We start from the raw sequence: 61,438 nt of genomic DNA, 5'->3' as shown, positions 1-61,438 counted from the left end.
GCCTTGAAATACATCCACAGGTACACCTCCAATTGACTCAAATGATGTCAATTAGCCTATCAGAAGCTTCTAAAGCCATGCCATCATTTTCTGGAATTTCCCAAGCTGTTTAAAGGCACAGTCAATTTATTGTATGTAAACTTCTGACCCACCGGAATTGTGATACCGTGAATTATAAGTGAAATAATCTGTCTGTAAACAATTGTTGGAAAAATTACTTGTGTCATGCACAAAGTAGATGTCCTAACCGACTTGCCAAAACTATAGTTTGTTAACAAGACATGTGTGGAGTGGTTGAAAAACGAGTTTTAATGACTCCAACCTAAGTGTATGTAAATTTCCGACTTCTACTGTAAATTATTGAGCCTAGTGCCATGGTATTTACTGTCTGACTGAATGACACAAACAGTGTCTTAAGATGACAAAGGACGTTTCTGTTTTGCAGTGATACTAACTACTTTGTTACCACAAGCAATGTTCCAGAAACCAATTTCAAATAGCTAGGCCTTGATGGTGTAGCAGCTAATGTATGTATTTACCCTTTGATGAGCAGTGACCTTGAGAAGAACAAATAGGCTTATTACCATATAGACTGTATTGTTACAACCAATCGGTGGGATAACATTTGCTTTGGTTTTGGTATCAGACAACACATAGTTCTCCCATTGTACAGATAGCTTTTACAACTCGTATCAATGTATGTAAGCTAGTAGAACTGTAAAAGAGTCATACGAATTCGAAAGAAAGACACCGAATTGTACTGTATTTTTCAAAGGTTTTGGGCTTCGATCAATGATTTTTGGTTTTATATACATCATTGGCTTGGACCAGGTACCTTGTCATGCCACCTAGTGGAGACAGTCCCACATTACACAAAAGGTGTTCCAAACGGAAGACGTGGCGCGAGACATAGCTAGCTAATATTGTGTGTACATACAAACTTTTTAAGTAAAAAACGAATCTAAACTAGTTCCATCCACAGCAGTTATTATACGTAGTTCCTCAAGGCAAAAATGCCCCGTAGAAGACAGGTAAGACAAATATATGTCGTTAGATGGCTAGCTGGATAAGCTAACCAAGTGAAATACCGGTAACGTTAACTTAGCTAGCTAGAACAGTTAGCTATGTTAGTATAACGTTGCTGAAATGCGCATTTATATTGTGTCGATTTGAAAGTATTTTACGTTGTTAGCTAACGTTAACTTGTATATAAACAAAATGCATAACCGTTAGTTAGCTAGCCAAGATGGCCTCTTTTTACGCTTATAAGCTAGATAGCTGATGCTAATATTGTGTTGTACTAGCTAGGCTGTGTTTACGTTCATATTTTATCGTGGCGCGGGTAGCTACTAACTACTTAACAGTATATCTCAATTATTAGAATTTGATACATTAACGTTAAATAATCTAACGTTGGTAAATGTTTTATTAGCTACTGATGAAGTAGCAATAATTCTACTTCTAGCTCATTTAGATAATGCCAGAAGATACTGACCCTACCGTTACGCTTGTTTACACTGAGCTGCACTGAGGTCGGAACACAATCTTACTTACATTAAAAGCCAATGTGTACTTGATCCGAAAGTGTGGGGGAGGTTCTGTATGGAGGGCGTGACTCAATTGCGCAGCCTCCGTAGGCATGCAGAGGCCAAATTGAGCTCCAAACCGCATTGCTGTGCCCCTCCCAAATGTTGTAACAATGTTGAGGGCTCCATATTATATAGCTCCTCATTGACATGATTGGTTTACAGTAGGTGGGTCCTGTATAAACACAAACTCACTTCCTTGACAACTTCCGTCACAACAGCTCTGCGAAGCACAAGAAGTATGAATGCCCTGACTTCTGCAGAGGCCGTATCACTTTAAAAGCTGCACGGCCAATGCAGACCTCGGCTTGACCAGGCAGCGCCTTTTAGACACCATGGAGTCAGAGCGAGATATGGGTCGGAAAATGTACCTCAATGCAAGGTTGGCATATCCCACATTTAACTTTTCCACACTACTTCACCGAGAAGATTGAAATACTTATAGTTTCTGCAGAAAACTTCCCCTTTCGTCCTCATGCTAGCTACCAGTAGTAGGGTGGTAGTCGCCCTTGATTATGACTCTCAGTTCTATTACATTACACATAAAAGTGTCTTCTGTAGGGGGGGGTTTTGTTAAGAGCCACAACGCTCGGTCTGAACTTTGACACGCATGGCTGGTTTTGGAACAATAAGGACCTTATCTTTCATATGGCCGAGAAATAGTTTTCAAAAAACTAAATATTTAATTGATACACACCTTTTTATAGGGTTAGGATTTCCACACAGCCATATTTACATGTTACAGTGCTTGTTTATGGAAAACAGAAGAAAGACGCAGTGGGCTATCTGTGCTAATTAGCTGTTTGCACTTTTGGAACACCTGTGTGTAAACGGAAGACAGACGCCACAAATGTTGCCACTGAAAAATACTGTTGGCTGCAACTGTGTTAAAACTAGTTAAAAAAGTGTACAGTAAGTGTTTATTTTGCATTTGTGAAATTATTTTGATGTGATATGAACGTAAAGGGATTTATGTTTCTGGGACCGTACTGCAATTGAGAATCGATTCACGTTTAGATGGAGTATTTGCCTGTTTCGACTTCCAGAGCCAATGTGCCCTTTATACAGAACATGTAAGGTCCTTGGACTAAGGAGTAACGTTAGGCTCCTTTAGTCCAATATTGGGCTAAGGTGAATCAACAAACAATGGATGTAATACAATAATTCTACAAAAAAATGCAGTAAACAAATCTGTTTTCACTAAATGTCAATAATGTGGTCGTCAAAATACATGATAAATCATTTGAAAGCAACGTGGCAGTTGTTAACCATGTCTTAAAATCCCAATACTGTACGTTATGATATTAACATGATATGAGCCTAAATGTAAAGCAAGTGAGAACGTTCAAATCTGTTGGACAGCCTTTTTTGTGAAACCCTCGAAATTGGTGTGTTCATATTTGTTCTTTGCGATGGGTATTCCTCAACCTATCAGAGTAAAATCGATGTGATATTGTATTGCCAAGAAGTATGGGAAGGTCCTGAGGGTGTTTCGGCGTCATCGGACATCTTTTGACTGAAAATATCATTACAATGTAACCCAACTCAGGTCTCGGCCTACCAGAAGTAAGCAATGTTATAGACTGGTAGCCTTCTGTGTTACAGTTCAGACTTAGTGAGAAGTGGGTGTCTGTGTTAGGCTGTGTGTGTCTGTTGGTGGGGGTGCTGCTGTGTGAGTGTGTGGGCTTGCTGAGAAGTGTGTGTCTGTGTAAGCCTGTGTGTGTGTTGGTGGGGGGTGCTGTGTGTGGGTGTCTAATTTGCATAAAATGTTCAAATGGTTACAAACTCAGTTTTGCATAAATAATGAAGATTTGTAAATAATATGACAAGCCTACCTTAAATGATTGGTCTTAAATGACTGTAATTATGTATTCCGTACTGCCTAATTTGCATAATATAGCATTTTAATTTAATCATTTGTTAATAATATGACCACCCTATTTTGAGATATTGAACAAAATGTGTAGAACTTAAGAATCCTATCCTGATGAAATAAGGTATTATGTGTTCCTAATAAGCTTCTATATAACATGGAATACAAAATATAACACCAGATCCTCAGTTTCATTTTGTCCCCTAACATCCAACCAGTAGCCACAGAAACCATTACAGAATGGCACGTTGCGTTGAACAACAAAGGAGCTGATTGGCTGACACTGCCATTCCAAAATGGCTGTGGTGGCTACTGCTAGCTAGCATGAGGACCGCAAGAGTAGTTTTCCTGGAAAACTAGCAGTATTTCAATCTTGTCAGTGTGGATAAAGGTACAATTTGTAGTACAGTGGCATATCCCATTCCTGCATCGAGGTACGCTCTCCGGCTCCATGTCTTAATGTATCCACGGTTGCGTTCCGACCTCAGTGCAGCGCATTGTAAACAAGCTTAACGGTAGGGTGAGTATCTTCTAGCAAGCTAACTTATAGCTAATGTTAGAGCCACCATGGAAAGTAAATGGCTAACTATCTTCTGTTCTAGCATTAACCTTACTAATCCTGCTTTATTTCATTTTCTCACAGAGAGTGCATGTGGGGAGCGGCTCTGATGGGACTGAAGATTCAGACTCTTCTGCTGAGCGGGAACAGACGAACAGCTCGGAGAGTGATGGAAACATACCCAAGAGAACACGCCTCACAAGAGCATCTCTGCGCCTCAGCCAAAGCTCACAAGGTAAAGCCATGGGATGGATGCTTTAGCTGTGAATCAAAACCTACATCGCAACTGAAATAGTTAGGCTAGCTAACAGTGAGACAGTCACCTGTCTAGGAGACCTTGTGGGGGCTAAGAATTGCTAAAAGATTCCATTATTGTATCCTACATTGTAGGGTGTCCACCCACCAGGGTTTCTGTTAGGAAAAAGTCTGGCCGGACATGTGACCGGCAAAATAAAAAGTTACCGGACAATGAAGACATGTACCAGACCCATATGCATTGGGTGGGTAACCTGATTAGGGGGTCCACTCACTGTGCTCAGAATGACAGAAATCATATTTAGAATATGGTAATTCATCAACTGGGGAGAAAACTAGCTCTGACTGGGGGGGAAATAGTTTTGAACGGTCATCCAACTTGGGAACTCTGGCCTCTTTCTAGAGCTCAGATTTTCCGACCTGAAGATCGCTGACGTCATGATTTGACCCCGTATTTTTCAGAGTACTGCAGCAGCAGCTCTTGCACTGTCTGACAGATTTTCCTCTCAAAGGCTCTGTATCTGTATGCTGTACGAGTCTAATAAATAAGACGGGCTACATATTGAATATACTGTATACACACGCCAATTTAATTATGCAAATTCACCTAGACCGATAAGCATGACCAGTCAAATTACATCGACTGGTATTTCCATCAATGACTAGGCAAAAAACTATTATTTCGCAATGGGACTGTTTCTTCTTCTTCTCCTGGTTATTACCGGCTAACAGAAATTCTGCCACCCACTCCGCACAGAGTGGAAGAAAATGCGCTTTGGTGATGAAATTTGACTTCCTTATTTTATAAAATACATTTTAACAAGACAAATATGATTCTTCATGTTCTGAATTGTTCTGTGTGGTCTTTCTCTAACATATCATTAACATTATATACAAAACTTCAGATTTCGTAAACTAACGCATCCGATAATAAGCACCGAGCTCTGTTGACTTTTGTGGATTTTACATGTTGTGGTGGTGTCTGCATAGTTGTATCCGCAGGTCACAAAATAAATATGATATTAGCTAGATTAAATGTAAAAGGATTTGAAAACAAAAAGCTTGCGCTACGCTCAGCGCTCCGTTGACAATTCACAAAAATACGCTTGTTTTTGTGAATGGAATTTCGCATTAATATTAAAAGCGTATACTACAATATGAAAATACTGCATGTCATGTCTCAAAATCAATATCTAACTTACCTCTATATTGTTTTATGTTCTTCGGATTTGAGAAGAAAGATGACGAGTTCAACAGTGAGCCTGTCAGTTAGCGTTACATCCAGACCGCTCACTACGTGTTGATTTTGTCCATCCACACCAGACGCGATCAGGACACGCAGGTTGAAATATCAAAATGAACTCTGAACCAAATATATTAATTTGGGGACAGGTCGAAAAGCATTAAATATTTATGGCAATTTAGCTAGCTAGCTTGTTGTTGACTAATTTGTCCTGGGATATAAACATTGGGTTGTTATTTTACCTGAAATGCACAAGGTCCTCTACTCCGACAATTAATCCACAGATAAAAGGGTAAACCGAGTTTGTTTCTAGTAATCTCTCCTCCTTCTTCTTTGGACTTTATATGGCGGTTGGCAACCAACTTTAATGTGCATTACCTCCACCGACTGGAGTGTGGACCTCAGTTCATCTTTCAGTTATGCACGTGGGTATATGCTCCTAAAAACCAATGAGGAGATGGGAGAGGCAGGACCAAGTTCTATTTTTAGCGCATGGCTACGCAGATGCCGTTGACACGTGAGAGCAGTGTGGGTGCAATGATTGAATAACACCATGGTCCGCGTGCGCGAATAGATTCCCCCCTACACGAAACGCGATCACGACATGCAGGTTTAAATGTCAAAACAAACTCTGAATCAATTATATTAATTTGGGGACTGGTTGAAAAGCATTAAACATGTATGGCAATTTAGCTAGCTAGCTTGCAGTTGCTAGCCAACGTGTCCTATTTAGCTAGCTAGCTTGCTGTTGCTAGCTAATTTGTCCTGGCATATAAACATTGGGTTGTTATTTTACCTGAAATGCACAAGGTCCTCTACTCCGACAATTAGTCCACACATGAAACGGTCAACCGAATCGTTTCTAGTCATCTCTAGTCCTCCTTCCAGGCTTTTTCTTCTTTGGACTTTTAATGGCGATTGGCATCTAACTTTCATCATAAGGTGTATTACCACAACCGACCGACCTCCGTTCATCTTTCAATCACCCACGTGGGTATAACCAATGAGATGGCATGTGGGTATATGCTTCTAAAAGCCAATGAGGAGATGGGAGAGGCAGGACTTGCAGTGCGTTCTGCGCCACAAATAGAACCAACTTCTATTTTAGCGCTTGGCAACGCAGACGCTCATTGGTGCACGTGAGCAGTGTGGGTGCAATGATTGAATAACATGTATGTGTGAATTTATTTTGCAACGCATGTGACGTGAGCGGTCTGTTCAGCATGACAATTCTCACAAAGAATCCAGCCTAACTGACGCAATGCTATTTTCAAGATTTTTTACCACTTTTTGTCTCTGGCCTCCATTGAATTATTCACCCTAATTTTGGCAATCCTACAAGGGTAAAAACTCCAGTAACTTTTGAACAGATTATGATAGACATGGAGCATTGGTTTTCTTAGAGGAGTATCTACTCATTTAACATATTATTTTACCCATTGGTCCCATCATTTTATTTTGTTATTGGACACCCTGTAGCTAAACATTGTGCCGTTTCTCCCACCTGCCCATGTAGACACACCAGATGTGAAGCAAGATGAGTCTCCACCGCTGACGCCTACAGGCAACGCCCCGTCGTCTGAGTCTGAGCTGGACATCTCCAGCCCCAATGCCTCCCACGATGAGAGCCTGGCCAAAGACCCTGCCCTCAGAGACTCCGACAAGGACCTCTCCCACCGGCCCAAGCGCCGTCGCTGCCACGAGACCTACAATTTTAACATGAAGTGTCCCACGCCGGGATGCAACTCATTGGGTAAGATAAGTCACCATTTGGTTAGTGGCACCACTGCTAGTTTAGTGAATGCTCAACAAGACTTGTCCTGATTCTTGTTATGATTCTAGTTAATTAAATGTATTCTCTGTAAAATCATTGCTTTTCTTTCTCTCTTGTTTCTCGCAGGACATCTAACAGGGAAACATGAACGGCATTTTGCGGTATCAGGATGCCCACTTTACCACAACCTCTCTGCTGATGAATGCAAGGTATATGTCAGAACAATATTTTCCATTGGTTATGTGTTTTGAGGTACATTAACTTCATTGTCTCCTACGATGAGAGCCACAGAGAATCAAATCCCCAATAAATTTATTCTTCCTTTTTATTGACAGGTGAAAGCAACCACTCGTGAGAAACACGAAGAAGAGGCAAAGGTGCAGGAGGAAAGCAACAGACACGCCACACGACACCAGGTAAAATTAATACAATTAATATTGAATACTTTTTAAGGTGATACATGTTATCATGTTCACTTCATGTTGGAAGTGAAAAAAATCCCATTTAATTTCTGTTGTGTCCACCAGACGCCCACTTCAAGACAGACGAGATACAAAGAGCAGGTGACGGAGATGAGGAAAGGGAGGAACTCTGGCTTGTCTAAGGAGCAGAAGGAGAAATACATGGTGAGACATATTCAAATGACTAAAGGGACAATTATGTTTGCTATGGAGATCTTACATTTTGGTGTCTTAGAATTTGAAACGCATTTCAAAAGTCGTTTTTGTGATGTTGTCATATAGACTTGGTTTATTGACACAATCAACACTCGTTTTATTTCTCCATCTCATCCACAGGAGCATCGACAGAGCCACGGCAACACCAGAGAACCTCTTCTGGAGAACATCACAAGTGAATATGACCTGGAGCTCTTCAGAAAAGCCCAGGCACGTGCATCTGAAGATCTGGTAAGAGAAAAACCTCGGTGCACCTACCTCCTTCATTAATAATTAACCAATAGTGATATAGATTGTATTGTAGATAAGGTCATCTTGGCTGTTTAGAAGAATTTCATATTTCACCTCTCTTGTTTCGCACTTGTTGAAAACGCCACAGGAGAGGCTGCGGATCCAGGGACAGATCACGGAGGGCAGCAACATGATCAAGACCATCCTGTTCGGCCGCTACGAGCTGGACACCTGGTACCACTCGCCCTACCCTGAGGAGTACGCCCGCCTGGGACGCCTCTACGTCTGCGAGTTCTGCCTCAAGTACATGAAGAGCCAGACCATTCTGAGACGACACATGGTAAGATAATGAAGAGCCAGGCTTATCACCTCTTAGGCTTGTGTTACACAAAGCAACTTTCACGCAATTTTAGTTGCAGTTGCAGGTTACGAGTGTCATCTTCTCAAGCCACTTTGCCGGTGCACAAAACAACTCAAATGCGATTGAAATAGCATGCAACAGCCAATCAAATTTAAGCTGCTTTTGTCATGTGTTTGGGAATTCTCAACTTACCCAATGTCATCTGCTGCGGTACATTGTGATTTCACAAATTATTTGTTTATCCAACCGTTTGGTTATTGTATAAGGATCGAGTTAGATAAGCTGGCTGAAACAATTTAGCTAGCTAGCCAAAATAAAATTGCCAGCACCGTTTCATCAAGCTAGCTAGCTAGCTACGAGCTAACCAAGCTAGCAACGAGCTAAGCCAACTAATGCAGTTCATGTTGGACAATTTCAGTTGAAACTGGTCAGAGAGAGGTCTGGGTTAACCTAAGAAATTATGTTTAATGACTGCCAAACCATGTACACAAATCTTTACTAGCCATGATGACAATATTTATTTATACAGTTCCCGTTGGGCTAATGTCTCTTCTGTATTGGTTCCCGCAGCACTGGCAGCTGTGTTGACATGACAGCATAGGGTTCGAACCTTGGAATGGATCATGTGACAAAATCATTTGTTTTGATTGGCTGTTTCTTGCAACTAGTTGCACAAAGTTGAATATTTTGCAACTGGATGCAACCAAGTCGCAGATGAATTGCTTATCAGTGGCAGGGGGTGTTGCACGAATCAATCCTAATGCAACAAAGTTGCAAGCAACTAAAGCTGCGTCCAAGTTGCTACGTGTAACTACACCCTTAAGGCATGAACAGACCTCCAAGACTGTCGGCTGTGGTACACCTCTGCCCAGGATGTCAGTCAATGCTTTTTTTGTGTACACATTAGTGATGCATGGGTTGATTCATAACTCGCAGTCTCCGCGGTTATATCCGTGTGCCGGGCGGGTTTAGGGTCATGAAATATTGTGTGTATTAAAGGTGGGTGGGTGGGTAGGTTAAATTAAGAGAGAACAATGTATTAAAAATCCCAAATGTATAATTCTTGTGCAATTCATATCTATAGGCTACATTTAGGTTTTTCGAAGGTTCTATCTTTATCAGCATCATAAAAGCTGCTAGTATTTCAACCACATAAATTATACATCCAACCCGAACTAAAATCTTATCAGAAATATGTTGGAGTGTTTTCACTGCTTTTAATTCCCTTAAAACTGGTCAAACTAATGCAGACCTGCCAACCTGCACGCATTTTGCATACTATGCACGTAATTTGACGTCAAAGTATGCTGGTACAAAAAAACGACCCTAAAAATATGCTTCTAGTCGGAACATTGTGTCTGAAGTTGGTGCTGAGCCAATCGGAGGACTTGGGCAAGGAGAAAAAATGTCTAGCTCATCAGTCAGGCACTCCCCGTATTCGTAGTATTATTTTCAGGGCCACTGGAAAATATGTGGCGAGGCAGTATTTGCCGCAGCACTGGTTTAATCAAATATATTGATGGAAAGCGTTAAAAATAGGGGCAAAGTGTATTTTATTTTTTTAACCAATTTGCCTCATGGTTTGTGAACTCGCTCACAATGTCTGTCCGTCACATCAGAGTGCTGCTGCAGGCTTTTTGAGTATGTTTAAATGCACACGAATAATGAAATACTCTGCTTTTCTTAATCGGCGTAAGTTCAAAATCGAAGTAAGCATACACCAATTAAAACACCTGGTTTTCTGAGCAGTCTTTGAAATGATTAGGACATGTAAACACCTTAATCGATGTCCAGCGGTGTATTTGACCTGCGCTTGTGCTAGCACCAGCTGAGCGAGCCTCCCTCTTTAGCGAGTGAAGTGTGTTCGGAACAACTGAATGTACGCGTCTTAGAAGTAGTTTTCACATACAAAGTTGGTATGTCCAAACTCTGTGGTAGAATGTTTATTTTCAGCACTTTCAGAGTGCCATCAGGTAGCCTGATTTCAGATGTTGCCATGTTAACAGGATTTTTAGGAAATTCGTTCTTGCAAACTATGTAAGCGTTTTAATCAAACTATTATTTTAATCTGACTATTCAGATTCACAGAAATCCAGTAGCGTGCCGTGGGCCTGGGGCCTGGGCCTTCAGTGAGGTCCTACACAGTCCCACCCGAATTAATCCACCTCTTATTACAGAAACGCAGTATAACCAGGCGTTGCGTCACCTTGAAATTGACATTTTTATTCAGAGAATTGCAGGGGAAGAGTACAATACAGTACAGTTCAACTAATAGGCAAGAACATAGTCGAGTGCAACAGAGTTATATTAATATTCTTCTTCTATCCATTTCTGGTCCACAAACTTTGAGCTTTAAGTCCCCCAAAAAATAAATACAGTGTGTTCACTAAACAGCGCATTGTCGCACCCAAAGCAGTTTCACCGTGATGATAAAGACACATAACTATTCACTGAAAATAAAAGAAAGAAAACAAATAATTTGCAACATAGGCTATTTGCCATTTTATTTTGTTAATATATAGGGTATTTAATATTAACGAAATAAAATGCGAAACATACATACACATTTAATAAAAAATAACATGCATTGTATGCCTACTCACCAAAGACTGATTATTTGAACACAAAATCCTTCCTCCTTTCTTTCCTCAAGAAGACTTCAATGACTCTGTTGTACAGTCTATCTGTGCGTTTTAGTTCCACCAATAAGTCCTTTTCTATCGACATGGAGGCTAATGCTGAAAGCCGAGTCTGTCCAGTAGCATTTCTGGAATACGTTTTGATTCGCTTTAAGGCCGAGAATGACCGCTCGACAGAAGCCGTGGACACAGGGATAGTCACTGTCACACATGCCAATGTGTAAAGTTGCCCCATGTCCTCATTCAGATTTTTCTGCTTAAGGAAATCAAGGAGATCAGAGGGACTTTTCCCTTCAAAATCAGTCATAGCATACATTACAGTCAGTTCTGTTTTTAGCTTGGATAGGTCAGAACAGTGTTCCGTGACTCTCTGTTAAGCTGGAGAAGGCTGTTTGCGGGATTTTTTTCCGGTAGGTCTGAAAGTGCCGGGGGTCCAGGAGGGAGAGAAACATTAATTTTTCGTGGTCTTGAAACCTGTTTCGTATCTGGCAAAGAATGTTGTCCAGAATATTGCTGTGGAGTTGTTGATAGTATGTGCGAGGGTCTCCTTGTGGGCCTCTGCGTGCGCTGGGTAAACTTGAGATGCGCGCTGTGTCATCGTAGATTTGACTGAACCTGCACCTCTCTCGCTCAATTGTGTCACAAAACTCGTTCACCCTTGTCAGGCAGAATTGTACATCCAAAGTTTGTTTCTGTAGAATTCCAAAAAGCACATCCGAATAATTAAAAATCCCATTGAATGTTTCAAGCAAAAAACAAAACTCAAAATCATCCAAACGTGCATTAAATCCATCAGCCATAAGCACAGTATCCCCGTCATGGTCATCATGATGTTCCAGTAAGTGGTTAAACAGCTCCTTTAGGGCAACTCTCTTTTCAAAGACTGCATTGACCAATCTAGATGTATATTGCCACCTCGTTGGTGCAACCTTAGGAAGACGACGCTTGCAGATGTCATCCAGCAGTTGCGTGCGCTTAGGGGATCGTGAGAAAAATGCTGCAAGGCCATTGAGGTTGGCAAAGAAGACCTTGCACTTCATTCTTTAAGCTTTGAGGCTCCTTGAGTCAGTACTAAATTTAGTCGATGTGCATAGCAGTGAATGAATAAGGCCATCGGTGCCCTCTCCTTAACTTTAGCCTGCACCCCATTGAGTCCAGATGCCATGACTGCTGCGCCATCAAAACACTGTGCCACAACTTTATCCAGACTACATTCATTTTCCTCCAAGAAACGGAAAATAAGAGCGGCAATGTCATCAGCTCGCTTGCCGCTTGTCACATCTTCAAATCGGATAAATCGCTCCTTGACTCCTGTGTCCGCCACATAACGCAGGACGAGTGAGAGCTGTGCTGCATTTCCCACATCTGTTGTCTCGTCCACCATAACAGCAACAAAGGGAGCTTTTTTAATCTCCATTTTGATCTCTTCTCCCATCACTTCAGCAATAGCATAAATTAGGTCATTTTGTATTTTGCCGGACGTCCCAATGAACACTTTGTTAGTGGACAGGTGGTATTGTAAATCTGTGTTGCTTTCAGAAAGAAAAGAAAGAAGCTCCACGTAGTTCCCTTTGTTTGTGGAGTCAGCACTTTCATCGTGTCCCCTAAAAGAAAGTTCCTGTTTACCCAAAAACATGACACAATCAATGAGTCTTTTCAATATTTCCCTATTTTTCTTCACCTTTTCATTGTGCAGCTCCGTTGCCCTGCGCGATTGTTCATTGAGCTGTAGATCCACTCGGGTGTCCCCAAAAGTTTTCAAAAGCACCATTGCTTGTAAGTGCCCAGCCGTACTTTGGTGTCTCGTTGCTGCCTTGGTTAGACAACTCAAGTTTGCAAAGCCAGTGTGGCTCCAAACACCAAATCGATCACTTGCAAATAATAGGCATTCCCAGCAGTACAGTTTGCAGTGCTTCTCGGAGCCTGTGAGCCATTGATAGCGCTCGTAGTTGGAACTTTGAAAGTGGCGAACGAACCCGTTTCCCGCCTGTGACAGGCTTTGTAGCATCGGCGTCGGGCGACCTCTCCTTACAATGTCTAACTTTTCTTGAAAAGTTCGTCTTGAGAATGGCGTTATAATTATATCCTCGACCAAATCGATATCTTCTCCTCCTTCCGCCATTGTGGGTTGAAAAAACAGCTTAGTCGTACGCAAATTAATTCGTTTATCAAATTCAGTTTCCTAGTTCTGAGGATCTGCATAGACCTGCCCATAGGACCTGCTTCTCAATATTGGTAATCCAATCAAAAGACGTGCACGCACTACGCCTGCTAGCTGGCTCCTGTGTAACACTGGAGCCAGCCAGCAGGCGTACAATAGCCAACTCTAAAGCTGATTGGTTGACACTAAATTTTCATTTCCATTCACTTTAAGCTACAAGCGCCCGCACTGTTGATTCTGAAAGCCTGAGGGCAGATTTTAGACCCCTGGCAACACATGATGGCTGAATATGATTGGATAAAAGATCTAACATAAAGGCCAGCCCTCCAAATCTCAACCTGGGGCTGGAAGCAGTGCAACCAAGAGGAAAGCTATGAAATGAAGAGTATAATTCTTACTCTGGGGAATAATTTAATACATATTTGTGGGAAAATATATTTAAAAAATATATATATTCTGATGATGTTTAGGCCAGCAGAGAAGGCCTTGCTGGCCCTGACGGCCCACCACTGCAGAAATCGCAGGTCGCGCGGGTCGTGTACAAAGCGTGCTCTCCACTTTCCTCCGGTATTTATTTAGCAAGCTTGATAACACATCACTCCAGACAGACACAAGCATAAACTCTTTCATAAATGTAGCAGCCTTTACACCTAAACATTAGTGATCTGACATGCTGTATTGCATGGAAACAAGACTATTTTTCAGACTGATCAACTGTAGGCTACTAACAACAGATGCTGTATAGTCTACCCCAGGGTTTCACAAACTCGGTCCTGGGCACCATCCTCCACAAGGCCAGGATTTTTTTTTTTACCAAATGACCTGATTAGTAAAAACTCTGGTCCCATCATAGCCCATATTCAACCTTTTTACAACAGATTAATCACATCATACCATATAAGTTCCAGGGTTTTACCTGTGTAGGTTATCAGATCAGGAAAATCTACAGGCCCCAGAATATTTTTTTCGCCACATCACTCCGGGACCTGTGGTGCCACCGCTGACTATTTTCCTCCCTCGAGCTGGATGGCAGCTCTCCACCATTGATATCACTGATGTGCGAGGAAAAAGGGTAGTGAAAATGGAGAACGAACTGTTTGCGAAATACATTTTCCAAAATGTAAGGCTCCCGAGTGGCTACAGACCCTAGTTCGATCCCGGGCTGTATCACAACCCTGCGCACAATTGGCCCAGCGTCGTTCCGGTTTAGGGGAGGCTTTGGCCGTGGTAGGCTGTCATTGTAAAATAAGAATTTGTTCTTAACTGAATTGCCTAGTTAAAGGTTAAAATAAATAAAAATGTGTTAGTCAAGCACAACCACTATTTCAGAGTTAGCTCCTAAACCAAGGTGTCATTACGAAGAAGGTAGTTAGCTACAGCGTTTAGTCAACGAAGCGAAAGCACTCTCTTGCCCGCACATGCTTTGATCTCCGCCACCATAGTAGGCACGAGCGCATTGACGAGCAAGAAAACGTGCGGTGTTGTGGTAGTTCAGTGTGCATCTCTGCCTGGATGGAAAGGCCGAGAGAGCTGTTCAGCTAATACGACCTTCACAGAATGTTATGTTAGACTGTGAAAGATTAGTAGGCCGAAGTTAATGAACCAGTTGTTGATCTGTACTCTTGATATAGCTGTATGGTCAACAGTAGATTGCTAATGATGGGATAATAGTCAGTTCACCGTTGACAAGGCATGTTGAATGAATGGTAGCCTAGTAGTCAGACCTAACTTGATGGATTAGGTCAGGGATGGAAATCTGGAACAAGCTCATATAGGCCTAGCTCAGTTGTTTCATAATATTCCAAATAGCCTACAGTAAGCTAGACTACTACATTGCATCCAGTAATTGAATTATTCCCGAACCCCACCCCCCCTACCCAGAAAATAAATAATTAAGTCAGTTTACATTTTCACTAGACTACAGGTGTGTCATTGAGACCAACTCAATTTCATTTAGGATCATACACAAAACTTCTGTGCTGGCTTTCTATTATGATAGAATTTAAGACTCTAGGTTTCAGGAAATGGCAGTTACAGGCTTTTCAAAAATGCAAAATGCTTCAATTTCTTGAGGGGAAAGTAAACGGACCCCTCCTGCCCTCCCCCCTAACCAACCTTAGGCCTACATCAGCACCACTTTATCAGAAAATCCCAGGGAGAGCCCTGATTTTACATCTAAACATATTTCTAGTTTGCTACTGAAGAGCAGCTAATTACCAAGTACCCATAACAGTCTATAGTCTACCATTCATAGTGAGGCAGTCTTCTGCCAACATCATTATTAGGCTAAAAAAAGGTGCATTGCCTATGATTTGACCAGTGGGGGTGTCGCAAGTGCGCCGTTGTGGGGTCCGGTGGTGCCGCCGCCACACTGAAGTGGTACAAGGTCGGCATGTCTGCTGATGTCATTTGAACATTTTGCACGGATAATCTTTCCCCCCCTTTTTGTTTTTTTGTTATTGCATTCTCTTCCTGGTCTCTAAACCTCTTTGCTGCGTGAGAGAAGCTGACGTAAAAGAGAACTTTACCGATGTCAACTAGATTTGATCATTTGTTTTATTGATGTAGGGTAACAAGTAATGACAAGAGAACCTGCATGTATCTAATTATAGATAAGTTGATCAAATAGCCTACCAAAATGTTGGAATGGAGCTAAACACAAGCAAAAAAAAACGGCGAAATCTACACTGGAGTTGCTTACCAAGTGGCAGAGTTACAATTTTGACTTACATCTGCTTCAAAATCTATGGCAAGACCAGAAAATGGTTGTCTAGCAATTATCAACAAACAATTTGACAGAGCTTGAAGAATTTTTAAAAGAATAATGGGCAAATGTTTCACAATCCAAGTGTGGAATGCTCTTAGAGACTCTGTAATCGCTGCCAAAGGTGATTCTATTGACTATTTATCTAATCAAGATATATTCATGTTTTATTTATTATACATTCTTTACAAATATAATCATTTGACTTCCACTTTGATATTGCAGAGTATTTTGGGGAGATTGTTGACAAAAAATGACAAATCAATTTTAATCCCACTTTGTAACACCACAAAATCTGTAAAAAGTAAATTGGTGTGAATACTTTCTGAAGGCACTGTAGCGCTGTACATCGGGGTTCAGCCTGGTTAAAATACTCCAGGCCAGAAGGTGGCAGTAGCATTGCTTTCGCGTTGTTTACATTGGCATGTCAAATATGATAATTTCCCCCCATCATTTTACTACATATACTGAACAAAAATATGAACGTAACGTGCAACAATTTAACTATTTTACTGAGTTACAGTTCATATAAGGATATCAGTCAAATTAAATAAATAAATTAGGCCCTAATCTATGGATTTCACATTACTGGGCAGGGGAGCAGCTATCGGTGGGCATAGGCCCACCCACTAGGGAGCCAGGCCCAGCCAATCGGAATTAGTTTTTCCCTACAAAAGGGCTTTATTACGGACAGGAATACTCCTCAGTTTCATCAGCTGTCCGGGTGGCTGGTCTCAGATGATCCTGCAGGTGAAGAATCCAGATGTGGAGGTCCTGGGCTGGCGTGGTTAGACGTGGTCTGCGGTGGCGAGGCCGGTTGGACGTACTCCCAAATTCTCTAAAACGACGTTGGAGGTGGCTTATGGTAGAGAAATGAACATTTAATTATCTGGCAACAGCTCGACCCCTCAACTTGAGACATCTTTGGCATTGTGTTATGTGACAACTGCCTTTTATTGGCCTATTATTGTTCCCAGCACAAGGTGCACCTGTGTAATGATCATGCTGTTTAATCAGGGATGTAAACAAATTTGAGCACAACATTTTAGAGGAATAAGCTTTGTGCGTATTAAAAATATTTTATTTCAGCTCATGAAACATTTGACCAACACTTTATTTACATGTTGCGTTTATATTTTTGTTCAGTATACATCACTCCTGTACATCATTGATTTAAATGATTATAAGGCTGTAAATATCAGACTGGGTCAGTGGATAATTGGATTTGAATTAGCAAATCAATTGTGTTGTCTCCCTGTGTGTTTGCTAGGCCAAGTGTGTGTGGAAGCATCCACCCGGAGATGAGGTCTACAGAAAGGGAGCCATCTCTGTCTTTGAAGTGGACGGCAAGAAGAACAAGGTGAGGGGCCTATACATTTTCTCTAACCCTGGACTCATACTTTACTTTGTCTGTTTTTTCCTCAAAATAGGTGTATTGGTCTAAAGAGCAAAGAAATAATCATGGTTAAAAAAAAAAATTGTGTCTCACACTTCTTCAGCCTATGGTCCCTAACCCCAGGGGTGCCTGGCTGTCCTATAAAACAAGCTGCATTATCTCTGGCAAGGCCTTTGGGGAATTTAAATGGTGTGGTTTCCTTTTCCAGATCTACTGCCAGAACCTGTGTCTACTCGCCAAGCTCTTCCTGGATCACAAGACGCTGTACTACGACGTGGAACCCTTTCTGTTCTACGTTATGACCGAGGCAGACAACACAGGCTGCCATCTTGTGGGATACTTCTCTAAGGTAAATAAAACATTTAAAAAGACCAAGGCACCCATCCACTGTGCTCCTTCCACATTGATAGTGGTTGCCTGTATACATTCAGAGCCATATCCCTGTAATGCTTAGAGAAGATCACATGTCAAGTGTTATTGAAGTGTTGTGGTTGCAGGTTCAGCTGTCTCATCTAAAGCCTATTCTTTTGGGGTGTTGCTATAGGCCACCAAGTGCTCACAGTCAGTATCTAAACAATGTGTGTGAAATGCTTGATAGTGTATGTGATGTAAAGAGAGAGGTCTACTTTCTTGGGGACCTGAATATTGACTGGTTTTCATCAAGCTGTCTGCTCAAGAGGAAGCTTCTCACTGTAACCAGTGCCTGTAATCTGGTTCAGGTTATTAATCAACCTATCAGTAGAACGTTGTTCTAAAGCTGTATCTTTACCCATTGGGTGCAGTGATCACAGTATAGTGACTATATCCAGGAAAGCCACATTTCCTAAAGTTGGGCCTAAAATAGTGAATAAGAGATTATGCAAAAGATGTTGCTGTGACTCATGTGGATGATGTAAAAAATATTTTTAAAATGCCAAATTATTGATGAACATGCACCTGTTTAGAGACTTACTTTTAGAACTGTTAAGGCTCCACGGGTTGATGAAGACTTTTACAAATGTATGGTTGAAAGAGATGGGGCAAAAGGAGTGGCTAATAAGTCTGGCTGCACATCTGACTTATTGCAAATTGAAAAATTATGTGACTTAACTCAACATAATAAGAAGGAACTATATTATGAAGCCAAGATCAATGCTATAAAGAATCATAGAAAAAAACTTTGCAGTGCTTTAAATTTAATTTTGAGCAGAAAGACATTCAACTCCATCTTTCATCGAATCAGATGGCTTATTCAAAACTGTTTGATGTTGCCAATTATTTTAATGATGACTTCATTGGCAAAGTGGGCAAACTTCGCCAGGAAAATCCAACAACGAACAGTGAGCCATCGTATTCATGCATAAAAAACAAATAATGAAAGAAAAGCATTGTACGTTTTAATTTTGTAAAGTTGGTGTGGGAGAGGTGGGGAAATTATTGTTATCGGTCAATAATGACAAACCTCCTGGCATTGACAACTTAGATGGAAAGCTACTGAGGATGGTGCCTGACTATAGCCACTCCTATCTGTCATGTCTTTAATATGAGCCTAGAGGAAAGTGTTTGTCCTCAGGCCTGGAGGGAAGCCAAAGGCATTGCGCTACCCAAGAGTGATAAAGCGGCCTTTACTGGTTCTAATAGTAGATCTATTAGCTTGCTATTAGCTCTTAGCAAACTGTTGGAAAAAAATGTGTTTGACCACATACAATGCTATTTCTCTGTAAATAAATTAACAACAGACTTTCAGCATGCTTATAGAGAAGGGCACTCAACATGTACTGCACTGACACAAATTACTGATGATTGGTTGAAAGAAATTGATTGTGGGAGCTGTACTGTTAGATTTCAGTGCAGCCTTTGGTATTATTGACCATAACCTGTGTTGAGAACTTATGTTTTATGGCTATTCAACGTCAGCTCTACGTCCACGGTACGGCAAACTATCTAATAGAACTCAGAGGGTTTTCTTTAACGGAAGCTTCACAAATGTCAAACATGTAAAGTGTGGTGTACTGCAGGGCAGCTCTCTAGGCCCTCTACTATTTTCTAGTTTTACCAATGACCTGCCACTGGCATTAAACAAAGCATGTGTGTCCATGTATGCTGATGATTCAACCATATATGCATCAGCAACCACAGCTAATGAAGTTACTGAAACCCTTAGCAAATATTTGCAGTCAGTTTTGGAATGGGTGACCAGTAACATCTCTAAAACTAAGAGCATTGTATTTGGTACAAATCATTCCCTAAGTTCTAGACCTCACCTGAATCCAGTAATTAATGGTGTGGCTGTTGAACAAGTTGAGGAGACTAATTTACTTGGAGTTTCCTTGGATTGTAAACTGTCATTGTGACAACATATAGATTCAATGGTTGTAAAGATGGGGAGAGGTCGGTCTGTAATAAAGAGATGCTCTGCTTTTTTGACACCACACAAGTCCTGCAGGCTCTAGTTTTATCTTATCTTGATTATTGTCCAGTCATATGGTCAACTGCTGCAAAGAAAGACCTAGTTAAGCTGCAGCTGCCCCAGAACAGCGCGGCACGTCTTGCTCTTCATTGTAATCAGAGGGCTAATATTAATACTATGCATGCCAGTCTCTCTTGGCTAAGAGTTGAGGAAAGACTGACTGCATCACTTCTTGTTTTTTTTAAATAAGAAACATTGTGTTGGAACTTCCAAATTGTTTGCATAGTCAACTTACACACAGCACTGACACACACTTACCCCACCAGGCATGCCACCAGGGGTCTTTTCACAGTTCCCAGGTTCAGAACAAGTTAATGGAAAAGTACAATATTATACAGAGCCATGAGTGCATGGAACTCCCTTCTGTCACATATAGCGCAATTGAACAGCAAACCTGGTTTCAAAAAAACAAATACACCTCACAGCACAATGCCTCTCCCCCATGTGACTTACTTGTTGTGTGTATGTACTGACATGTATGTGTAACTGAATAGATGCACACTACATGTTCATGTTTTTAAATGTATGTCAATTGTAACAGTCTTTTGTCTGTAATGTTTTTTACGTTATGTGTCGGACCCCAGTAAGACTAGTTTTTGCCATTAGCGTTAGCTAATGGGGATCCTAATAAATCTTTCTCCCATGACGTTTTCATACGGTTGATGCTAGGAGCTTTATTGTTTTTTATTACCAAGTCTCTGTCATTACTTTAGTTTTAAAGATGAGACTCATACACATATTCTCTGTTCTTACAGGAAAAGAACTCTTTCCTCAACTACAACGTCTCTTGCATCCTGACCATGCCCCAGTACATGAGACAGGGCTATGGGAAGATGCTGATTGACTTCAGTAAGTCGCTATAGGCATATATTTTTTTACCTCTGTTCTCTCTTATTAACTACAGCCAGGTGGAATTTCCAGATTCATTTATTAAGCCCCCAGGAATGAAAACACAGAGTATTGGTGATTTAAATACACAGTCAACACTGATAGGGCTGACACAAAATTCAGCTGCTTTAATATGCCCTGAAAGCAAGTTCTTTGTGTTTACATTACGTGGCTATTAGGGCTGGGCAATACGGCCTAAAAGTCATATACAGTGGGGAGAACAAGTATTTGATACACTGCCGATTTTGCAGGTTTTCCTACTTACAAAGCATGTTGAGGTCTTTAATTTTTATCATAGGTACACTTCAACTGTGAGAGACGGAATCTAAAACAAAAATCCAGAAAATCACATTTTTAAGTAATTAATTAGCATTTTTATTGCATGACATACAGTGGGGCAAAAAAGTATTTAGTCAGCCACCAATTGTGCAAGTTCTCCCACTTAAAAAGATGAGAGAGGCCTGTACTTTTCATCATAGGTACACTTCAACTATGACAGACAAAATGAGGGGAAGAAATCCAGAAAATCACATTGTAGGATTTTTAATGAATTTATTTGCAAATTATGGTGGAAAATAAGTATTTGGTCAATAACAAAAGTTTATCTCAATACTTTGTTATATACCCTTTGTTGGCAATGACAGAGGTCAAACATTTTCTGTAAGTCTTCACAAGGTTTTCACACACTGTTGCTGGTATTTTGGCCCATTCCTCCATGCAGATCTCCTCTAGAGCAGTGATGTTTTGGGGCTGTTGCTGGGCAACACGGACTTTCAACTCCCTCCAAAGATTTTCTATGGGGTTGAGATCTGGAGACTGGCTAGGCCACTCCAGGACCTTGAAATGCTTCTTACGAAGCCACTCCTTCGTTGCCCGGGCAGTGTGTTTGGGATCATTGTCATGCTGAAAGACCCAGCCACGTTTCATCTTCAATGCCCTTGCTGATGGAAGGAGGTTTTCACTCAAAATCTCACAATACATGGCCCCATTCATTCTTTCCTTTACACGGATCAGTCGTCCTGGTCCCTTTGCAGAAAAACAGCCCCAAAGCATGATGTTTCCACCCCCATGCTTCACAGTAGGTATGGTGTTCTTTGGATGCAACTCAGCATTCTTTGTCCTCCAAACACGACGAGTTGAGTTTTTACCAAAAAGTTATATTTTGGTTTCATCTGACCATATGACATTCTCCCAATCTTCTTCTGGATCATCCAAATGCTCTCTAGCAAACTTCAGACGGGCCTGGACATGTACTGGCTTAAGCAGGGGGACACATCTGGCACTGCAGGATTTGAGTCCCTGGCGGCGTAGTGTGTTACTGATGGTAGGCTTTGTTACTTTGGTCCCAGCTCTCTGCAGGTCATTCACTAGGTCCCCCCGTGTGGTTCTGGGATTTTTGCTCACCGTTCTTGTGATCATTTTGACCCCACGGGGTGAGATCTTGCGTGGAGCCCCAGATCGAGGGAGATTATCAGTGGTCTTGTATGTCTTCCATTTCCTAATAATTGCTCCCACAGTTGATTTCTTCAAACCAAGCTGCTTACCTATTGCAGATTCAGTCTTCCCAGCCTGGTGCAGGTCTACAATTTTGTTTCTGGTGTCCTTTGACAGCTCTTTGGTCTTGGCCATAGTGGAGTTTGGAGTGTGACTGTTTGAGGTTGTGGACAGGTGTCTTTTATACTGATAACAAGTTCAAACAGGTGCCATTAATACAGGTAACGAGTGGAGGACAGAGGAGCCTCTTAAAGAAGAAGTTACAGGTCTGTGAGAGCCAGAAATCTTGCTTGTTTGTAGGTGACCAAATACTTATTTTCCACCATAATTTGCAAATAAATTCATTAAAAATCCTACAATGTGATTTTCTGGATTTTTTTTCTCATTTTGTCTGTCATAGTTGAAGTTTACCTATGATGAAATTTACAGGCCTCTCTCATCTTTTTAAGTGGGAGAACTTGCACAATTGGTGGCTGACTAAATACTTTTTTGCCCCACTGTAAGTATTTGATACATCAGAAAAGCAGAACTTAATATTTGGTACAGAAGCCTTTGTTTGCAATTACAGAGATCATACGTTTCCTGTAGTTCTTGACCAGGTTTGCACACACTGCAGCAGGGATTTTGGCCCACTCCTCCATTACAGACCTTCTCCAGATCCTTCAGGTTTCGGGGCTGTCGCTGGGCAATACGGACTTTCAGCTCCCTCCAAAGATTTTCTATTGGGTTCAGGTCTGGAGACTGGCTAGGCCACTCCAGGACCTTCAGATGCTTCTTCCGGAGCCACTCCTTCGTTGCCCTGGCTGTGTGTTTCGGGTCGTTGTCATGCTGGAAGACCCAGCCACGACCCATCTTAAATGCTCTTACTGAGGGAAGGATCTCGCGATACATGGCCAAGATCTCGCGATACATGGCCCCATCCATCCTCCCCTCAATACGGTGCAGTTGTCCTGTCCCCTTTGCAGAAAAGCATCCCCAAAGAATGATGTTTCCACCTCCATGCTTCACGGTTGGGATGGTGTTCTTGGGGTTGTACTCATCCTTCTTCTTCCTCCAAACACGGCGAGTGGAGTTTAGACCAAAAAGCTCTATTTTTGTCTCATCAGACCACATGACCTTCTCCCATTCCTCCTCTGTATCATCCAGATGGTCATTGGCAAACTTCAGACAGGCCTGGACATGCGCTGGCTTGAGCAGGGGGACCTTGCGTGCGTTGCAGGATTTTAATCCATGACGGCGTAGTGTGTTACTAATGGTTTTCTTTGAGACTGTGGTCCCAGCTCTCTTCAGGTCATTGACCAGGCCCTGCCGTGTAGTTCTGGGCTGATCCCTCACCTTCCTCATGATCATTGATGCCCCACGAGGTGAGATCTTGCATGGAGCCCCAGACCGAGGGTGATTGACCGTCATCTTGAACTTCTTCCATTTTCTAATAATTGCGCCAACAGTTGTTGCCTTCTCAAGCTGCTTGCCTATTGTCCTGTAGCCCATCCTAGCCTTGTGCAGGTCTACAATTTTATCCCTGATGTCCTTACACAGCTCTCTGGTCTTGGCCATTGTGGAGAGGTTGGAGTCTGTTTGATTGAGTGTGTGGACAGGTGTCTTTTATACAGGTAACGAGTTCAAACAGGTGCAGTTAATACAGGTAATGAGTGGAGAACAGGAGGGCTTCTTAAAGAAAAACGAACAGGTCTGTGAGAGCCGGAATTCTTACTGGTTGGTTGGTGATCAAATACTTATGTCATGCAATAAAATCCAAATGAATTACTTAAAAATCATACAATGTGATTTTCTGGATTTTTGTTTTAGATTCCGTCTCTCACAGTTGAAGTGTAACTATGATAAAAATTACAGACCTCTACATGCTTTGTAAGTAGGAAAACCTGCAAAATCGGCAGTGTATCAAATACTTGTTCTCCCCACTGTATATATATTTTTTCAAACTTAAGGGGGATTTTTTTATTTCACCTTTATTTAACAAGGTAGGCTAGTTGAGAACAAGTTCTCATTTGCAACTGCGACCTGGCCAAGATAAAGCAAAGCAGTGTGACACAGACAACAACACATGGAGTAAACAATAAACAAGCCAATAACACAATAAACAAGTCAATGACACAGTAGAAAAAAGACAGTCTATATACAGTGTGTGCAAAAGGCATGAGGAGGTAGGCAATAAATAGGCCATAGGAGCGAATAATTACAATTGAGCAGATTAACACTGGTGTGATAAATGAGCAGATGATGATGTGCAAGTAGAGATACTGGTGTGCAAAAGAGCAGAAAAGTAAATAAAATAAAAACAGTATGGGGAGGGGGTAGGTAGATTGGGTGGGCTATTTACAGATGGACTATGTACAGCTGCAGCGATCGGTTAGCTGCTCAGATTCATGGTATAGCTAACAAAAAATATATAATAATAATAATCTCAAAATAAGCTTCTTGTACAATTAAAGATAAAAATTCACTGCATTTCAATCAGTCAGCAATAATCAAATGAATTCAGGCCTTGTAAAATTATACCTAGGCTAAATACACTGCTCAAAAAAATAAAGGGAACACTTAAACAACACAATGTAACTCCAAGTCAATCACACTTCTGTGAAATCAAACTGTCCACTTAGGAAGCAACACTGATTGACAATAAATTTCACATGCTGTTGTGCAAATGGAATAGACAAAAGGTGGAAATGTATAGGCAATTAGCAAGACACCCCCAATAAAGGAGTGGTTCTGCAGGTGGTGACCACAGACCACTTCTCAGTTCCTATGCTTCCTGGCTGATGTTTTGGTCACTTTTGAATGCTGGCGGTGCTTTCACTCTAGTGGTAGCATGAGACGGAGTCTACAACCCACACAAGTGGCTCAGGTAGTGCAGCTCATCCAGGATGGCACATCAATGCGAGCTGTGGCAAGAAGGTTTGCTGTGTCTGTCAGCGTAGTGTCCAGAGCATGGAGGCGCTACCAGGAGACAGGCCAGTACATCAGGAGACGTGGAGGAGGCCGTAGGAGGGCAACAACCCAGCAGCAGGACCGCTACCTCCGCCTTTGTGCAAGAGCCCTGCAAAATGACCTCCAGCAGGCCACAAATGTGCATGTGTCTGCTCAAACGGTCAGAAACAGACTCCATGAGGGTGGTATGAGGGCCCGACGTCCACAGGTGGGGGTTGTGCCAAATGCCAACACCGTGCAGGACGTTTGGCATTTGCCAGAGAACACCAAGATTGGCAAATTCGCCACTGGCGCCCTGTGCTCTTCACAGATGAAAGCAGGTTCACACTGAGCACATGTGACAGAGTCTGGAGACGCCGTGGAGAACGTTCTGCTGCCTGCAACATCCTCCAGCATGACCGGTTTGGCGGTGGGTCAGTCATGGTGTGGGGTGGCATTTCTTTGGGTGGCCGCACAGCCCTCCATGTGCTCGCCAGAGGTAGCCTGACTGCCATTAGGTACCGAGATGAGATCCTCAGACCCCTTGTGAGACCATATGCTGGTGCGGTTGGCCCTGGGTTCCTCCTAATGCAAGACAATGCTAGACCTCATGTGGCTGGAGTGTGTCAGCAGTTCCTGCAAGAGGAAGGCATTGATGCTATGGACTGGCCCGCCCGTTCCCCAGACCTGAATCCAATTGAGCACATCTGGGACATCATGTCTCGCTCCATCCACCAACGCCACGTTGCACCACAGACTGTCCAGGAGTTGGCGGATGCTTTAGTCCAGGTCTGGGAGGAGATCCCTCAGGAGACCATCCGCCACCTCATCAGGAGCATGCCCAGGCGTTGTAGGGAGGTCATACAGGCACGTGGAGGCCACACACACTACTGAGTCTCAGTTTGACTTGTTTTAAGGACATTACATCAAAGTTGGATCAGCCTGTAGTGTGGTTTTCCACTTTAATTTTGAGTGTGACTCCAAATCCAGACCTCCATGGGTTGATAAATTTGATTTACATTGATCATTTTTGTGTGATTTTGTTGTCAGCACATTCAACTATGTAAAGAAACAAGTATTTAATAAGAATATTTCATTCATTCAGATCTAGGATGTGTTATTTTAGTGTTCCCTTTATTTTTTTGAGCATTGTATAAGCTTTCCTCAACCATAAGACCCACTAATAATATTGTTATTTTATCAAAATATTTCAATTTGCTTTTTTTGCAATAATTACTGATCTGCTTTCAAGTATGTCTATGAAAATGCTATTTTTGTTACAAATGAACACCACTACCGTTCAAAAGTTTGGGGTCACTTAGAAATGTTCTTGTTTTTGAAAGAAAAGCATATTTTCTGTCCATTAACATAACATAAAATTGATCAGAAATACAGTGTAGACATTGTTAATGTTGTAAATGACTATTGTAGCTGGAAACGGCAGATTTTTTATGGAATATCTACATAGGCGTACAGAGGCCCATTATCAGTAACCATCACTCCTGTGTTTCAATGGCACTTTGTGTTAGCTAATCCAAGTTTATCATTTAAAAGGCTAATTGATCATTAGAAAACCCTTTTGCAACTATGTTAGCACAGCTAAAAACTGTTGTTCTGATTAAAGAAGCAATAAAACTGGCCTTTAGACTAGTTGAATATCTGGAGCATCAGCATTTGTGGGTTCGATTACAGGCTCAAAATGGCCAATAACAAAGCACTTTCTTCTGAAACTCGTCAGTCTATTCTTGTTCTGAGAAATGAAGGCTATTCCAAGCGAGAAATTACTAAGAAACTGAAGATCTCGTACAATGCTGTGCACTACTCCCTTCACAGAGCAGCACAAACTGGCTCTAACCAGAATAGAAAGAGGAGTGGGAGGCCCCGGTGCACAACTGAGCAAGAGGTCAAGTACATTAGAGTGTCTAGTTTGAGAAACAGACGCCTCACAAGTCCTCAACTGGCAGCTTCATTAATAGTACCTGCAAAACACCAGTCTCAATGTCAACAGTGAAGAGGCGACTCTGGGATGCTGGCCTTCTAGGCAGAGTTGCAAAGAAAAAGCCATATCTCAGACTGGCCAATAAAAAGAAAAGATTTAAGATGGAGGAAAGAACTCAGACACTGGACAGAGGAAGGTTGTAAAAAAGTGTTATGGATAAACAAATCTAAATTTGAGGTGCTCGGATCACAAAGAAGAACATTCGTGAGACGCAGAAAAAATGAAAAGATGCTGGAGGAGTGCTTGATGCCATCTGTCAAGCATGAGTGAGACAATGTGATGGTCTGGGGGTGCTTTGCTGGTGGTAAAGTGGGATATTTGTACAGGGTAAAAGGGAGCTTGAAGAAGCAAGGCTATCACTCCATTTTGCAACGCCATGCCATATCCCGTGCATGGCGCTTAATTGGAGCCAATTTCCTTCTACAACAGCACAATGACCCAAAGCACACCTCTAAACTATGCAAGAACTATTTAGGGAAGAAGCAGTCAGCTGGTATTCTGTCTATAATGGAGTGGCCAGCACAGTCACCGGATCTCAACCCTATTGAGCTGTTGTGGGAGCAGCTTGACCGTATGGTACGTATGGTAAGAAGTGCTCATCAAGCCAATCCAATTTGTGGGAGGTGCTTCAGGAAGCATGAGGTGAAATCTCTTCAGATGACCTCATCAAATTGACAAATAGAATGCCAAAGGTCTGCAAGGCTGGAATTGCTGCATATGGAGGATTCTTTGACGAAAGCAAAGTTTGAAGAAGGAGGCAATTATTATTTCAATTAAAAATCATTATTTATAACCATGTCAACGTCTTGACTATCTATTTCCTATTGATTTTGCAACTCATTTCATGTATAGTTTCATGGAAAACAAGGACATTTCTTAGGGACCCCAAACTTTTGAACGGTAGTGTACATCCCCCAAGTTCCCCACTAATAATGACCAACTTCTTGTAGCAGGCATTTTAGAAAATATTTAAGACGAATTTTTAACTGTCTATCTTGTTAGTTATCTAATAGATCCAAGTTGGCTAGATTTTAAATATAAATGTTAGAGGGCATTACAGGTCTCATAAACAATCTCTCAAGCACGCGCCCACATGCTAGTGAATAGCCAGCTGATCTTTATATTTAAAGGCTAGCCAACTTGGATCTATTAGCTAGCTAACATGGTAGAACAGTGGAACTGCTATAAACACACCCTGTCCGTCTCCAACTGTTTGAACAGCATGCTAGCCTGTCCACTTTGAAAGTGGCCTACCTGGATAAGAAGAATGAGTTGCCAATTCCTTATTTAAATGTGTATTTTTATGCTCATTTATAAAACACAGACTAAACAGTTGGCACAAGTCTGTGGCAAAAATGCTTCTATCGGACTGTACGTGGTACAGCAAAGCGAGACAGAAATTGAGCATACATTTTCCAGAAACAGAATTTTCATTCACACTCCCGCTTTAGCAGGGTCTGCTCTCCGTAAATTTTGGGAGTTGAGACAAAAATAGTTATAGTTCGATAGGTTAAGTTCTCCTCTATTACAGTAGATTTTACATTTACATTTTTAGTCATTTAGCAGACGCTCTTATCCAGAGCGACTTACAGTAGAGTGCATACATTTTATTACATTTTTTTTTTTACATACTGAGACAAGGATATCCCTACCGGCCAAACCCTCCCTAACCCGGACGACGCTATGCCAATTGTGCGTCGCCCCACGGACCTCCCGGTTGCGGCCGGCTGCGACAGAGCCTGGGCGCGAACCCAGCCCAGCCTGGGGGCGAACCCAGAGACTCTGGTGGCGCAGCTAGCACTGCGATGCAGTGCCCTAGACCACTGCGCCACCCGGGAGATGATGTGTGTGTCTCAATGTGTTTCGGGATCCATATGATCAATTTATGTTGGACCAAACCTCAAATGCAAATAGTGAGTTGAAACTGCTTGTTGTCAGAGAGGAAGAATGGATGTTTCTACTTTTGTTGTTGTGAGTGGCAGCAGCAGGGGCTTGGTGTATGATTGGCAAGGTGCACAAAGCACAGAAAAAGAGCAAAAGAGACGAGACTAAAAAGACAACATGAACAAGCGGACAAAAAAGCTCATAAAAACGTTTCAAACATTCTTGCAATACAGGCACGATATAGGCTAAAACATCAATTAGATTTCATCAAATTCATTTGGTGTATCGCCCAGCTCTAGTGGCTATTGCAGTAGAGTAAAACTACAGTTCAGTTTGAGGTTTTGCTTTTCTCCACTGGGTCTCATTGCTATTTTCGTGCAGTCCATCTCGTTGTTTATTTGAACTGCTACTGACCACCCTGCCTATCCCCTTTCTATAGGTTACCTGCTGTCCAAGGTGGAGGAGAAGGTGGGCTCCCCAGAGCGGCCCCTCTCGGACCTGGGCCTCATCAGCTACCGCAGCTACTGGAAGGAGGTGCTGCTACGCTACATGTACAACTTCCAGGGCAAGGAAATCTCCATCAAAGGTGATAGAGAGGACTTTGCATGGAACTGAATTTGTTCACACCAAAAAATGTGTGTGCTTAATGCCACACTTTACTGTGTTAAGAGGATTTGGAAAGAATGTACAATTAGTTTCGGGTCAAAATGAGGCTGTCAAATGAGGTGGCTTGTTCAGGTTACACACACACACACACTCGCACACATACATCATCTCCAAAGTGTTCCTTTTCAATTGCTACTTTGGTTATGCATATCCTTATATTTATTCTGTTACAAACATTATAGTTTGTCCAAATAGGGCAATTCTCCTCTCATAACTCATTTCTCTCTAGGCGCATCCAACTGCTCAGCATACACTAAGCACTTTAAACCTGGGACGACTACCCTTGATTTTGCACAGTTTTTAGCAAATATTTGCTCCAACTTGTGTGTATGTAGCCTTATCTGTTTTATGTGGTTGTTGTCATCTGTGTCATGTCGTCTGTAAATGTTGATGATTTTAATGTTGTTAATTATGTGGCTTCAGGTTAGCCTACATTTCATTTGAACACGTAAGCAGATTTTCTACCAAGCATTTAAATATGAAATGATACACTCTTGGCAGGATTCTCTTTTTTGAATGAGTGTGTGAAGAGCTGCGTGTTATGTTTGCGTGTTCAGAGATCAGCCAGGAGACAGCCGTGAACCCGGTGGACATTGTCAGCACCCTGCAGTCCCTGCAGATGCTCAAGTACTGGAAGGGAAAGCACCTGGTCTTGAAGAGACAGGTACTGTATGTGTCCCCTTCATGAAGAAGATGTGTGTGTCATGACAATATCAACATTGGTTAACCCTTTGTACTCTGATCCCACATATGGGATGAAAATGGGTGACTGGGTCACTGATAAGTGTTTAAATTGGAACGCAGTGGCTGTACAGTAACATACTATAAATGACGTATTGGGTCTCCACTTTACAACGACGTATAGCTTTCAACTGACAAATGTTTTAAATTTGTCAGTTCCTCCAAAGGCACAGCCTTCAGTTCCTCCAAAGGCACAGCCAGTAGATTAAAAAAAAATACAAAAATGAACTATTTGAAGGCTCTACCCCTGAGTAATGAAAGTGTATTGAAATGACTGTGCACACTTTGAAGAGGTGTGGCCATTTGGAGACACCAGTTAGACCTGTCACTCAAACCCTTGTATTATTTAAAAAAATATATTTCACCTTTATTTAACCAGGTAGGCTAGTTGAGAACAAGTTCTCATTTACAACTGCGACCTGGCGTATTGTATTTTTTGTCTTGTCATGTTGTATCTACCCCAAGTATTGGCATGAATATTCTTGTTATATTATTGAACTATTTCCAGATTTCGTTATCGACAAATGGTTGCAAAAAGTACAGTAAAGGTAAAATGCACATAAAATCAACAGTTTGAATGTGGTTCTGTCTCAGGTGAACTGGCCTCACCTTTGTTCCCTTTCAATTGCTACCGTGGTTATACATATTCTTCTCATATTTTTTCTGTTTGGCATTTCAATTTGTGCAACATGACAATATCAAATTTGAAAAAGTTTGTCAGTTAAAACCCTACGTTTCTCCTCTTAAATAAGTTGTCCTTAGGTGCATCAAACTTGACACAAGGAGAAGTCCTGTGGACATTTGAGCTATCCTTGGTTTTGCACTGTATTTATCATGTACAGTGCCTTCGGAAAGTATTCAGATCCCTTGACTTTTTCCACATTTTGTTATGTTACAGCCTTATTCCAAAATGTATTAAATAAAACAATTTTCTTAGCAATCTACACACAATACCCCAACAGGTTTTTAGAAATGTTTGCTAATTTGTTAAAAACTAAAAAAACAGACATAACTTATTTACTTACGTATTCAGACCCTTTGCTATGAGACTCAAAATTGAGCTCAGGTGCTTCCTGTTTCCATTGATCATCCCAGAAATGTTTCTTCAACTTGGAGTCCACCTGTGGTAAATTCAATTGATTGGACATGATTTGGAAAGGCACATACCTGTCTATATAAGGTCCCACAGTTGACAGTGCATGTCAGAGCAAAAACCAAGCCATGAGGTTGAAGGAATTTTCTGTAGAGCTCCGAGACTGGATTGTGTCGAGGCACAGATCTGGGGAAGGGTACCAAAAAATGTCTGCAGAATTGAAGGTCCCCAAGAACACAGTGGCCTCGATCATTCTTAAATGGAACAAGTTTGGAACCACCAAGAATCTTCCTAGAGCAGGCTGCCCGGCCAAACTGAGCAATCGGGGTAGAAGGGCCTTGGTCAGGGAGGTGACCAAGAACCCAATGGCCACTCTGTGGAGATGGGAGAACCTTACAGAAGGACAACCATCTCTGCAGCACTCCACCAATCAGGCCTTTATGGTAGAGTGGCCAGACAGAAGCCACTCCTCAGTAAAAAGCACATGACAGCCCGCTTGGAGTTTGCCAAAAGGCACCTAAAGGACTCTTAGACCATGAGAAACAAGATTCTCTGGTCTGATGAAAACAAGATTGAACTCTTTGGCCTGAATGCCAAGCGTCACATCTGGAGGAAACCTAGCACCATCCCTACGGTGAAGCATGGTGGTGGCAGCATCATGCTGTGGTGATGTTTTTCTGCGGCAAGGACTGAGAGACTAGTCAGGCTCAAGGGAAGATGAACAAAGCAAAGTACAGAGAGATCCTTGATGAAAACCTGCTCCAGAGCGCTCAGGACCTCAGGCTCGGGCGAAGGTTCACCTTCCAACAGGACAACGACCCTAAGCACACAGCCAAGACAACGCGGGAGTGGCTGAATGTCCTTGAGTGGCCCAGCCAGAGCCTGGACATGAACCCAATCTAACATCTCTGAAGAGACCTGAAAATAGCTGTGCAGGAACGCTCCCCATCCAACCTGACAGAGCTTGAGAGGATCTGCAGAGAAGACTGGGAGAAACTCTCAAAATACATGTGTGCCAAGCGTGTAGTGTCATACCCAAGAAGACTCGAGGCTGTAATCGCTGCCAAAGGTGCTTCAACAAAGTAAGTAAAGGGTCTGAATACTTATGTAAATGTGATATTTCATTGTTAAATTTTTAAAATAAATTAGCAAAACATTTATGAAAACTGTTTTTGCTTTGTTATTATGGGGTATTGTGTGTCGATTGATGAGGGAAGAAAACAATTTGTCAATTTTAGAAGAAGGCTGTAACCTAACAAAATGTGGAAAAAGTCAAGGGGTCTGAATACTTTCCGACGGCACTGTATTTGCTGTAGCTTGTGCGTATAGAACCCTATCTATCTGTTTTATGTGGTTGTCATCTATGTCATGTGGTCTGCGAATGTGTATGACTTAAATGTTGTCTGTGACGCAGTGCTCTTGAATCTGATGCAAATTCCTGTAAAAGGCCAATCAATTCTATGAACTGAACTCCCCCTTACAGGATCTGATCGACGAGTGGAAATCCAAGGAGACCAAAAGAGGCAGCAACAACAAAACCATTGACCCCAGTTCGTTAAAATGGACCCCGCCCAAAGGGACATAGGCTAAAGGCTCACAAGTGAGCCACCTAATAAACTCTTCTTTCTTCTACCACTCCTGCCAGGATAGGAGTCCTATCAACTATCAATACCACAGTGTTCTTTCTTCTATCCCTCCATCCACCCTGTATAGCTGCCCTTTACTAGGTTTTTCTTGTCTGGAGGAAATCTCGTCCCCTGTTTTACATTTCGACTCGTATTTATATTGTAGAAATTTGTCGCCATGTCACCATTCAATCAATTCTTGGCTTAAATATTGTTAAACAATGAAAGTCTGAGAATTTTAGTTGATGACTTTTGTTTTAAACGATCCACCTAAATCAAGATAAGCTACGAATGTTTTTACACCTCGTCGAAGCCTTGTACCGAAAGCTCAGACTAGTGGATCACATAATGAATGTTTTGCTTCTTTGTCCTCCAAAAAAAAAAATACATACTTCTGACCTGCTGCAGGATTCCTGGCCTTTTCTTTTATTTCATTCAACACAGTGGCAGTTGTTTGCAGAGACAAGTGCTTTTTTTGGGGGGATAGAATATACAATAATCATCGGCATGAACTTGGATACCTTAAAGACATAGCATTTTTTCTTAAAAGTATGAGATACTGTTGTTTCTTTTTTTTAATGCGTTGATATCAACATTGTATAGATCATGTAAACATTCAAATCTGAATCTTTTTTATTATCTGTAGGAATACAGGTGTTGGTCCCATGCCTCTTGTGAATCTGCCAAATGAAGAAATACAAATAGTACAGAATTCCAGTTAAAATGTTTGGTTTGCATTTAGTCATCATAAATACAGGTTTTACATGTATATTTAACAGTTTAAAATGTTTTACTGTGCAAACTACATTACAATGTTACAAAGTGCTCTCAGGTTTTAACCATAACATCAATGTGTAAGTAATACCTGGTTGTGTGTGTGATCCTTCGGCGATATCGATCGCAGTGCTGGTAGCATCTGGAATGATTCTTGTGAACGATTCTGCAGCAACAAAAAAGCATTTGTTCACGGCGCACGACTGGAATTGCCGGTACCTGTTTTATTGTTTAAACCTTTGGTGTTACTTCTCTGTGCTGTGTTTTTGTCATTATTTTTTTGTATTTTTAATAAAATTACCTTGAGATTTTATATGGAGTTTAATTATTCTTACCCCCACTTGATGCTCTTCTTCCCATAAGTCCAACAAACATCTCCCCTTTATTTCCTGTTGAAGACAAAATCAGGAAAGATTCATTTAAAAAGGAGATGCATTGTTACATTTAAAACGGGTTTTAAATACATGTAATGGAGAAAAATTGCTCATACTGTTGGTTTGCTGATAGGATTTAGACACTGAATAATCTAAAATATAGTGTGTGAACGGTGGACCAGAGAGTTCTGTTTAGGCTACCACTATATTCCAAAAAAAGTGTTTGTCATTACTCCAGTGTTCTATACTTACGTCTTCTATTCACTCGAATAGGCTGCTGCTGAACATCTGTAGTAAAAGGTAACTGTTAAGCACTCAAATGTATTTGAGTTTAAAAAGACAAGCTGATTTGCTTTGAATATTTGCTTTGCTTATTAATTAGATATAATACATACTGAACATAAATACAGTACACACCATACAATTTGTATTCTAGTCTACCTTAATCCTGTAATAAGATCCCTTTTACAGATTTGCACAGGAAGAATGTTAGTGTTACCTGAGCGTTTGCCCATGAGCCCGTAGAACTGATGGGCTTTAGATCTCTTAATCAGACTAGCCACTTGGCTGGCCAACCTCTTCTCCAGTGGCTCATCCTGGTGAAAAGATTAAAGACAAGATTATTATTATTTTGTTGTTGTTGATTAATTTGCATGATTTCTCCACAATTGTGACAATTATTGCTATGTAATAACGTTTTTGGTTCAAATCATTACTAGAGCAACTATATGAATCTCACTTACCTGCCAGTCTTTGGATACCCAGTGTTCCTTGTCAACACTAAAAGACAATCCCTGACATGTATACACCAGGGAATACAGGGTAACTATTACCAGCTGGAATTTCCAAATATCCATTGAGTGTAATGATACCAGACAAAGCTATATTAAAATAAGCCTATTTTTACTTCAGAAATATATATTTTAATTAAATAATAATCGTTTGCTGTTGAGTGAGCTCAGAAAATATCTATTTGTTCAGCTGGATAGAGGGCTGTGTCTATTCCTTCTCTGACTGATCCTCCGCTGACTGAATATAATGTGCATTTTATACTACAGTACCCCATACAGCCTCATGTCCCCTCCCCTCAATGCCATCAAATCCTCAAGCTCATACGATTATTACGCAGTATCTAAGAAATATGGCAATTTTTTTACGTCACGAAAAGAGTTGCATGAAATAGATTTTTGCAAACCTATATGTACATAATTGAGTGTAAAAAAAATGGTGAGGTAAATTCAACAAGCTGTACTCCAGTTTGATCGCTTGGGCTGATGATATGCATAATGCTCAATATCTAATTTACAGAAAATGTAATTGTACTACTTATCCATGGTTTGCTTTAAAAGTTTTACCTGGTGCTCAACTCGTTTTCCTTGGGTTTGATTGTATTGGGAACTGAGTTTAAATTGTGTAATTGATTTGCCTCATATTTCCTATAATGCACGGTCTTTAAAGCGCTCTTATCTGATCTGTATGTATGCGATTCACAGTTAAATATTTGCATTTTTAAATTGGATTCTGTTATTTCCATGTTTGTCAAAACCGGATCTCAATATTTGCCAGAAAATAGTCAGCTGCCTCATTTGTGACCTTTTGATCTTTCTCTTTGTTGCGAGGGGGCATGAAAGCAGGCGCCTGACGTATTTGAACAATGACTTGTAAATAAGGCCTTCTATTCCGCAGTCAGGGGTCACCTGTTCACCAATTGACTTAGTGAATCATGCCTGTCTGTCCAGGAGGACAGCCCAATATAGACCTCATAAGGTCAAATAACAAACATAAAAAACAAACTAAGTGGATTGCTACATGGCTTGTTCATTTTTGTGTCTGTCTTGAGAAAGCAGTGTGGCACCGTGGTATACTATCCTGAGTGATAGGGGTGGATACAGCTCTGTGAAATTACCTCATGTTAGCCGAAGTCAGATGAACAAAGCACCAGAAAATCTGACACTCTCATATGGGTTCTTCAATAATAAGCCACATTTTAGTGACCTAGAGTACTTCAGGCTTTTCTTGAGAGATATGGCTAGGGCAAGCAGATGGTATTTCCTAACAGCACTGAGGGTAGTGTGATACCCAGCTGAGAGGGATGCTCTCGAACCACAATGTCATGCTGTGCTGCAACAGCTGATTTTTTTTATTTTTATATATATATACACTACATGACCAGAGGTATGTGGACACCTGCTCGTCGAACATCTCATTCTAAAATCATGGGCATTAATATAAAGTTGGTCCCACCTTTGCTGCCTTAACTGCCTCCACCCTTCTAGGAAGGCTTTCCACTATATCTTGTTACATTGCTGCGAGGCCTGGCTCACAGTCGGCGTTCCAATTCATCCCAAAGGTGTTCAGTGGAGTTGAGGTCAGGGCTCTGTGCAGGCCAGTCAAGTTCTTCCACACTGATTTCGGCAAACCATTTCTGTATGGACCTCGCTTTGTGCACTCGGGCATTTGTCATGCTGAAACAGGAAAGGGACTTCTCTAAACTGTTGCCACAAAATTGAAAGCACAAAATCGTCTAGAATGTCATTGCTATAGAGTTAAGATTTCCCTTCACTGGAACTAAGGGGCCTAGCCCGAACCACGAAAAACTGCCCCAGACCATTATTTCTCCTACACCAAACTTGCATGCATTGGGGCAGCATTGGGGCAGGTAGTGCTCTCCTGGCATCCGTCAAACCCAGATTCGTCTGTCGGACTGCCAGATGGTGAAGCGTGATTCATCACTCCGGAGAACGCGTTTCCACAGCTCCAGAGACCAATGGCGGCAAGCTTTACACCACTCTAGCCAACGCTTGGCATTGCACATAGTGCGGCTTCTTGACCATGGAAATCCATTCCATTAAATTTCCAATGAACAGTTATTGTGCTGACGTTGCTTCCAGAGGCAGTTTGGAACTCGGTAATGAGTGTTGCAATCAAGGACAGACTATTTTTACACGCCATGCGCTTCAGAACTCGGCGGTCCCATTCTGTGAGATTGTGTGGCCTACCACTTTGCAGCTGAGCCGTTGTTGCTCCTAGACGTTTCCACTTCACAATAACAGCACTTACAGTAGACCGGGGCAGCTCTAGCAGGGCAGAAATTTAACAAACTGACCTGTTGGAAAGGTAGCATCCTGTGACAGTGGCACGTTAAAAGTCCTTGAGCTCTTCAGTAAGGCCATTCTACTGCTAATGTTTGTATGGAGAACCCATGGCTGTTTGCTCAATTTATACACCTGTCAGCAACGGTTGTGGCTGAAATAGACGAATCCACTAATTTGAAGGGGTGTCCACATACTTTGTATACATATTCTACACTTGTAATCAGAAGTTTACATACACTTAGGTTGGAGTCATTAAAACTCGTTTTTCACTCCACAAATTTCTTGTTAACAAACTATAGTTTTGGCAAGTCGGTTAGGACATCTACTTTGTGCATGACACAAGTAATTTTTCCAACAATTGTTCACAGACAGATTATTTAACTTATAATTCACTGTATCACAATTCCAGTGGGTCAGAAGTTTACATACACTAAGTTGACTGTGCCTTTAAACAGCTTGGAAAATTCCAGAAAATGGTGTCATGGCTTTAGAAGCTTCTGATAGGCTAATTGACATCGTTTGAGTCAATTGGAAGTGTACCTGTGGATGTATTTCAAGGCCTACCTTCAAACTCAGTGCCTCTTTGCTTGACATCATGGGTAAATCAGCCAAGACCTCAGAAAAAAATTGTAGGCATCCACAAGTCTGGTTCATCCTTGGGAGTAATTTCCAAACGCCTGAAGGTACCACGTTCATCTGTACAAACAATAGTATGCAAGTATAAACACCATGGGACCACGCAGCCGTTATACCGCTCAGGAAGGAGACGTGTTCTGTCTCCTAGAGATGAACGTACTTTGGTGTGAAAAGTGCAAATCAATCCCAGAACAACAGCAAAGGACCTTGTGAAGATGCTGGAGGAAACGGGTACAAAAGTATATATGTCCACAGTAAAACGAGTCCTATATCGACATAACCTGAAAAGCCACTCAGCAAGGAAGAAGCCACTGCTCCAAAACCGCCATAAAAACGGCAGACTACGGTTTGCAACTGCACATGTGGACAAAGATCGTACTTTTTGTAGAAATGTCCTCTGGTCTGATGAAACTGTTTGGCCATAATGACCATTGTTATGTTTGGAGGAAAAAGGGGGAGGCTTGCAAGTCGAAGAACACCATCCCAACCGTGAAGCACGGGGGTGGCAGCATCATCTTGTGGGGGTGCTTTGCTGCAGGAGGGTCTGGTGCACTTCACAAAATAGATAGCATCATGAGGGAGGAAAATGATGTGGATATATTGAAGCAACATTTCAAGACATCAGTCAGGAAGTTAAAGCTTGGTTGCTAATGGGTCTTCCAAATGTACAATGACCCCAAGCATACTTACAAAGTTGTGTCAAAATGGCTTAAGGACAACAAAATGAAGGTATTGGAGTGGTCATCACAAATCCCTAACCTCAATCCTATAGAAAATGTGTGGGCAGAACTGAAAAAGCGTGTGCAAGCAAGGAGGTCTACAAACCTGACTCAGTTACACCAGCTCTCTCAGGAGGAAGGGGCCAAAATTCACCCAACTTATTGTGGGAAGCTTGTGGAAGGCTACACCAAACGTTTGACCCAAGTTAAACAATTTAAAGGCAATGCTACCAAATACTAATTGAGTGTATGTAAACTTCTGACCCACTGAGAATGTGATAAATGAAATAAAAGCTGAAATAAATCATTCTCTCTACTATTATTCTGACATTTCACATTCTTAAAATAAAGTGGTGATCCTAACTGACCTAAGACAGGGAACTTTTACTGGGATTAAATGTCAGGAATTGTGAAAAACAGTAACAGTATATGTATGTGTTTATTTTTTATATATAAGTGACACAAAGTGACTAAATGTTTTGCAAAGGCCATCCATTTATCTCTAGAGGGTAATTACGGTGTAATGTAGCCTTTTATATGATATTTGGTTAGTCCATATAAAATGCTTGCTTTTTTACTTCAATCATATAACCTTTTTATTATGAGCAGTATATTTCTTCCAGCATAATCTGGACATAAAAAGTATTCGAGGAGCAATTACTTGTCAATTGGGTGTTCTAAGGACATCCTCTTGAAATCTGGGTGACACACACATCAAATGCTTTGAACTCTGCACAGGTGCTCCACAAAGCAAGGAAAACATACTGCAATTTGAGCTGAAAGGCAATTACACCAGATCAGCCCTTGTGTCGTGTGCCCACAGACTAAAAGACGGCTAACGTTGAGTGGTGAATCAAAAGGAATCAGAGGTCCTTCATTTGCATGTGAAATGGCTTCCTACAATGGGCTCCTATAATGACTACGCCAATATTTTTTCCATGTTACACAGCATAAACCAGTGGCAGTTGAACAACCCAAGCCTTCCACTGGGCTTGATTTGGACTTGACATGGATCACTGCATCACTTCTGTCCATGCTTTTGAAGAAATTGTATCATTACAATTTCTGAAAGTCAATAAAATATCAACATGGTAATTGGCCATTTGCTGCGTTGTCTCAATGTCATAGTATTTGCATGTCATCTCATCAAGCAGTAGGGGTGACATTTTCCAACAGGTGCACCACTGTGCAGTACTCTATGAGCGTGGCCACAGCATGTCCAAAGTCCAGTCATGTCCCTACAAGAACCATGTTCAAAATGTCCTGAATACAGAACTGTTCAACAGAAATTCAATGGGAGGCTTCCATTCTCACTCTATTCATAGCTGCAGAACATGTCAATGAATACGGATGGATTCAGGGCTATTGAGGATTGCTCCATAGAGAAATTACCTGATTTCAAGTATAATGTATTGCCTTTGAACCTCTTGAACCCAGTTACATAGCTGCAATAATGTTATTTTTGCCTTAGATTACTTTCTTGGTAGTCTGCAACTTGCCCAAGACTAGAAAAAAGCTTTATATTCTTGAAATGTGGGAGCATTCTACAGTACCTGCTTTGATATGCAGGTAGCCTAGTGGTTAGAGCGTTGGGCCAGTAACTGAATGGTTGTGAAATCGAATCCCCGAGCTGACAAAGTAAAAATCTGTCGTTCTGCCCCTGAACAAGGCAGTTAACCCACTATTCCTAGGCCATCATTGAAAATAAGAATTTGTTCTTAACTGACTTGTCTAGTTAAATAAAGGTTAAATAAATGAAGTATCTGCACTGACCAAGTACAAGAGGAACAGTCTGTGCTCTCATGGAATTAGTTATCTTTGGTTTTGTACCTGATTGGTTGCTTCATTCACGAGACATACAACATTTATTTTTATCTGGTAATGGCCTCCAGAGTCCTCTGGAGGTAGGCTAAATATCAAATTTGAGCCCTCTTTGCAATAATGTGACTTGTGCGTTCCTGACTTCATTTTAACTCTTTGTTTCATTTGAATGATGTGGGGGTTGTACACTCAATGATTACTTTGAGGATTTAATTTGAACCAATCAATGGAATAGTCCCAGAAGGGCAAACTCTGCCCACCCTGCACGCTGGCTGACCAAGGTCTGATCGACTAAACCTGTACTTACATCTAGATGCCACTAGAAGGCGCACTATACATTCACTAAAGCAGAGGCCTCAACCAACCTGTGATATACGACACCAATGTCTAAATTGTCATCTGTAATCTGGTATTGACAGATGCTGTGTGTTATCAGATGGCCACAGATAGTAACATATTGCGAGTTTAGTCAGGAGGCCTCCTGTCGTCACCTTCTATTTGTCTGATACAGTTGCTTTTCCCTAAGGCACACTGCATGTATTCCTCTTTGATCATCTACACATAATCTGGGAATAATTTTAACAGGGACAAATTAGTCCATTCATGGAACTAAGTGGGGACGGCTCAGTGGAATACGAGGTGACCAGAGGAGATTTGAACGGTCTCTTTGAGGAATGTGTCTGTATAATATTTGAACACGGAATGATATACAGTAGCTAGGCTATGTAATGCCTGACCGTCATAACTGCTTTTGTGTAGTTCAAGAGTAGGCTTCAACTTTTTTTTCTGTTTAATGTTAGGTTGTTGACAGGCACAAATCTAAACATTATTCAACTGGGAAACACTCTGGTGTGTTTCGTTTTAAAATGCCACACTGGCTGTTGCGCAGCCTTCCGTTCAGTAGGCCTGATATTATTCAAGAGGTCTTGGATGAGGTTCCTGTCCTAGTAGCGCTAAATTAGTAGTGAGCTGTAGACAGAAGCTCTGAGGGATTTCCAGTCTGACTCAAAACTAAGAGGATCCTAAACCAATACATATTTGTATTCCAGACTGCATTGGGACTGTATATTGGCCCTAAGCAAAGATCTATGATTAGTTTATTCCCCCTAAATCCTACCCTTAACAGTTCGAGCTGAGAATGCCAAACTGATCTTGGATCACAAAAGCACCCGTTGAATCTGCGCTATAGACGTACACTCCGTATACAAAACATTAAGAACACCTGCTCTTTCCATAGACTGACCAAGTGAATCCAGGTGAAAGCTGTGATCCTTTATTGATGCCACTTGTTCAACTCAACATTTGTTATTCATGTTTGGTACACTCTGTATATTGCCCCATAACACCTTTATTGCACAACATTTTGACCCGAGGCCTATCTTAGTCATCATGACAAACGTTTGATCTGATTGATACAACAAAGGAAAGAATATAACGTCTCACTGCCTTTCACCTTTTGATTCTTTATGCAGAGAGGTTTTCACTATTATGTTTGGTATACTCAATGTATATGTATGTGAATGGTGTATATAGACAGTATGGACAGTATATGAATAGAAAATGTGTGTACAGTAGTAGTTATATAAGATGAGCCTTGACTAGAATACAGTATATACATATAAAGTCTGTAAAACAGTATAGAAACATTATTATAGTGTGCAGAAGTCTCTACGGTGCAGGGTAGAGTACCTGGTGGTAGCCGGTTAGTAACAGTCTCTAAGGTGCAGGGTAGAGTACCTGGTGGTAGCCGGTTAGTAACAGTCTCTAAGGTGCCGGGTAGAGTACCTGGTGGTAGCCGGTTAGTAACAGTCTCTAAGGTGTAGGGTAGAGTACCTGGTGGTAGCTGGTTAGTAACAGTCTCTAAGGTGCAGGGTAGAGTACCTGGTGGTAGCCGGTTAGTAACAGTCTCTAAGGTGTAGGGTAGAGTACCTGGTGGTAGCCGGTTAGTAACAGTCTCTAAGGTGTAGGGTAGAGTACCTGGTGGTAGCCGGTTAGTAACAGTCTCTAAGGTGCAGGGTAGAGTACCTGGTGGTAGCCGGTTAGTAACAGTCTCTAAGGTGCAGGGTAGAGTACCTGGTGGTAGCCGGTTAGTAACAGTCTCTAAGGTGTAGGGTAGAGTACCTGGTGGTAGCCGGTTAGTAACAGTCTCTAAGGTGCAGGGTAGAGTACCTGGTGGTAGCCGGTTAGTAACAGTCTCTAAGGTGCAGGGTAGAGTACCTGGTGGTAGCCGGTTAGTAACAGTCTCTAAGGTGTAGGGTAGAGTACCTGGTGGTAGCCGGTTAGTAACAGTCTCTAAGGTGTAGGGTAGAGTACCTGGTGGTAGCCGGTTAGTAATAGTCTCTACGGTGCAGGGTAGAGTACCTGGTGGTAGCCGGTTAGTAATAGTCTCTACGGTGCAGGGTAGAGTACCTGGTGGTAGCCGGTTAGTAACAGTCTCTACGGTGCAGGGTAGAGTACCTGGTGGTAGCCGGTTAGTAACAGTCTCTACGGTGCAGGGCAGAGTACCTGGTGGCAGCCGGTTGGTTAATCACTGTCTCTAAGGTGCAGGGTAGAGTACCTGGTGGTAGCCGGTTAGTAACATTCTCTAAGGTACAGCGTAGAGTACCTGGTGGTAGCCGGTAAGTAATAGTCTCTATGGTGCAGGGTAGAGTACCTGGTGGTAGCCGGTTAGTAACATTCTCTAAGGTACAGCATAGAGTACCTGGTGGTAGCCGGTAAGTAATAGTCTCTATGGTGCAGGGTAGAGTACCTGGTGGTAGCCGGTTAGTAACATTCTCGAAGGTACAGCATAGAGTACCTGGTGGTAGCCGGTAAGTAATAGTCTCTATGGTGCAGGGTAGAGTACCTGGTGGTAGCCGGTTAGTAACAGTCTCTAAGGTGCAGGGTAGAGTACCTGGTGGTAGCCGGTTAGTCACAGTCTCTACAGTGCAGGGTAGAGTACCTGGTGGTAGCCGGTTAGTAACAGTCTCTACAGTGCAGGGTAGAGTACCTGGTGGTAGCCGGTTAGTAACAGTCTCTACGGTGCAGGGTAGAGTACCTGGTGGTAGCCGGTTAGTAACAGCTTCCGTGGAACCGGACCGTGGATCGTCGCCGGAGACTCTGGACTGTGAATCGTTTCCGGAGGAACCGGACCGTGGATCGTCGATGGAGGCTCTGGACTGCCGACCGCCGCTGGAGGCTCCGGACTGCAGACCGCCGCTGGAGGCTCCGGACTGCGGCCCGCCGCTGGAGACTCCGGACTGCGGACCGCCGCTGGAGACTCCGGACTGCGGACCCCCGCTGGAGACTCCGGACTGTGGACCGCCGCTGGAGACTCCGGACTGCGGACCGTCGCTGGAGACTCCGGACTGGGGACTGTCGCTGGAGGCTCCGGACTGGGGACCGTCATCACTGGAGGCTTCGTGCCATGGATGATCACTACAGGCTCCGGGCCATGGATCATCACTGGAGGCTCCGTGCCATGGATCATCACTGGAGGCTCCGTGCCATGGATCATCACTGGAGGCTCCGGGCCATGGATCATCACTGGAGGCTCCGTGCCATGGATTATCATTGGAGGCTCTGGGCCATGGATTATCACTGGAGGCTTCGTGCCATGGATCATAACTACAGGCTCCGGGCCATGGATCATCACTGTAGGCTTCGTGCCATGGATCATCACTGGAGGCTTCGGACCATGGATCATCACTGGAGGCTTCGGACCATGGATCATCACTGGAGGTTTCGTACGTGGAGCCGGAACACGTCTCACCGGACTGAGGAGACGTACTGGCAGCCTGGTGCGTGGAGCTGCCACAGGGCTTACCAGGCTGGGGAGACACACTGGAGGCCTGGTACGTGGAGCCGGAACAGGTCTCACCGGACTGGGGAGATGCACTGGAAGCCTGGTGCGTGGAGCAGGCACCAGATACACTGGGCCGTGGAGGCGCACTGGAGGTCTCGAGCGTAGACCTGCCAAAACCCATCCTGGCTGGATGCGGGGAGCTGGCACAGGACGCACTGGGCTGTGAAGGCGCACCGGAGACACAGTGCGCAGAGCCGGCGCAGGATATCCTGGGCCGAAGAGACGCACCGGAGACCAGGAGCGCTGAGCTGGCACACTCCGTCCTGGCTGAATGCCCACTCTAGCACGGCAAATGCGGGGAGCTAGCACAGAGCGCACCGGGCTGTGAATGCGCACTGGAGACACAGTGCGCATCACCGCATAACACGGTGCCTGACCGGTCACTCGCTCCCCATGGTAAGCACGGGGAGTTGTTTCAGGTCTAAACCCTGACTCCGTCAATCTGCCCGTGTGCCCCCCCCCCCCCCCAAAAAAATTGGGCAGCTGCCTCTCGGGCTTCCGTCGTTGCCGTGACTCCGGGTCTCGTCGCCGTTCCTCCCTCGCTGCTTCCACCTGTTCCCATGGGAGGCAATCCCTTCCGGCCAGGATCTCCTCCCACATCCAGGATCCTTTGCCGTCCAGGATGTCGTCCCATGTCCAGTCCTCCTGGCCACGCTGCTTGGTCCGTTTTTGGTGGGATCTTCTGTAACGGCTCTCGTTGGTGGTATGAAGAGTGGACCAAGGCGCAGCGTGGTAAGTGTTCATGATTCCTTTATTTCAAAAAAACACTCAAACAAAATAACAAATGTGAAAACGAAAGCGCACAGTTCTGTCAGGCATAAACACTAAACAGAAAACAAGATCCCAAAAACTAATGGTGGGAAAAGGGCTGCCTAAGTATGATCCCCAATCAGAGACAACGATAGACAGCTGCCTCTGATTGGGAACCATACTTGGCCAAAAACAAAGAAACGGAAAACATAGAATGCCCACCCAAATCACACCCTGACCTAACCAAATAGATAAATAAAAAGGCTCTCTAAGGTCAGGGCGTGACACCCTCTGAGTGGCACACATACACAATCCATGTCTCAATTGTCTCAAGGCTTAAAAATCCTTCTTTAACTTTTTATGGCTGCAGGGGCAGTATTGAGTAGCTCTGTTTAAGGTGCCCATTTCAAACGGCCTCGTACTCAATTCTTGCTCGTACAATATTCTTGCTCGTACAATATGCATATTATTGTTATTATTGGATAGAAAACACTCTCTAGTTTCTATAGCCGTTTGAATTATGTCTCTGAGTGGAACAGAACTCATTCTACAGCACTTTTCCTGATATGGAGTGAGATTTCAGAAATCTTGGCCCCTGCTCCCAGGTCAGTTCATAAGTCCCTGTGAAGGCTATGATGCTACAAACACTGCCTACGCCTTCCTCTAGATGTCAGTAAGAGGTGACAATTTGAATGGAGTCGATTGCGCAATCAGGGCCTGTATAAAACGCCAAAGACCGGATGTACCGTTCTTTTCCTGCTGCGCCTGACGCACGATGTACGTTGGACCTGCTCTCTTTCCAAGCTTGGGTTTAGCCAGTAATATTTCGCCGGTCATGTTTTTACTCGTTATAGGTGTTAAAGACATCATAAGGTAGTTAATTTAAACCGTTTTATAGCAATTTATATCCGTTTAGTGCGATTTTGAGGTAATTCTTGGTGATGCACTTTGAAGCGCCGGGCACGTTTCCAGTACCGGTCGAACGTTAGTGGGCATTTCGACGGACAAGAGGACATCTTTCGACCAAAAGAAGATTAGACCCAAGAAAGGATACATTGCCCAAGATTCTGATGGAAGATCACCTCATAGTAAGAAATATTTAAGATGATAAATCGTTGTTCTGTCGAAAAATTTTAAACGCATATTCCGCCATTTTCTTTGGTATAGCTTCGCTTGGCGAACCCTGTATTGCACAGTAAGGATAATTTTAGAAATGTAATTCAGCGATTGCATTAAGAACTAATTTGTCTTTCGATAGCTGTCCAACTTATATTTTTTTAGTCAAGTTTATGAATAGTTAATCATGAGACAAGATCACTGTCAAATATGGCGCCCGACATTTTCAGGCTAGTTTTGCTAGTTTTGTCATTGTATAACCACGGTTTTTTGTGGCTAAATATGCACATTTTCGAACAAACTCTATATGTATGTTGTAATATGATGTTACAGGAGTGTCATCGGAAGAATTCTGAGAAGGTTAGTGAAAAAATTAATATATTTTGGCGATGATTACGTTATCGCTCTCTTTGGCTAGAATCAATGCTCTGGTAACGTTTGCACATGTGGTATGCTAATATAACGATTTATTGTGTTTTCGCTGTAAAACACTTAGAACATCTGAAATATTGTCTGAATTCACAAGATCTGTGTCTTTCCATTGCTGTGAGCTGTGTATTTTTAAGAAATGTTTTATGATTAGTAATTAGGTAATACACGTTGCTCTGTGTATTTATTCTAGTCGAGTTGTGATGGTGGGTGCAATTGTAAACTATGATTTATACCTGAAATATGCACATTTTTCTAACAAAACCTATCCTATACAATAAATATGTTATCAGACTGTCATCTGATGAGGTTTTTTCTTGGTTAGTGGCTATCAATATCTTTATTTGGCCGAATTGGTGATAGCTACTGGTGGAGAGAAAAAATGGTGGACAAAGAAAAATGGTGTCTTTTGCTAACGTGGTTAGCTAATAGATTTACATATTTTGTCTTCCCTGTAAAACATTTAAAAAATCTGAAATGGTGGCTTTATTCACAAGATCTGTATCTTTCATTTGGTGTCTTGGACTTGTGATTTAATGATATTTAGATGCTACTATTTAATTGTGACGCTATGCTAGCGATGCTAATCAGTGTGGGGGGGGGGGTGGGGGATGTTGTCATAGGTGTACCGACCTCGGGCTTGCAGCCATAAGAGGTTTTAACCTTTCTCCTCCCCTTCATCTACACTGATTGAAGTAGATTTAACAAGTGACATCAATAAGGGATCATAGCTTTGCCTGGATTCACCTGGTCAGTCTATGTCATGGAAAGAGCAGGTGTTCTTAATGTTTCGTATACTGAGTGTATAGTTATTTACAGTATATTCCTGACTCTGACATTGCACTCTCTGATATTGCTCGTTCTGATATGTCTTAAATTCTTGTTCCTTTTTTTTGCTGCACATGCGATAACACCTGCAAAACTGTGTAAGTGACCAATAAACTTTGATTTGATTCCAGTAATGGAATGTGCGAAATGGAATGAATGATAACAACAACGCAAATCAATTATTCCTTGGAGATGGAATGTTCAAAAAATAAAATACAAATGCTATCAAAACCCTTTCATGGATTTTAGCAGTAAAATCTTGGTTGCCTTTTCTACATCTGCACAGGTAAATATGTTCTATTTTATTATAGTTTTAATCGTTTATGTCCTTGGTAGAAAGTCTAATGTTGTTCTCTTCTCAAGATGTTCAGTCTAAGTGCGGAATGCCTTCAAACCCACTGGGGACAAACTGTTTAAATCAAGGTTGTTTCAATATAATTTGTCAAGGTATTGTGCCGTGGAATCTATGTGGAAAATACATTGGATTTGAAAAAAATCATCAACGCTGTTGCTTTGAGGGTAACATTTCAAGCCCGTGATTATGTCATCATGTTAACCAATTGTCAACATAGACAAACCTTGTATAAAATATGTTGAATGTGTAACTTTTGAACCACATCAGATCTTCAAAGTAATATCCAATATAAGAAAGAAACTGTAAACTGGGCAGCACCTCTTACTGGAAAGTTGATCCTCTTTAGGCCTGTGTAGCACTCATCAACAGCCATCGATTCAATTCAACCCAGGATTCAACAAGAAATAGACAGTACATATAGGAATAGGGGTTCAAGCTTCGGTTGATTTAAAACGCAATCTGCAAGTCAATAAGAAATGTGTTGGATTCACGTCTCCTCTGTGAATCTCATCTCATCCGAAAATCTCATTTAAAGACTAGGATGTATTTAAAGTGAAATGAAAGTTTGAATTTGATTTAGTCCTATTCTTTAACTTAGATTTTTGGTTGAAATGGAAATGTGAACCCAACATATAAGTTATTAATTTGTAGACAAGCTGGAATTAAAGCCTGACTCGGTGGCACAGATAGAGCTACAGTATCAATATAATTTTTTGATAATACGGTTAATAGCCTATTAACTTGTCGACAAGTTAACAACTGATATGTTGGATTCACGTCTCCATCTCAACCCAAAATAAAAGGTAAAGAAATAAAATAATAGGATTAAGCCAGTGGCTCAGATCTACATATACTTTAAATGTTGATATCTGGTTGTGTTGTCAACCGAACACAGTTCAATATTACTTTTGTCAGACAGTAAATAGCCTAATGTTAAAGCTATCTTACAAACTAATGTATCAGCATTTATTCGACCTTAAAACGAGTAACAATAAATGTCTTCTTACGTAATCAGAGAAAGCCTGCATGTTCAGGGTCGCAGGTCTGTGGAAATCATCACCATTGCTATAATAATCTGCATGGAATCTCAAACCACATTGATCACTTGCACCACGTACTTAAAGATATCTTGCAGTGTTTTCATTTGTTTCTTTTTAAATGCAGTATTGATAAATGTATTATTTAATCGTCGCAAATGTGAGTGACAGACAATTTATGTACCAACAACACTAGTTTGAATGTGTTTAGATTTGTTGGCCAGTCTTTCCATGAATGAATAAATGAAGGTTAAATAAAAATAAAAATAAATGAACTGCATTTATTCAGTTCTCCAGGAGGGGGCAGTCTTGTCTAAATTTTAAACCTATAAAATACCATGACCTGACATTTGAATTCATATTTCTAAAGCAAGTCTGTTTGACTGGACTATAGTTGTTTGAATAGGTCTTAGTCTATGTGGCTTTCTTTCATTCATTGTCATACATTGTAAAGAATTGAACACAACATTATTCAAAAGCAGGCTACAAAACAATCACATCTTCTGTATGTGATTAAACTGAATAGGAGGGATGAGTAAGAATGAGGCATGTATTTAAATATAACTGCTTTGTTTGTTTGCGGTTGTGACCCTTTTTGGTGATCTCCAACTCCGAGACATCATAATGTCAGCATATTTCCAGCTCCACTTATTTCGGAGCTTTACAAAACAGACATTGCACACTTTATGAAACAGCCAGGTCTCAACTTCAAACAAATATGTATACTATAATGATTTAACTTTGTGAAGACAAATAACCTGTTATCTTGCTTTTCCGAACATGTAATGACTGTTGGATCATCATGACACAAATCAATCTCTAGTTTAAACCGCCGCATAGATTTGATGTCTATCCTAGACCTCCGGATACAATTACTGTTCCATCAATTAAAGTTGTGCATTACCTCCGATGTTATCACCACACATTCATCGCTTTCTTGTTATATAACAATCTGACACAGACAGACATTTTCAAGAGAAAGTAACATCCTTCACAATGGTAGGCGTTGGACTAAGTCTGCTTTCTGACTATAAATTATCATCCGTTTTCACTGTTGGAGTTGGCCTTAATGCCTCACTCGGCTCTCTTGTTCCTCAAGTTGTTTTTCTCGTTTAGTGCCCTGTGGTACTTTTGTGTGGTTTCTCTAGAGAGCCATAAATTTGGCCTTTGAGGCTCTCTGTGTCAGGGTGAAGCCCCACTGTCTGACACTGCAGGCTGGGCCAAGCTGGGGCTTTGTGTGGGCTCCCGCTCCCATGTGGCATTGGGGATATGAACCACTCTGGGAATCTGTGGCTCTAGGTACAGAACTAGGATCAGTTTACCCATCCCAAAGCTACTAGGAAAGTGCCAAACTGGCCTGAGATCAGTGTCTGTAGGGGCAACTTACAGAAATTAATACAGAGCCGTTGGCAGAACAATCTGGAATGGCTGTTGTATTTGCCAGAGAGAGTTTCATTTCCATAAGCTCACCATACTTCAACATGTTAAATGCTTTTGTAGGCCTTACTATGCTCCCTTGACATTCTCTTGAGGAGATACGGGTGTTTTGTTATGCTTGACAGTCCTATTTGACACAACAACACAATGATCAGCTTCCAAACCAAACAATCTGAAAAGAGCGGCCGTCATGGTGAAGGTAACCCCTGGCAACCACTCTCAGACAGGAGCTGGTCTTGTGGACGCCGTATCTTATATGCTGTTTGGTAGTGATGTCAGGTGCATGCAGCCTCACTGGAGCGATACAAACGCAACAAACACAAACACAGCAGTATCCTCAGTAACTGATTTTGAGCTCTCTGTCGGAGCCAGTGACGTATCCACTCTTAGAAAAAAGGGTTCCAAACGGGTTCCTCGGCTTTCCCCATAGGAGAACCCTTTTTGGTTCCAGGTAGAATTATGTTGGGTTCCGCGTAGAACCCTCTGTGGAAAGGGTTCTACATGGAACTCAACATGGTTCTGCCTGGAACCAAAAGTGTTCTACCTGTAACCAAAAAGGGTTCTTCAAAGGGCTCTCCCATGGGGACAGCCAAAGAAACCTTTTAGGTTCTAGATAGCATCTTTCTTCTAAGAGTGTAGACCTATAGGCTTTGAAGTTGTCCAAATATTTGGAGACGCTTTAGGCCTACTTGTAGCTCTCGCTGTATGCCTAAAGGCCTACATAACACTATGATGTGTGTGAGAGTTTTCAAGAGGCATTGGGACAACCCACAAACAGTTGCTTGGAAATGGCTTGTATTTATTTGAGCTCACGTCAATGTGAAGTGTTTCAGGGTGTGAAACAGTTCTACTCACAAGCTTGAAAGTAGATTCAAAATAGTTCAAACAGGTCGATATAATAATAGCAGCTGTAACCTAGTTATCTCATCTCATCTCCTCTAATCTCGTCTCATCTCTTTGCTTGAGTCGTCTGTGTACATATATTTTGGCCTGATTAAGTGGTATGTCTCTTGGTTTAATAGCTTGGTAAGACCACTTGGTCTCCGGGGCCCATAATTGGACCTCTCAGAGATGTGCTTATTGCCAGATCTTGTGGCTTCGTCCTCTCACAGGCAGCCAATGGGCTCAGCGTCATTTGGTCAAAATGGGCTTACTTTGTCTCTGAGCCAATCACATTCATTCTTTCATAAACCCTCGGGAGTTCAAAAGCCAAGTGCATAATTACGCCTTAAACCAATCTGCAAATGTAGTGGTCTTTGAGCAGCAAACAGTTGGCCCAGATTCATCCACTCACCAGGAATGGCCATCTAGGCTTTTAGAGTCACAACAAGCTCTGTGTCTTGGAGAAAATTGCTGTCGAATTGGAGCAGATATGGAACGTGAAAGAGATTAATGTCACATGCATTTTACATTAGGGGATCAGTGTGATCCATTTCCTCGACCTCAATGGGTATCATCCTTGTGTCTTTGTGGTTGTGATGGGGTCTAGAGCCACACAGACAGTGTCCCAGAGCCTCTTCATTTTACCATTGTGTGTGCGTGTGCATGTGTGTGTGTTTTTTAAAAACCTTTCTTCATGGCCTGACTTCAGTTATCCTCTGCGTGTCTGTTTGAGAGAGAAACAGGAGACATGGAGTGTAGTTGGGGCTGTGTCGCTTAAAACAGACAGGTCTCATCTCTCTCCTCTCTGTGTTCACCTTAATAACAGCTCCTATCCACACACACTTTGATGCCCTTGGCTTTACGAACCTCGCTTTAAAACACACCATCTCTCTCTCTCTCTCTCTTTCCCTCCCATCCTCCTCTTCTCCCTGCTTTATTTGCAGGCAGCTTTAGCGCCAGACACCCTGAGGCAGCAGTAGCGCCAGAGAGTCTTCCCACCTCTGTTTTTGTGGTGGGAGATGACATGTCGAAGCTTTGAAGGGTAGGAAGAGGGAGGGAGAGAGGAGGAACACATCACTCTTTAGCAGAGGGACTGAAATGTCATGTGGCCTGCAGTCCGCCCAGATTCCCTGGCTGTCTATGTGGGCAGGGAGGAATGGCGACAGGAAGCAACCCCCCCCCCCCTCCCTTTTTCTCATTCCCTCACTCCTTCTCCGGTCTCTCCCCTGCTCTCTGTGTTTCCTCTCTCTCTCTCCATTTCAGTTTTGGGCAACATTGTAGCTGTGTGTGAATCTGATTTTAGACGAACGGTTGTAAAGTAGTTTTCTTTCAGTTTTGTCATAGGCGTGACGACTTGTCACTCATATCTCAATGGTGTGTGAAAGTGTAGGTGTGAATGGGCAGAACAGACAATGGGCAGATCCTTAGGCAGATCCTTAGGTATTACACACACCTGAAGAGGATTGAAGAAATCAATATTAAAAAGTGTAGCAAGTTTGTATTTGTTGTCACACACACTGAGTGTACAACACATTAATTGAGATGTGACATAGACTGACCAGGTGAATCCAGGTGAACGCTATGCTCACTTATTGATGTTACTTGTTAGATCCACTTCAATCAGTGTAGGTGAAGGGGAGGAGATCGGTTAAAGAATCATTTTTAAGCCTTGAATCAATTGAGACGTTGATTGTGTATGTGTGCCCTTCAGAGGGTGAACGGGCAAGACAAAATATTTAAGTTCCTTTGAACAGGGTATGGTAGTAGGTGCCAGGCGTACCGGTTTGTGTCAGGAACTGCAATGCTGCTGGGTTTTTCATGCTCAACAGTGTCCCGTGTGTATCAAGAATGGTCCACCACCCAATGGACATCCAGACACAACTGTTGGAAGCATTGGAGTCAAAATGGGCCAGCATCCGGTGGAACGCTTTCCACACCTTGTAGAGTCCATGACCTGACAAATTGAGTCTGTTCTGAGGTCAAAAAGGGGTGGAGGGTTGGAGGGCGTGTTCTTAATGTTTTGTACACTCAGTGTATGGAGGTGGGCACACCAACACCACCTGATTGTACTGTAAGAGGCCATTGTTGATGAGTTATCTAAAATAAATGTCTGCGTGAAAAAAATGAATTGCCTTTTGCGAACTCAAACTTGTAAAAATGTATATGAAACAATTTACAGTACAGTGGCTTGCGAAAGTATTCAGCCCCCTTGGCATTTTTCCTATTTTTTCCTATTACACCCTGGGATTAAAATAGATTTTTGAGGGTTTTGTATCATTCGATTTACACAACATGCCTACCACTTTGAAGATGCAAAATATTTTCTATTGTGAAATAAACAAGAAATAAGACAAAAAACTGAAAACTTGAGCGTGCATAACTTTTCACCCCCCATTGTCAATACTTTGTAGAGCCACCTTTTGCTGCAATTACAGCTGCAAGTCTCTTGGGGTATGTCTCTATAAGCTTGGCACATCTAGCCACTGGGATTTTTGCCCATTCTTCAAGGCAAAACTGCTCCAGCTCCTTCAAGTTGGATGGGTTCCGCTGATGTACAACAATCTTTAAGTCATACCACAGATTCTCAATTGGATTGAGGTCTGGGCTTTGACTAGGCCATACCAAGACATTTAAATGTTTCCCCTTAACCACTCAAGTGTTGCTTTAGCAGTATGCTTAAGAGTCATTGTCCTGCTGAAAGGTGAACCTCCGTCCCGGTCTCAAATCTCTGAAAGACTGAAACAGGTTTCCTTCAAGAATTTCCCTGTGTTTAGCGCCATCCATCATTCCTTCAATTTTGACCAGTTTCCCAGTCCCTGCCGATGAAAAACATCCCCACAGCATGATCCGGCCACCACCATGCTTCACTGTGGGGATGGTGTTCTCAGGGTGATGAGAGGTGTTGGGTTTGCACCAGTCATAGCGTTTTCCTTGATGGCTAAAAAGCTAAATTTTAAACTCATCTGTTTGGGGAGTCTCCCACATGCCTTTTGGCGAACACCAGACATGTTTGCTTATTTTTTTCTGGCCACTCTTCCATAAAGCCCAGCTCTGTGGAGTGTACGGCTCCAATCCCCGCTGTGGAGCTTTGCAGCTCCTTCAGGGTTATCTTTGGTCTCTTTGTTGCCTCTCTGATTAATGCCCTCCTTGCCTGTTTCGTGAGTTTTGGTGGGCGGCCCTCTCTTGGCAGGTTTGTTGTGGTGCCATATTCTTTCAATTTTCAAAGTTTCTGATATTTTTTTTATAACCCAACCCTGATCTTTACTTCTCCACTACTTTGTTCCTGACCTGTTTGGAGAGCTCCTTGGTCATCATAGTGCCGCTTGCTTCGTTGTGCCCCTTGCTTAGTGGTGTTGCAGACTCTGGGGCCTTTCAGAACAGGTGTATATATACTGAGATCATGTGACAGATCATGTGACACTTAGATTGCACACAGGTGGACTTTATTTAACTAATTATGTGACTTCTAAAGGTAATTGCTTGCACCAGATCTTATTAAGGGGGTGAATACATATGCACGCACCACTTATCCGTTTTTTATTTTTTATAATTTTTTTCATTTCACTTCACCGATTTGGACTATTTGTGTATGTCCATTACATGAAATCCAAATAAAAATCAATTTAAATTACAGGTTGTAATGCAACAAAATAGGAAAAACGCCAAGGGGGGTGAATACTTTTGCAAGGCACTGTATTTTCCATGTATAATAATACATACAAACAAGAAAAAGGATGTTGATCGCATAGCACATCTCTTTGGCTAAGCTTTCAGGTCTCCTCACCCATCTTTATAGTTCATCACTGTTTATCTTTCTATGTGTTCAGAGTTAGAGTAGATCTTTGTGTTGGGCATAAAACACCAGGGATTACAGAGGAGACAGACAGACAAGGACCATCCGGAGACGATCATCAAGCACAATTGCTGCTTTGCTCCGATGACTTTCGGTATGGGGGCTTGAACACAGAATACACACCTTAAAGGTAGCGCCAGAGATATCTAGCAGTCATGGAAATAAAAGGATGAAAGGGAAAGGAAAGTCTGCTGAGTGTTTGATGTACTTGTTTTAAGTTACTTCTTCAACCACACCTGGATGTTTTAATGTGGGTAATGGCATGTGTTCAAATGGCTGTTACGCTACAAACCGATTTTGAAAGTGAGACCCAGAGCATCCCTATCGACGCTTATTAGGTTATTGTCCGTTGACCGAGACTAAACAGAGACTGTTACAGGACCCAGACTTTGCTGTGTCGAGTGTGTGTTCATGTGTGTGTTTCAAGTTTTATTATTTGTATGTACAGGATAGCCATGCTATACACTGTCCAATGAAATGCTTACTTGCAGGTTCCTTCTCGACAATGAAACCTCAATAGGAAATAATATAAGATAAGAACACGAACATAAAGTAAATGGCTCAGTAGAATAGAATAAACATTTGAGCATAAGTATAACTCAGGAAGTTACAATTTATAGTCCAATATTTACCCTGTTTTGGGGAAGATGGGATTCAGAGGCAAGTGTTTAAATTGTGCAGTATTAGCAATAGTAAATAAGAGTTTGGTAGCAGCAGTTGTGATGTGTGTGTGGCATGAATGTGTGTATAATGACTGAGTGACTGAGTGCATGTGTGCTAAGGTGCGGAGAGTCAGTGCAGGTGTGTGTGTGTGTCTGTCTGTCTTTTTACTAACCCATCTCCAGGCACTTGCCTTTAAACATCCAACGAGGTCGACTCCCACTCCGCAATCAATGAGTGGCCTCAAGAGAAACCTAGCAACCGATCTCTCTAAGAGCACTTCATGCCGGCTATCGAACAAAGTGCCTGTCCAGACTCTACATCTATCTCACTCAGCTGATCTCACCCCTACAAGTGGTCTTTGCTACATCACTGATATCATTACAGCCTGGGTTGATATTTCAGCCATTACCACAGACAGAACGGGGGAGAGATTACAGGGTAAAGCAGTCATTACACAAACCATTAGTGCGACAAGGTATTATTATGCAGTAGACGTCAGGTGAGATGTCAGACCTACTAGGCTGTCTGTGTCACTCCAGGCTTTGCATGATCAGCACTCTCACCACAGAGGGATAGCCTTGTGTTCTTTGGCTGAGTTCTCATGGGAATTGACAATGGCGTTTGATATTAGACTGTGATACTTTCTCATTACAAGATGTGTTTCTTCTGTTAATGTAGCACTTAATGCCAACAATCCTGAGCTGATAGTTACTTCCAGAGAAACCCTGTGCGGAAGGTGTAGGCCTACAGCTTTTTGAAATTCTTACAGTAATAGCATGAACTCGTTTCGCAACATGTTACAGAGTTGCGTCGTCTCACATTTCAGCCGTGTTGAGATCCTTTTTCGTTTCACTTTTAGATTTCAAACTCCTAACAACTCTTCCCTAAAGTGTGTTAAAAGCATCAGGAAAATGCCACAAATGTGAATGAGCACATAAATTACACCGCCCCTTTTTCCCCTCCTGTTTTTTCTTGTTGTGTCTACATTTTCCATGGCTGGCCTCCCAACTGCTGAGAGTGCTGTTCCTTGAAACCGCAGTGTATTTTGAAACAAGGTCGAGAGAAAGCCAGTGGCTCCAAAAGCAGGCACAAGCCTCCCAGTGTTCCAGTGTTCAGGCTGGGGCTTGGCACTTGCCCTGACCAGAGGGGTCCAGCCAGAAGCGGCGCTTGCTGTGTGTGTGTGTGTGTGTGTGTGTGTGTGTGTGTGTGTGTGTGTGTGTGTGTGTGTGTGTGTGTGTGTGTGTGTGTGTGTGTGTGTGTGTGTGTGTGTCTCAGTGTGTTTCTTTGTGCGTGCGTGCGTGCGTGCGTGCGTGCGTGCGTGCGTGCGTGCGTGCGTGCGTGCGTGCGTGCGTGCGTGCGTGCGTGCGTGCGTGGACGTGTTGAACTATTATTGTGGGGATCAGAAGTCTCTACAAGAATAGTAAACAAACAAAAAATTGACCAACTGGGGACATTTTGTTGGTCCCCACAAGGTCAAATGCTATTTCAGGGGGTTTAGGGTTAAGGTTAGGATTAGTTGTAGAATTAGGTTTAGGAGCTAGGGTTAGTTTTAGGGTTAGGGTTAGGAGCTAGGGTTAGGTTTAGGGTTAGGGTTAAGGTTAGGGTTAGGGAAAGAGTACGGGTTAGGGTTAGGTTTAGGGTTAGGGAAAATAGGATTTTGAATGGGACTGAATTGTGTGTCCAAGACTGTGCGTGTGTGTGTGTGTGTGAGAGAGAGAGAGAGAGAGAGAGAGAGAGAGAGAGAATTACAGTGTTTGAATTAGTAGTGTGTGTGTATATGTGTTTGTGCTTGTTTACATTTCCCCTAACTATGGAACCTAACTGATGAATGAATAAACACCAGCAACACCCTACTCCAAGTAAAGGTCTCATGCTTGGTTTCTGTTTGAGGGTTTCTAAGTTTTTGTTAAAAATACCCCCCCCCCCCCACCCCTCCTCCTCCATCCCCCATGGTGGTGTCTGCTTGTTACTGAGCTGGAGGTTGGCCCAGATGTACAGCACAGGAATTCGACCGATCTACACAGGAGGAGACAGAGGGAGCATTGCTAAATTGGTTCCATACCTTGGCTGACAGTGGTGACGTCATTGAGCTCCGAGAAGAATGGCCTACGCTGTTGATAAGTAGTGAGCTGGTGACACTGACACTGCCACCCCCAAAATTCCATAGCTGCTCGTTGGCTATCATTATAGCTACAACACAACGTTGTTGAAACTAGAGAGTAACTTGTCTTGAACTATATAGTGAACTGTAAGTGATGCAGGGCCTACATCAGGTCATTAGAAGGGGACCACAAATAAAACCCTGAGTCGTACCATTTGCACACATGGATATGACATTAATCCGGAAGGCTCCATAAGTATGTCATTCAGCGTTTCAATGGAAACCTATTCATCTGTCTTCGTCCTCCGTCGGAACATCCTCCCAGGGTCTGGAAGTCTAGAACGCAACACACAAAACCGCCGCGAAACATAAATAAATGGCTGTATTTCTTCTTCTTGTGCTTTTGTCAGGTCAGGACACTCCGCTGTGGCGTTGCCAAGTTGAGAATCTACATTTGGGTTTGGCTGTTCCCGCCCTCCCTTCTGCTCGGTCGCCCCAGAAACCACGGGAAAAGGAAGCCGAAGACCTCTGAAGGCTCAGAAAATATTGTCCTGGGTAAAAATGGCCACTTGAATGGCAACATTCATCCCCCATCCACTACAAACAAAAGGACTTTGACCGAGAGAGAGAAAGAGATGTGCAGTTGTCTTTTTTTGTTTCTGCTTTTGTGGCTACAGTTACACTTTCATTATCACTTTTATTTAACAGCTAATGTGAGCACAGTTTATGATTGATATGTTTACAGCAACTATACACTTTTTCCAAATGTTGTTTACTTGTGTTTTGAATTCTACTATTGTCTGCTGGTGGTTGCATTTGTGGACTTCTAGGGAAGGAGAAACGTCATGCATAATGAGGTCAGGTCTGTCGCACTGTACCTGTAGTAGCTTAGCCATGAAATGTACTTGAAATGTGATATACTGTAACTGTAGTCAATGTCTCTCCATTGCCATCTTTTTCCATCCCACTACTATGGAACTTTATCCCCCAACAAACACACATAAAAACTAAATTTCCACCCCACACACACAGACACACACTTCCTGGAACTCAAACACAAACACTCATACACATACAAACAGCCCCCCACAAACAAACTGTCCCGCCCCCCACCAACACATGATTTTGGTGTCTTTAATGGAGGCTAAGGCGTGGTCTATATACAGTAGGTGGTGTGTGTGTGTGAGTGTGTCTGTATTTGTGTGTGTGTGTACACATCCGTTTATATGTGTGCGTGTGTGTGTGCTGCTGCATGTGTTTATGTGTGTGTACATGTGTGTGTGCTCCCTCAGTGAGGAGGGCCATCTGGTCACCCCGCCATGCCGTTCGTGGTCCCTGTGAAGTGCTGTCAGCGTAGCCGCTGTGGGCGACCGTGGCGACTGGAGGCTTGCTGAGCAGCACATCCAGGCTGGGCTCCCACCTCAGAAAAGGACATTTGGGTTTGCTCAAATGAAGGGGTTGCTCGTGAGCTATATACAGAACCCTGTACCAGTCCAGCACCACCCACGATATTCCACATGAGAACCAGTGTGTGTGTGTGTGTGTGTGTGTGTGTGTGTGTGTGTGTGTGTGTGTGTGTGTGTGTGTGTGTGTGTGTGTGTGTAGTGGGAAGAGGGGTGGGTGGGTGGGTGGAGTGTGTGTGTGTGTGTGTGTGCATGCACATATGTGCACATAATGTAGTGTTTGGTTCTGAAATACAATACAATTAAAGTAAAAAATACTAAATAAAATGGTCTATCATCACATCACTCCATTCATTAGCATTATCACTTGGCTACAGACCTGCAATGTGGTATAAGAGTCATTAGCGATTCTGAGCTCATTTACACCTTACACAAGCACTGACACATCTATTCACATGCCTTGCATAAAGCCAGGGCACACTCCAACTCATTCTTACGCCGCCACAGACAATATGTACTGTAACGACAGTAAAACCGCAAACTCAGATTCCACAAATCACACAAATGAAAGCATAGATCATTGCATAGATCACAAACCTTTTGACGCAACATCTAAATAGCGCATACCTAAGCTGAGACATTGTCAGTCCCTTCTCGCCTTGCTTGTATAAACAGTCATTAGGGCTTCGCTGTCTGATTGAAACACTTGGTTGCAGATCAGATCGCAGATCATTGAAATATGATGAGTGGGGCAGAACAGCTTGATCCCGGAGATGAATGAGAAACCTGCTTGTAGGAAACTTTGGTTCAAGTGAGATCATAGGCATTTTTCTTTCGATGCCCATCAATTAAGTTTAGTGGTTAGCTACTGCCGCCGCTCTTTAGACTGAGTAATCCGCTGAAACAGGGACCTTGTGGATTTCCTGAGTTGCCTCAGAGTGAAGCAGTGCTGCTGTAGCCTACATTGACATCCTTAGCTACCGGGGGACTGACTGCACACCCGGTACACTGATAAACATTGCAGAAACGGATCATAGCGATGAGACTGGGTTCTCTCATGATTAGTCAATCAATTGCTCAGCGTATAATATTTTGCTGAATATACATGTAGCTACTGCAAGTAAAATATAATTTCACTAATGTGCAGTACTCTAGCTGAAAGAGTGTAAGTACCTCCTCCACTGCGTGTTTTAGATGTATCCAAGACGAAAGCAACCAAATAAACTCCCGAACGCCTACACGTTAAACAGCCAAACCACCCAAGTGGGGACAACCTTCAACAACTCCAAAGAAGTCTCTCTAGGTCATGAATATTAGGTTAAGGTTATTTTAGGCAACCCTGCCTTGCTCCAGGAGGAAATTACAGTGGAGTGGGCTATTCCACCAGTACAATTTTCCTGTTTCTCTTTTCAAAGGAAGCGGTATTCCTCGAGGAAGACCTGTTAAATTTACGAGCCCTCCGGGCAGAAAGTTGACCCTTGAACAGGACGGGGCTCCTGCCGCCCCTCTTAAAGGGCCGAGGAGACATGGCCACGGAGCTTTTCTGTCTATCGTCGGATGGAGACGTAAACGTTTCAGGACAGGACACTTTATCGCCTCACTTAATCTCTGAAGTTATAGGGATGTGATCAATCAAAACAGATATGCAAAAGTTTTCAGGCTAGGGCGAAAACGGCCATCTTGCCCTTGAGATGTACCATCATTTTTTAAAGGGCTCTCCGGATAAAAGTAAAACAAATGCAATGTGTCAGCATTACATGTGTCACAGTTGTAACAGTTTACTGTGAGAATATGTTTTTTGGACTCTCCAAACAATATATTTGAAGCAAAAATAAACTAAACCGGCAATCAAATACACTGCATGGGCCGAACGAACGTTGCGTTTGTCTGACCCCGGAAACTCCTGGATACAGATTTGAATTGAATAGGGGGCGCTATAAATTCTCAATATCGTCTCCAGACGACCAACTGCACCAGAACTAAAGCAGCTAGTTCCTCTTGCCTAGACAGGAGAAAGGCCTTGGAAGAATGACGA

General features: G+C 42.4%; 1 protein-coding gene across 2 annotated transcripts; it reads left to right on the top strand.

Moving 5' to 3' along the window:
* Positions 1–861: 861 nt before the first annotated feature.
* LOC120060900 (histone acetyltransferase KAT7-like) lies at positions 862–34,373 on the top strand. Of its 2 annotated transcripts, none has more exons than XR_005478281.1 (14): positions 862–1,031; positions 4,103–4,253; positions 7,033–7,269; positions 7,417–7,499; positions 7,626–7,706; positions 7,818–7,916; positions 8,088–8,198; positions 8,347–8,538; positions 17,394–17,483; positions 17,728–17,868; positions 20,724–20,817; positions 29,601–29,747; positions 30,329–30,491; positions 33,145–33,255. XR_005478281.1 is itself a non-coding variant. In XM_039010324.1 (14 exons), the coding sequence occupies exons 1-14, from the start codon at positions 1,014–1,016 to the stop codon at positions 33,244–33,246; spliced, it is 1,653 nt and encodes a 550-aa protein (XP_038866252.1). In that variant the 5' UTR covers positions 862–1,013; the 3' UTR covers positions 33,247–34,373. The 2 variants fall into 2 exon arrangements, 1 of the variants encoding a protein (XP_038866252.1); XM_039010324.1 differs by having other exon boundaries at positions 30,385–30,491; positions 33,145–34,373.
* The last annotated feature ends 27,065 nt before the right edge of the window (positions 34,374–61,438 follow it).

Source organism: Salvelinus namaycush, chromosome 16 (assembly GCF_016432855.1).
Source record: "Salvelinus namaycush isolate Seneca chromosome 16, SaNama_1.0, whole genome shotgun sequence".
Classification (NCBI taxonomy): domain Eukaryota; kingdom Metazoa; phylum Chordata; class Actinopteri; order Salmoniformes; family Salmonidae; genus Salvelinus; species Salvelinus namaycush.
This window is presented reverse-complemented; position numbering and strand designations above follow the sequence as displayed.

What these genes read in the sequence shown, in the direction of transcription:
- LOC120060900 (XM_039010324.1), top strand. An exon ending in CACGTGCATCTGAAGATCTG is followed by an intron (nt 8,199 to 8,346) that starts GTAAGAGAAAAA and finishes AAAACGCCACAG; the next exon opens with GAGAGGCTGCGGATCCAGGG. An exon ending in TGGACGGCAAGAAGAACAAG is followed by an intron (nt 17,484 to 17,727) that starts GTGAGGGGCCTA and finishes TTCCTTTTCCAG; the next exon opens with ATCTACTGCCAGAACCTGTG.